This window comes from Canis lupus, chromosome X (assembly GCF_003254725.2).
Source record: "Canis lupus dingo isolate Sandy chromosome X, ASM325472v2, whole genome shotgun sequence".
Classification (NCBI taxonomy): domain Eukaryota; kingdom Metazoa; phylum Chordata; class Mammalia; order Carnivora; family Canidae; genus Canis; species Canis lupus.
Window position 1 is genome coordinate 92,435,208 of NC_064281.1, and position 55,032 is coordinate 92,490,239.

The following is a 55,032-nucleotide window of genomic DNA, read 5'->3' on the forward strand; positions in this document are numbered from 1 at the left end:
GGGCTTGTTAGCTCTGCCGCACGCACAGGGTCTACTTCTGTGAAGGAAAGGGGCTGCAGAAGTGGACTCGGGGAGGCCACCCAGGCAGCCCAGCAAAGCGGGCCCAGAAGAGCAGGGGCTGGGCTGCGGTGAAGCAGGTGTGGCCAGGGCTGGGGAGGCCCAGGCCCCTCTGCTCTGTCAAGCGGGCCAAGCAAGTTCAGAGGAGAAGACAGACACCCTTAAGTGTGGGTGGGTTGATTTTCCCCTCCATGGGCTTGCATAATGCTCTCTCAGCGGGGTTCTGAAGGGCAAAGGAGCCAAAGTTTAATTACCATCCATCATGTCCTAGAGATACAAAAAAGAAAAGCAAAAGGAAAAATGCTTTTTCCATTGTGGTGACAAGTTTGAAGACTGACCCTCTTAACAGCTTCCATATATACCCTACAGCATGGGGCCTATAGGCATGTTGTATATTATATCCTCAGTACTTAGTTATTTTTAAGTGCAAATTTGTGCCTTTTGACCACCTTCATTCAATTCCCCATCCCTACCCCTGTCTGGTAACCATAAATATTATCACTTTTTCTATGAGGTTGATTTTTTTTCAATATTCCACATATAATTGAGACTGTAACTTGTGTGAAGAAAATATTAATGTAGGGGCGCCTGGGTGGCTCATTCAGTTAAGCATCTGCCTTGGTTTAGGTCATGAATCCAGAGTCCTAGGATGGAGCCACACATCTAGCTCCTGGCTCAGTAGCCATTAGGCTTCCTGCTCTTAGGGAGCCTGTTTTTCCCTCTCCCTCTGCTGCTCCCTCTGCTTGCGCTCTCTCTCTCAAATAAATAAGTAAAACTTTTAAAAAAGAGAAAATGTTAATGGAGCCCTCTCTCTAGTTTGCAAACACAGTAATGTGGAGGCCAAGAAAAATTCAGGCCATTCCACCTCAAGTTTAGCATTAGCACAAGTACAGCCATCTTAGGCCCCTGGGAATAAGAGCTGAACTTTATAGGAAAAACTGCAGAATGTCCTAGGTAGGAAATCCCGTATGGGAAAGACAACAAAGCTCAGAATGCCCTCTGCAGAGAATCCCATATCAGATCTTAAGAAACTCCCCGACCCTTTCCCCATATTGGAAAGAAAAAAAAAATTCCTCCACCTCTTCTGAAAATCCCCTAGACCAGCCCATAAAAAACCCAGCTGTAACCCACTTAGGGGTCCAAGCCCCTGCTCTGCTGTGTGGAGTATACTTGAACCCAAGCTCGAGCTTGTAAATAAACCCTCGTGTACTTGCATGGGTGTCGGCTCTTTGGTGGTTTCCCGGATTCGCAATCTTGGGCACAACATTTGGGGGCTCGTCCGGGATCCGAGAGACCTCCAGAACCCTATCTGGGTGCACTCAACTTTTTCCACCTTTTGCGCGCATATTCTCTGAGAGCTCCAAGCTGTATTTTTACCTCTAGGAATTCCAATCTGGATTGGATCGACATTGGCTTAGGCGGACGCGCTGGTGGGCCGTCCACCGGGGGTCTTGAGGAGACATCCCTTGCCCCGCCTGGAGGACGGGGTCCTTATCTGTAAGCGGGACGGGGTCCTCATCTGTAAGGAGGGCCGGCTGCCAGCCCTTCGGGTTACTTTGTTTTGTCTCTGCGGCCGCACTGGAACATTTGTCTGTTACTGTGTTCTTGTTAACTGTTTTGTGCACTGGTCTGTGTTCCTGTGTTCACTGTTAACTGTTTGTGCGTTTGACTGTGTTATTTGTTTTTTTTTAAGATTTTATTTATTTATTCATGAGGGGCACACACACAGAGAGAGAGGCACACACACACACACAGAGAGAGAGAGAGAGAGAGAGAAGCAGAGACACAGAGGGAGAAGCAGGCTCCGTGCAGGGAGTCCGACGTGGGACTCGATCCCCGGTCTCCAGGATCACACCCTGGGCTGAAGGTGGCACTAAACCGCTGAGCCACCAGGGCTGCCCAACTGTGTTATTTGTTAACTGTCATAACTGTCTGTGCCTTGGTGTGGACGGGGGACATAATGGGGCAGACACAAACTACACCCCTGTCCCTTATGCTCTGCCACTTCTCGGACATTAAGAAAAGGGCTCATAATCTGAGCACAGACATACAGAAAGGGAAATTTCAGACTTACTGCATATCAGAATGGCCGACCTTTGACGTGGGATGGCCCCGAGAAGGAACTTTCCACCTACCTATTATCTTACAGGTTAAGGCCGTGATCTTCAGGGATGAACCAGACGGCCACCCTGACTAGGTGCCCTACATCCTGGTCTGGCAGGACATGATCGAGAGTCCTCCTCCTTGGCTAAAACTATTTTTAGCCCCCCCCCCCCAAACAGGACCTACCAAGATTCTAGCCCTGTGGAAAGCCGAGAAGGAGACCAACTCTAAGAGGAAAGTGCCCCCTTTATCCGGTCTTGCAGGATTCCTCTCCGGAGGACCTGATTTTCCCACCACCGCATCCGACACCCCCTTGCCCTTCCGCCCCTCCATTGGAGGCACCGTGGGCTGCAGAAGGGGCCCCCCTCCCAGATGAGGGAGTCCCTGTGCGCAGGCCAGCGGCGGTGACACGCCGAGGGACCCACTGGGCGGCCCCACCCCCTAACGCGGGGCTGTGGACTCCACCGCCCCTCCCCTCCAGGCCATGGGACCCCCCGACGAGACTGGTGGACAGCTAATGTTGTACTGGCCATTCTCCACCAGTGATTTATATAATTGGAAAACCCAAAATGCAAAGTTCTCTGATAATCCGAGAGATCTAATCGGGCTTTTAGATACTGTTCTCTTTACCCACCAGCCTACTTGGGATGACTGCCGACAGCTCTTGCAGGTTCTCTTCACCACCGAAGAGAGAGAACGAATGCACGTGGAAGCCCAGAAGTCTGTCCTGGGAGAGGACAGACAGCCGACTCAAAACCCAGACCTCATAAACGCTGCCTTCCCTTTATCCCTCCCCACCTGGGACCACAACTCGGCTGAAGGTAAGGAGAGACTCTGGGTCCACTGCCAGACTCTAGGGGCAGGTGTCCAGGCTGCCGCGCGCAAGCCTGCCGAGCTGGCCAAGGTCTATGATGTGAGACAGGGTAAGGATGAGAGTCCAGCAGCCTTCTTAGGGAGAGTCATAGAGGCTTTTAGGCAGTACACCCCTATGAACCCAGAAGCCCCGGAAACAAAGGCCGCAATTATCATGGCCTTTGTTAACCAGGCCGCTCCGACATTAAAAAGAAATTGGGGGGATCCCTGGGTGGCACAGCGGTTTGGCGCCTGCCTTTGGCCCAGGGCGCGATCCTGGAGACCCGGGATCGAATCCCACATCAGGCTCCCGGTGCATGGAGCCTGCTTCTCCTTCTGCCTGTGTCTCTGCCTCTCTCTCTCTCTGTGACTATCATAAATAAATAAAAATTAAAAAAAAAAAAAGAATCTTTAAAAAAAAAAAAAAGAAATTGGAAAGAGTAGAGAGACTGGGAGAGAAGAGCTTGCAGGACTTAGTAATAGTAGCAGAAAGAGTCTATAATAATGAGAAAGTCTGGAAGAGCAACAAACCAAACTAAGTGACCGGCAGACTCAAAACCTGGCCAAGATCCTGCTGGCCACAACCATGGATGACCCACGAGAAAGATGGAGGCACCTCAAGAAACTGGCTTCAGGGACAGGTAAGGAGGATGGCCCTGGTCCCCGCCGGGAGCGCCCTAAACTGAACAAAAACCAATGTGCTTTTTGCAAGGAAGAGGGCCACTGGGCGAGAGACTGCCCTAACAAAAGATCTAAGGCCCCTGCCAAGACCTTGGAGATAGAGGACCTGGATGACTAGGGGAGTCGAAGTTCGACACCCCTCCCCAAGCCCAGGGTAATCTTAGAGTGGAGGGGCAACCTGTTGAATTCCTAGTGGATACTGGGGCACAACACTTGGTTTTATTACAACCCCAAGGGAAATTGGCAAGCAAGACTTCATGGGTGCAAGGGGCCACGGGCAGCAAACAATACTCATGGACTACTTGAAAAACTGTGGATCTCGGCATGGGCCAGGAATCCCATTCCTTCATAGTCATCCCTGAGTGTCCCTACCCGTTGTTAGGCCGGGACTTGCTCACCAAGATGGGGGCACAAATTCGCTTCCACCCTGAAGGGGCTAAAATCCTAAATAAGGAGGGGCACTCGATTGAAGTGCTTGTCCTGAGTTTAGAAGACGAATATCGTCTCCACCAAATACCCTCAGCCCTGATGACTGACATTGACCGTTGGTTGCAGGAATTTCCCCAAGCGTGGGCAGAAACTGGGATAATTGGGCTGGCCCGGCACCGCCCGGTCATATATATAGAACTAAAGCCCGGGGCAGACCCTGTCAGGGTCCGCCAATACCCCATGCCTCTAGTAGCATGAAAGGGAATCACACCCCACATACGGCGATACTGGACTCGGGCATATTAAGGCCCTGCCAATCGGCCTGGAACACTCCCTTGCTGCCGGTTCGGAAACCGCACTCTGCGATTACAGGCCAGTCCAGGACTTGAGGGAAGTCAACCGGCGAGTAGAGGATATGCCCCTACGGTCCCAAACCCATACACCCTCCTCTCCACCCTGCCTCCAGACAAAACTTGGTATACAGTGTTAGATTTAAAAGATGCCTTTTTCAGCCTGCCTCTGGCACCCAGGAGCCAAGACCTCTTTGCCTTTGAATGGACGACTCTGAGAAAGGCATCAATGGCCAGCTCACCTGGACTCGACTGCCACAAGGATTCAAAAATTCACCGACCATCTTCGATGAGGCCTTACACGAAGACTTGGGTGGGTTCCGTTCCGAGCACCCTCATTTGACCTTATTGCAATATGTAGATGATATCCTGTTGGCGGCGGAGGACCAGGACACTTGCCTGCGAGGCACCAGGGACTTGCTCTGGACAATAGCAACTCTAGGATACCGAGCCTCAGCTAAAAAAGCCCAGATCTGGGATCCCTGGATGGCGCAGCGGTTTGGCGCCTGCCTTTGGCCCAGGGCACGATCCTGGAGACCCGGGATCGAGTCCCACGTCGGGCTCCGGTGCATGGAGCCTGCTTCTCCCTCTGCCTGTGTCACTGCCTCTCTCTCTCTCTCTCTCTCTGTGTGTGTGACTATCATAAATAAAAATAAATAAATAAATAAATAAATAAATAAATAAGCCCAGATCTGCAGAACAGAGGTGAGCTACCTAGGGTACAAATTAAAGGATGGACAAAGATGGTTGACAGACGCGTGGAAGGAGACCGTCCTGAGGATCCCACAGCCTCAAACCTTTCGCCAGGTACGTGAATTCCTGGGTTCAGCAGGGTTCTGTCGATTATGGATTCCGAGTTTTGCCGAGATGGCCAGACTCCTCTATGAGGCCACCAGGCACCAGCAAAATTTTGTATGGACAGAGGCCATGAACAAAGCCTTTAATGACCTTAAACAGACCCTGCTGTCTGCACCGGCTCTTGGGTTGCCTGACCTAACCAAGCCCTTCTACCTATATGTGGACAAGAAAGACAGGGTGGCGAAAGGGGTCCTTGTCCAGTACTTAGGTCCCTGGAAGAGACCCATAGCTTATCTCTCCAAAAAGCTGGACACAGTGGCTGCAGGATGGCCCCCATACTTAAAAATTATTGCTGCGGTGGCCACTATGGTCAAGGACATAGACAAGCTGGCCATGGGGCAAGAACTGCATATGCTATTGAAGGGGTACTCAAACAGCCCCCAGACCATTGGATTGGCAATGCCCGTCTGACCCATTATCAGAGCCTACTGCTAAACCCCACCAGAATTTTATTCAAACCACCGACAACCCTGAATCCGGCAACACTACTCCCCAACCCAGACTGGGACCCCCCCCTCTGCATGACTGTCAAGAAATTTTGGCACAGGTGCACGGAATCAGAGCTGATCTCCAGGACCAGCCACTGCCAAAAGCGGACGCCACCTGGTACACGGACGGCAGCAGTTTTGTCCGAGAAGGGGTCAGGTAGGCGGGGGCAGCCGTAACCACGGAGCCGGAGGCCGTCGGGGCAGGGCCACTGGCAGCCGGAGCGTCGGCTCAACGGGCAGAGCGAGGCCCGGGCCAAGGCGCTGACCACGGGGGAAGGTGCACGGATCAACACCTACGCCGACGCAGGTCCGCCTCCGCCTCCGCCACCGCTCACCCCCCGGAGCCCTGACGGAGAGAGGGCTCCTGGCAGCGGAGGGAAAGACTGTGAAGCGCCCAACAGCTCCTCCAACTCCCGAGGGCCCCCCGGCTGCCCGCGGCCCCGGCCGTCATCCGCTGTCTGGACCCGCCAGGAGCCGGGGCGCCGGGAGCCGACTCAGAAGCTCAGGAGGCGGCCCTTACGGCGACCCAGGTTTTAACAACCACGCGGCCTGATCCTCATCCGGGGGCTCCCACCCGGCCGACACCCCCAACTGTCCTGACACTGGCTTACGCCGGATCAAACGCTTGCCTCTGACCCAGTGCTCGCGTGGCTGGGGGAGGGCCGCAGACTCCGGCATCATCCTGCCAGAGGAACCGGGACGGCGGGGCCTGTCCAAAATGCGTCGGAGCGCTCCCGTGGGGACAAGGGAGATGGGAGGCCTCGTACGACATGCAAAGATCACTATTAAAGACTCTCGAGCAAGGATGGAGCGGATTGTGGCAGGCGGCCACGCATGCCGGTTAACTAACGCCACCGCCCATGGATCTAACCGGGCACCGGCTCCGGGGGGACCGCCCAGGAGCCTACTGGGAAGTGCACGTCACTGAGGTGAAACCTGGAAAATACGGCACAAGTATTTACTAGTGTCTGTAGATACCTTGTCAGGATGGACGGAGGCATTTCCCACCAAACATGAAGCAGCACAGACCGTGACCAAGAAACTGCTGGAAGACCTCTTACCGAGGTATGGTTTTCCTGTTAAGATTGGATCAGACAATGGACCAGGATTCGTCTCTAAGGGTAACACGGGGAGTGGCACTAGTACTTGGGGCAGATTGGAAATTACATTGTGCATGTAGGCCCCAGAGCTCAGGACAGGTAGACAGGATGAACAGAACATTAAAGGAGACCTTGGGGATCCCTGGGTGGCGCAGCGGTTTGGTGCCTGCCTTTGGCCCAGGGCGAGATCCTGGAGACCCGGGATCGAATCCCACATCGGGCTCCCGGTGCATGGAGCCTGCTTCTCCCTCTGCCTGTGTCTCTGCCTCTCTCTCTCTCTCTCTCTCTCTCTCTCTCTGTATCTGTCATAAATAAATAAAATATAAAAAAAATAAATAAATAAAGGAGACCTTAACTAAATTAGCCCTGGAGCCTAGTGGGGACTGGGTGACTCTCCTCCCCTTCGCCCTATATAGGGTGAGGACCTCCCCATATAAGATGGGACTGACCCCCTACGAGATCAGGTTCGGTCTTCCTCCACCTATTATCCCCAATTTAAAACCTGAGGTGCTTGCTGAGTTTGATGATCACCAACTCCTTTTCTCCCTCCAAATGTTACAACGAACCCATGAACAGGTGTGGCCTAAGCTGAGGGCTCTCTATGAGACTAGGCCACCCCTGGACCCCCATCGATATCGGCTGGGTGACTGGGTGTATGTCCAGAGATACCAACACCAGACACTTCAACCTCACTGGAAGGGACCCTACCTCGTGATCCTGACCACTCTCACTGCTCTCAAGGTCGACAGGATTACTCCCTGGGTCCACTACACCCACCTCCAGCCAGCTGACCCACACGCCGTTCTCAGGCCAGAATGGAAAGGCCAACCAGACAAGGACAATCCCCTGAAGCTAAGACTGCGTCATTCTCACTTACCCCACTAATGTTGCTTATGCTCTGTCCTCTTTATGCCAGAACCAACCCCCATCAACCACTTAACCTAACCTGGCTGGTAGTAGACGGTTCTGGGGAAATTATACATTCCCTCTCAAAAATCGCCCCACTGCAAGCCTGGTTCCCTGACCTTACTTTTAACTTGCCTGTACCCACAGACCGTGTCTATGAAAACCAGGGATCTGGACCTAGATATGGAGGTTGGTCACTCCAACACTTCTATGTTTGCCCAGGATATCTAAAAGGAAAACAGGCAAGACTATGTGGGGGTCCCTCTCATTTTTACTGTGCCAGTTGGAGCTGTGTCTCCACGGGCGAAATTTGGTGGACAGCCCCCTACAAAGGAGATCTAATCACGCTTAAACATAACTCTGCATGGGGTGAGCACCTTAAAGAGCTTAGAAGTAGACCAGTCTCGCACAGGTGAAAGTGCTCCCCTGCAGCCTCCAGGCTGCCTCGTCGAAGGACCAATTTGGGCCCTCAACTGGCCGGACTGGTAACCCTAAAATTCATGGAGGCCAGCAAACTAGATACAAGATGGCAGGTGGACTTACCTGGGGCCTACGCTTCTATTCTTCCCTTGCATTGAATCCCAGTATCCCGCTTACTGTTAAACTCCAGACCGGAGCTTACCAAACTGCCTTAAGCCCAAACCCAGAGCTAGCACCTACTCCACCTAAACCTCAGACAACTCCAGTCTCACCACAGCCTTCCCCTGTACCTACTATGCTGTCTGCATCCAATAACATCCCTGATGCAGGTACAATCACTCCCGACCCAGCCTCCTTCCCACAAGAATCCTCCCTTCCTCAGCCCCTCTCAGCACCCACTTTTGGACCTAATGTACCAAGCTTACAGTGCAACCAAACCCAATCTTACTCAATCTTGCTGGCTCTGTTATGACATCCAGCCTCCCTTTTATGAAGGAATTGCAATGTTAGGTCAGTACAGAACAACCTCCAACCCTAATGCCTGTAGGTGGCATCAAAAGACTCAAGGACTCACCTTACAATCAATGTCAGGTCAGGGACTCTGTATAGGCACCCCCTCACCTCAATACCAACCCCTATGTAATGATACAAGATCTATATCTAGCCTAGACTACTACCTACCTCCTCAAGACGGTTGGTGGGCATGTTCTACAGGCCTAACCCCCTGTTTTCATGGTCAGATTCTAAATCAGACAAAGGGTTTCTGTGTGCTGGTTCAACTACTTCCTAAAATTATCTACCACTCAGATGAGCAGGTACTTCAGTGGTTCAATGCAGGTACCCACAGACAGGATAAAAGAGAGCCCATCTCGGCTATCACCATTGCCACGCTGTTGGGAATTGGGTTAGCAGCTGCAGGGACAGGTATTGCTTCACTAGCCGTGCAGAACTTCCACTATAATGGTCTCAGAGCAGCAATTGATCTAGACCTAGAACGAATAGAAACCTCTATTTCCCATCACCAAGACTCCCTAACATCTTTGTCTGAGGTTGTCCTTCAAAACAGAAGGGGATTGGACTTAGTCTTCTTACATCAAGGGGGGTTATGTGCTGCCCTAAACAAGGAGTGTTGCTTCTTTACTGACCACTCAGAAATAGTCCGAGAACCTATGGCAAAAGTCAGAAAAGGTTTGGCTAGACGTAGACGGGAGCGAGAACAGCAACAAAGTTGGTTTGAATCATGGTTTAATCATTCCCACTGGCTCACTCTGAGACCAACCTGGACCCATGATTGAGTCCTTCCTTAGGTTCCTCTGTGAGAGGGAAATGTGGAGGCCGAGAAAAATTCAGGCCATTCTACCTCAAGTTTAGCATTAGCACAAGTACAGCCATCTTAGGCCCCTGGGAATAAGAGCTGAACTTTACAAGAAAAACTGCAGAATGTCCTAGGTAGGAAATCCCATATCGGAAAGACGATAAAGCTCAGAATGCCCTCGGCAGAGAATCCCATATCAGATCTTAAGAAACTCCCCCACCCTTTCCCCCATATTGGAATGGAAAAATTCCTCCACCCCTTCTGAAAATCCCCTAGACCAGCCCATAAAAAACCCAGCTGTAACCCACTTCAGGGTTCAAGCCCCTGCTCTGCTGTGTGAAGTATACTTGGACCCAAGCTTGAGCTTGTGAATAAACCCTCATGTACTTGCATCAGTGTCGGCTCCTTGGTGGTTTCTCGGATTTGCAATATTAGGCACAACAGGTAAGAACTGTTTTATGAAACCGGTATTGGAAATACGGAACTAGTGTAGGCCTGTACCTCAGTGGGCCTGCTTTGTGCTTTAGTTATTTATGCACATTTGACCCCCAGAAACTTGGGTCCCCCCAAAATGAGCTCCAAGACACTGGCTTTTTTAGCCAACATGCTCATGCAGCAGAAGGACCAAATAGGAAGACAGGAGAGGGGAAAAGAGGCGACAGACAGGGAGAGGCTTCAGCTTAGATACTCCATTGAGTCAGCCTAGGTCAGCATGAGGCCTCCTTTCAGTTGGGCAGCCCTCCACACCCAAACATCCATATCACCAAGGCCAATATGAACCAGGGTAAAACCTCCTCTGGGGGTAATTCCTGCCTCCCACACTAAGTGTGAGGGGCCCTTTTTGTTTTTTGCACTATGGCTGCCAATTGTTTCATTTTAGCCCATTAAGCGGAGCTTCCTCCCCAGCAGAACATTGCAGGTAGCCAGGCAGCCTCCTTTTCCTTGGCTCCAGGGTTAGGTCCTTAGGGAAAGACAGCCTGGGCCTGGGCCTGGGTCTGTGTGTGTGTGTGTGTGTGTGTGTGTGTGTTGGGAGGGAATACGGAGCCCCCCCTTGGCACTCCCATTTGAACTTTTCTGTCTTTATCACTGTGTGGGTGGTTACCAGCAAAGCCAAGGGTAAGTTGTCCTCCTCACTGCCTTCCCCTAGAGCACACCAGTCCTCCTCCTCAGGTAATCCTCTGTGATTCATCTCCCCCAGCAGTTGAAGCTTCTACTTCTTCCCAGGCAGTGTCCTCACCAGGTGTCTGCCTGGCCAGAAGCAGCCAGAGTCAAAGCCCAATGAGTCTGGTGGTTTGAAGCATCTGTTCAGTAGGATGGCAACGTCCTTACCGGGAGAGACAGGAATATCAGCTTCTCTGCTGTAGTCACCTCAAGTAACACCAGCCAACTCAGCCCAAGGGTTGAGGGTCTCCATCTCTCTCTGGGGAGAGGCTAGGATGATGTCTTCAATAGCAGATCCAGGGATGCCTGGGTGGCCCAGCGGCTCAGGGCATGATCCCGGGATCTGGGAATCGAGTCCCACATCAGGCTCCCTATGAGGAGCCTGCTTCTCCCTCTACTTATGTCTGTGTGTGTGTGTGTGTGTGTGATGAATAAATAAATACATCTTTAAAAAAATAGCAGATCCAAGTGTAGCAGTGGCAGATGCAGGCTGGCTATTTACTAAGGTGATTGCTCCAAGGGCTTAGGATTCTGGCGTCAGCCGCCATCTCTGCCCTGCAGGCTCCTTTACTTGCCACCGAGGTCCCCAGGGAAAAGGAGGTCCTCTTGACTCAGAGTACCGTAGTGGAGGAAGGAAAACTTTCCTTTTAGTCTTCTAGGTTTGGATGTGTAGGGGAACAAATTCTACCCGTCCCCCCAATGTGTTTCATTGGTTGTGAATGATTTTAGGTAGTTATTTTTAATAACCAGAAGACTTTTTAAAAAAAGATTTTATTTATTTATTTATGAGAGACACAGAGAGAGAGGCAGAGACACAGGCAGAAGGAGAAGCAGGCTCCCTGGGGGAGCCCAATGTGGGACTAGATCCCAGGTCTCCAGGATCATGTCCTGGGATGAAGGTGGTGCCAAACCGCTGAGCCACCCAGGCTGCCCAATAAGTTTTTCTTTTTTGCCTTCCTGCTAACTGCCTAAAAGAATTTTATTTTACTTTATTTTATTTTATTATTTTATTTTATTGCCTAAAAGAATTTATTTATTTATTTATTTATTTATTTATTTTTGCCTAAAAGAATTTAGATGGAGCATCTGTTCCAGGAAGGGAGCCATTACCATACATTAATATAATATAATATAATATAATATAATATAATAATATAATATAACATATAATATGGTATCTAACACAGAATACAAGCTTAAACATTGATGTTTTTAGAACAGGAACGACCACAATCATAAAACAACCACAGGCACAACCAAAAACCATTTTTAAATGTTTATTAAGGGATCCTTGGGTGGCGCAGCGGTTTAGCGCCTGTCTTTGGCCCCGGGCGTGATCCTGGAGACCCAGGATCAAATCCCACATCCGGCTCCCGGTGCATGGAGCCTGCTTCTCCCTCTGCCTGTGTCTTTGCCTCTCTCTCTCTCTGTGACTATCATAAATAAATGAAAATTAAAAAAAATAAATAAATGTTTATTAAAAGGAGATTGTGGTTAATTCAAATAAAATGTTTCATGTCCAGCCTTAAATAGATTTACACATAGATTATGTGTAAAAGTGAAACTCTTCCATATGTATACATCAACATCACAGGTGACATCGGTATCTGTGAGAAAACAAAATCGTGTAGCATGATCTTTTATGCAGTCTAACTTTTGACCTGATAATGACCTTAAAAACATCTACACTGTGTGATTTGCACTGAAAAATGGTTTGTGGGGCGGCTGGATGGCTCAGTCAGTTAAGCATCTGCCTTCATCTCAAGTCATGATCCTGGGGTCCTGGGATAGAGCCCTATGTTGCATGCTGGTGTCTTCACTTGGCAGGGAGTCTGCTTCTCCATCTCCCTATGACCCTCCCCCTGCTCATGCTCTCTCTCTCTCTCTCTCTAATAAATAAATAAATAAAATATTTTTTAAAAAGGGGAAAAATGGGCATCCCAGGTGACTCAGTGGTTTAGTGCTGCCTTCAGCCCAGGGTGAGATCCTGGAGATCAAGTCCCACGTCGGGCTCCGCTCGCATGGAGCCTGCTTCTCCTTCTGCCTGTGTCTCTGCCTCTCTCTCTCTCTCTGTGTGTCTCTCATGAATAAATAAAATCTTTTTAAAAAAGGGAAAAAAATAAAAATGGTTTGTATAACAACAAAGAGTTTCTTTGTATGAATAGAAGAGTCCTATATCCTAATTGAGGTGATGGTTACATGCATTTTCACATGTGATAAAATTTCCTTTTTTTGTGTGATAAAATTTCATAGAGCAATACAGCACAAACGAAACAAGAACCAACCAAGCAAACAAAACCCCAAACAATTAAAAAGTACCTGTGAAGGGTGCCAGGGTGGTTCAGTTGGTTAGGTATCTACCTTTGGCTCAGGTCATGATCGACAGGGTTTGAGATTTTTGAAATTATTCATTGGCCGGAGTATAGGAGGTTGATAGCGACTCATATTATTAAGAGCATGGAGGCGGTGGCTTGTGTGAGGAAATATTTTGTGGATGCTTCTATGGCTTGCGGGTTAAATTTTTTTATGAGAATGGGGGAATGACGGCTAATATGTTTACTTCAAATCCGATTCAGATTAATAATCAGTATGAGCTTAATATTACAATTATAGTTCCGGTTATAACGGTTGTTAAGATGGCAATGAGAATGGGGGGTTTTATTAGTACGGGAAGGAGGGGATCCCTGGGTGGCGCAGCGGTTTGGCGCCTGCCTTTGGCCCAGGGCGCGATCCTGGAGACCTGGGATCGAATCCCACATCAGGCTCCCGGTGCATGGAGCCTGCTTCTCCCTCTGCCTATGTCTCTGCCTCTCTCTCTCTCTGTATGACTATCATAAATAAATAATAAAAAAAATTAGTACAGGAAGGATATGAACCAACATTTTTGGGGTATGGGGCCGAGAGCTTAATTTAGCTGACCTTACTGTAGAATATAGTGTAAGTTTGGTAGCACGAAGATCTTTGAATTCTTAAGATTAGGTTCGAAGCCTATTATTCTAGAAATAAGAGGATTTAAACCTCTATTATTTACTCTATCAAAGTAACTCTTTTATCAGACATATTTCTTATGTTTGGGGTGGGATACTTGCGGTGATAATGGGTAAGGCAACATGTCATATGCATAGGGCTAAAGTTAAGGGTAGAAAATTTTTTCATAATAAGTGTATTAACTGATCGTAGCGGAATCGAGGGTATGATGCTCGAATTCATAGGAAGCAGATGGTTAATAAGAGGGTTTTTATAGTGAAGTTAATAGAGTAGAGTTCTGGTATGAATGGGTTGTGGAATGCGCCGAAGAACAGAATTGTTGTGAGGATGTTTATTATAATAATATTTGCGTACTCTGCTAGAAAGAATAGGGCAAAAGGACCTGCTGCATACTCTACGTTAAATCCAGAGACTAGTTCGGATTCTCCTTCAGTTAAGTCGAAGGGGGCTTGATTAGTTTCTGCTAGGGTAGAGATAAATATATTATGGCTAGGGGTCAGGCAGGGAAGATTAGCCATATATGTTCTTGAGTAATGATAAATGTGGATAATGTAAAAGATCCGTTTATTAGTAGGACAGAGAGGAGAATAATTGCTAGTGTAACTTCATATGAGATTGTCTGAGCAACAACTTGAAGGGCTCCAATTAGGGCGTATTTGGAGTTTGAAGCTCATCTGCATCAGAGAATAGAGTACATGGCGAGGCTTGATATTGCCAGCATAAATAGTACCCCTAAATTTATGTTAATGAGAGGGTAAGGTATGGGGGGGGAATTCATATAGTCAGGGCCAGCGACAGGGCTAGGATGGGTGCCAGGATAAATATTGATATAGAGGATGTGAGGGGTCATAGAGGTTCTTTTGTGAAAAGTTTTACTACATCTGCGATAGGTTGTAGAAAGCCATATGGACCTACGATGTTAGGGCCTTTTCGGAGTTGTACATAGCCTAGGACTTTTCGTTCTACGAGGATTAGAAAAGCTAAGCAAGGAGGATTGGGACAATTAATGAGATGATATTAATAAAGAACATGGTGTTAGGGAGAGGAGTTGAACCTCTGGGGATAAAGGTTTAAGTTTTATGCAATTACCGGGCTCTGCCACCCTAACAAAGCCCTCTTTCTTGGGCTTATGGGGAGATAAACTGGTTAGATTGAACTTATTCCATCTATTAGTTCTAAGGCGCTTTTGTAAGGTGGGCCTTATTTCTCTTGTCCTTTCATGCTGGGAGAAATTATTAAATAGATAGAAACCCACCTGGATTACTCCGGTCTGAACTCAGATCACGTAGGAATTTAATTGTTGAACAAACTAACCCTTAATAGCTGCTGCACCATTAGGATGTCCTGATCCAACATCGAGGTCGTAAACCCTATTGTAGATATGGACTCTTGAATAGGATTGCACTGTTATCTCTAGGGTAACTTGTTCCGTTGATCAAAGATTATTGGATCAATAAATGATATAATATTTTGACTGGTAAGTCTAAATTTTAATCACTCGGATGTTTTTTTATATTCCTAGGTCACCCCAACCTAAATTGTTAACCCATAAAAATGGTAGTGTGTTATACCTGATAGGTTAATAAGATCCATGAATTTGGGTTAATTAATTAAAGCTCCATAGGGTCTTCTCGTCTTATTGTATTATTCCCGCCTCTTCACGGGAAGGTCAATTTCACTGATTGGAAGTAAGAGACAGTTAAACCCTCCTGTAGCCATTCATACAAGTCCTTATTTAGAGAACAAATGATTATGCTACCTTTGCGCGGTCAGGATACCACGGCCATTGAACAGATGTCACTGGGCAGGCAGTGCCTCCAATACTGGGGATGCTGGAGGCGATGTTTTTGGTAGACAGGCAGGGTTTATGTTTGCCGAGTTCCTTTTACTTCTTTTAATCTTTCCTTGGGTGCATACCTGTGTTGGGTTAACAATGGGATTTATAAGTATTTTATTTTTGGATTAATTTTATCATATTGTTAACTATCAGCGGTTTATCCGTTTCTGATATAAACTTATGCAGGGAGAAATAATTCTTGTTACTCATACTAGCATTGTTGCTTCTATATTTTAATAGATTAACCCAGAGTAATATGAGGAGTTAATTTAATATAGTTGGAATTAGGTCATATTAATTGTTGAGCTTGAACGCTTTCTCAATTGATGGCCGCTTTTAGGCCAACTATGGTAGCATTAATATATACTCTCTAAGAAAGGTTGTATCCTTATTCTAAAAAGCTGTACTTTTTAAAATTATATTTTAAATTTCCATTAAAATTTTAATTTTTTTAGGTAAATTTAAAGTTGAACTAAAATTCTGGTTTTGGGTAACCAGCTATCACCAGGCTCTTTAGGGTTTTCACCACTACCTATAAATCTTCTCACTATTTTGTGACATAGATGAGTTGATCCTTGTAGATTGTTCATAGGTAGCTCATCTGGTTTCGGGGGGCTTACCTTAAGTTCTCTTTGTTATTTCTGGCTAATTCATTATGCAAAAGGTAAAAAGGGTAATCTTTGTTGTTTTGTACTGTTAAAATATCTTTCATCATTCCCTTACAGTACTATCTCTATAGCTCCAATTAAAATTTCTATCTCCTATACTTTTATGGTTTAACTAAATGTTTTGTTTTATAATATTGTAGTACTTTAGTTTGAGGTTTAGTTGGGCTAGCTTTTGTTCAAAGTGGTCATAATGTATGAAATCTTCTGGGTGTAAGTAAGCCAGATGCTTTGGTTAAGCTACACTTTGGTTAATCCAAGCACACCTTCCGGTATGCTTACCTTGTTACGACTTATCTCCTCTCGTGTTTTGGTATAGTTAATATGATTATGTGTGAAGTTTTTACTTGAGGAAGGTGACGGGTGGTGTGTGCGTGCCTCATGGCCCTATTCAATTAAGCTCTCTATTCTTAATTTGCTGCTAAATCCTCCTTCGGTTTTTAATTTCACAAAAACTTTCATAAGATGTTCTTAAAGTAGAAAATGTAGCCCATTTCTCCCCATCTCATGAGTTACACCTTGACCTAACTTTTTTATGCTTACTACTCTTCCTTTAAAGGGTTTGCTGAAGATGGTGGTATATAGACTGCATTAGCAAGAGATGGTGAGGTTTATCGTTTTTGTTTTTTTTTTTTAATCGATTATAGAACAGGCTCCTCTAGAGGGGTATAAAGCACCGCCAAGTCCTTTGAGTTTTAAGCTGTTGCTAGTAGTTCTCTGGCGAATTATTTTGTTATAGAATAGCTTATGTTTAGGGCTAAGCATAGTGGGGTATCTAATCCCAGTTTGGATCTTAGCTATCGTGTAGTCAGAAGTTTTAAAGTCACTTTCGTAGTATATTTTACGGTAACTGTAGCTTTTTACGGCTTAGTTAAGTTTTAACTTTAGTACGGTATTATCTTAACCACGCTTTACGCCGAGGGCCTATTAGTTTGGGTTAATCGTATGACCGCGGTGGCTGGCACGAAATTTACCAACCCTCTTTAGTATAGCTTAGTTGAACTTTCGTTCATGGCCTAATTTTTATCACTGCTGTATCCCGTGGGGGTGTGGCTTAGCAAGGTGGTGTGAGCTACTTGGTGTGAGTGTGCTTGATACCAGCTCCTTTAAATCCTTAGTGATTTTGAGGGCATTCTCACTGGGGCGTGGAGGCTTGCATGTGTAAGCTTACTAAGGACTAGTAGGAAGGCTAGGACCAAACCTTTGTGTTTATGGAGTCTTATGACTCATTTTGGCATTTTCAGTGCCTTACTTTATTTATTAAGCTACATTAACAGGTGTTCTATGGTGTTATATATTATGTTGTGAGAATATGGGTTTGGATTTTTTGTGAATTGAATGGAGGGGGTGGAGTCAAGGAAGTCCTATCTATAGATAGATTGCAGATTTAGGCGTAGGAAATTATTTTGTTAAATTAACTAGAGTTATAATCGTATGAAATTTAGACATGGCTTATGAGTGCTACATTTACTTAGTCCTGTTTTTGGGGTTTGGCGGGACACAAAACAAATAGGTATATTGTAAATAATATAAGTTTATGGGGGGTAGAGGGGGTTTGGTTTAGTTAATATAATGTCTTGCGTATACGCGCGTACGTGTGTACCTGTGTATGTGTGTATGTGTGTACGTGTGTACGTGTATACACATCCTGGGTCCTGGGATTGAGCCCTGTGTTGGGCTACCTGCTTGCTCATTGTGGAGTCTGCTTCTCCCTCTGCCCTTCCCCCATTCCTCCCCTTGCTCGTGCTTGCTTTGTCTCCTATGCTCTGTTTCTCAAATAAATAAACAAGTCTTTTTTAAAAAATGAAAACAGATTAAATCCAAATATGTTTGGAATTAGAGTTAATATAGTGGATCTCAATCTGGAATGAGTTTTCACCTGAGTCACATTAGTAAATGTCTGGAGCAACTTTTATTTATCACCACTGAGGGAGGGTATAGAAACTACTCCTTGAAGAAAATTTTTCTGAGAAGTTAAAAAGAGAGATGTTGGGGAATTGCCAGAAGGAGGATGCAAAGTCAAGAGGAATTTTGTTTAGCATTAAAGAAATTTAAATATATGAATATATACAGAGGGTAAAGAGACCATAAAGGAGAGGCTGAAGTTATAATACAATGGAAAACAGTGGAATAGAGAACCCCAGGGCTCCATCTTTCCCCAAAAGCAACTGAGATGGCAAAAGCTGTCAAGATCAATTTTTGGTGAACATTAGAATTCAGCTAAAAACTCACAACAACCAGATGAGGCTTGGTATAAAAAGAATCTGCTACTTTGTGGTGTTGGGGCTCAAGGTGGGCCACCCTAAGTTAATCCACTGTGGCATATTGATTATTTTGACTTCAAGTTAATAAACACCCAGTGAAGGAACAACTCTCTGATCCACCTTTGTCTCCAGAAAGTAGGGAATAAATCTCCCATGTGAAAGTCACCCTATCTGCACCAGGAGACAGACAAACATTATTAACATCAGAGACAGGGAATTCAGGGCCCAAGGAGCCTATATAAACAGACCTTGTTACTTTTACTAATTTACTGCCTCCACCCAAATTTTGTTTAGAATTCTTTACTTTTTAAAAAAGATTTTATTTATTTATTTATTTATTTATTTATTTATTTATTTATTTATTTAAGAGAGAGAGAGAGCGAGAGCACGAGGAACAGGAAGAGGTAGAGGGAGAAGCAGACTCCCAGCTGAGCAGGGAGCCCGATGTGGGGCTCAATCGCAAGACATCAGGCTCCCTGCATGGAGCCTGCTTCTCCCTCTGCCTCTGCCTCTCTCTCTCTCTCTCTCTGTCTCTCATGAATAAATAAATAAAATCTTTTAAAATTTTTATTTATTTATGAGAAGCAGAGACAGGCAGAGGAGAAGCAGGCTCCATGCAGGAAGCCCAACGTGGGACTCGATTCCGGAACTCCAGGATCAGGCTCTGGGCTGAAGGCGGCGCTAAACCACTGAGCCGCCTGGGCTGCCCTGGCCAGAGCATTTAAAGGCACAAGTACTGGCCACAGCATCTTGGGGCAAGAGACAACAGTCAGGACAAGCAGTAGACAACTGAAAGGGTGGAAAACACACGACTGAGAAAAGAGGTATGTGGAAGAATAAAGGCTTGTAAAAAAAAAAAAAAAGCCTTATGTATATCGAGGAATCAAGAAGGCCATGTGTAGACACATGCTCAGAAAATAGCTGAGAATACCACAAGCTTTCACTTCTGGATGGTTCTCAAGCTTTGTGGAAGCAGCAAGTAAAAGAAAAAGTAGAGTTGTCAATGGTCTGGCTAAACATCAAAGGAGAAATAAATAAATAAATAAAAATAAACATCGAAGGAGTGCAGAATATGGAGATAATCTCCAAACCTTGGGAGAGTATTATGTCTTCTTTTTCTTTTTTCATCTTGTTTTTTGAAGTATAGTTGACAGACAATGTTATATTAGTTTCAGGTATGCAATACAGTGATTCAACATTATATACATTATGAAATGTTTACTACTCTAAGTGTAGTTATCATCTGTTACCATACAAAACTGCTACGATATCATTGCCTGTATCCCCTATGCCATGCTTTTCATCACCCTGAATTACTTGTTTTATTTTTTTTAAGATTTTATTTATTTATTCATGACACAGAGAGAGGCAGAGACACAGGCATAGGGAGAAGCAGGCTCCATGCAGGGGGCCCGATGTGGGACTCAGTCCCGGGACCCTGGGATCACACCCTGAGCCAAAGGCAGACCCTCAACCACTAAGCCACCCAAGCATCCCTACTTGTTTTATAAGTGGAAGTTTGTACCTTTTAATCCCCTTTGCCTATTTTGTCCATCTTCCCATCTTCCTCTCCTCTGGCAACCACCAGTTTGTTCTGTTTCTATTTTTTTTTTTTTGTGCATGTGTTGTTTGTTTTGTTTTTAAGATTCCACATATAAGTGAAGTCATACAGTAATTGTCTTTCTATATCTGACATATTTAATAACATAATACTCTCTAGGTCCATCCATATTATGGCAAATGGCAATATTTCATTCCTTTTATGGCTGAGTGATATTCCATTGTGTGTGTGTGTGTTTATCATATCTTCTTTATTCATCTATTTTTAAAAAGATTTTATTTATTTATCTGACAGAGAGACAGTGAGCACAAACAGGGGAGCAGAAGAGGGAGTAGGAGAAGCAGGCTCCCCACTGAGCAGGAAGCCCAATATCATGACCTGAGAGGAAGACATATGTTTACATGACTGAGGTACCCAGGCAGATGTCCCTCCATTCATCTATTGATGGGCACTTAGGTTACTTCCATATCTTAGCTATTATAAATAATGCTACAATAAATATGGGAGGGCATATGTCATATGTCTTACAATAAACATAGGGGTGGGGCACCTGGGTGGCTCAGTCAGTCAAGCATCTGCCTTCAGCTTAGGTCATGATCTTGGGATCCTATGATCAAGCCCCACATAGGGCTCCCTGCTTGGTGGGGAGTTTGCTTCTTCCTCTCCCTCTGCCTGCTTATGTGTGCTCTCTCTCTCAAATAAATAATAAATAAAATCTTAAAAAATAAAATGAAATATTAAAAAACACAAAACCAAAAACATGGGGTTGCATACATCTTTAAAAATTAGTGTTTTTGTTTTCTTTTTTTAATTTTTATTTATTTTTTGTTTTCTTTTTTTTTTTTTTAAAGATTTTATTTATTTAGGGATCCCTGGGTGGCTCAGCAGTTTAGCGCCTGCCTTCAGCCTGGGGCGTGGTCCCAGGGTCCTGGGATCAAGTCCCACATCGGGCTCCCTGCATGGAGCCTGCTTCTCCCTCTGCCTGTGTCTCTGCCTCCCTCATGAGTGAATAAATAAAATCTTTAAAAAAATTTATTTATTTATTTGACAAGCAGGGGGAGTGGCAGACAGAGGAAGAGGGAGAAGCAGACTGTTGAGCAGGGAGCCTAATGCAGGACTCAATCCCAGGACCCTGGGATCATGAGCTGAGCTGAGGGCAGACACTTAACCAACTGAGCCACACAGGTGCCCCAATGTTTTTGTTTTCTTCACCTAAATATCCATTAGTGGAATTACTGGATTATATGGTATTTCTATTTTTAATTTTTGGAAGAAACTCCACACTGTTTCCCATAGTGGCTGTACCAGTTTACATTCCCAACAATGTTCAAGGATTCTCTTTTCTCTACATTTTCACCAACACTTCTTATTTCTTATCTTTTGAATACTAGCCATTCTGACTGCTATGAGGTGATATTGTGGTTTTGATTTGCATTTCCCTGATGATTAGTGATGTCTTGTTTGGAAAAGCGTCTAATAAGCTCTCTGCTCATTTATTAATTTGACTGTTTTTCTGGTGTTGAGTTATATGAGTTACTTATAAATTTTGGATATTAACCCCTTATCAAATATGTCATTTGCAAGTATCTTTCTCCCATACAGTAGATTGCCTTTTTGTTTTGTTTATCTTTATTCATTTTTGAATCCAGGAATTGATATAAGTATTTCTTTCTTTCTTTTTTTTTAAGATTTTATTTATTTATTCATGACAGAGAGAGAGAGAGAAGGAGGGAGGCAGAGAGGCAGAGACACAGGCAGAGGGAGAAGCAGGCACCATGCAGGGAGCCCGACATGGGACTCGATCCTGGGTCCCCAGGATCAGGCCCTGGGCTGAAGGCAGCGCTAAACTGCTGAGCCACCCGGCTGCCCTCTTTTTTTTTTTTTTTTTTGATGGTAAGTATTTCAAAACACTAACTGGCCACTATGCTAATAGAACACAGACTTCAGTGGCTATATATGACAAAGAGTGCAGATGTTATGGAAAACAGTATGAAGGTTCCTCAAAAAATTAAAAATAGGAATATCATACAACCAGTAATTCCACTACTGGGTATTTACCCAATGAAAATGAAACACTAATTTGAAAATATATATGTATTTCTATATTTATTTATTTATTTAAAAGATTTTATTTATTTATTCATCAGAGACACAGAGAGAGAGGCAGAGACATAGGCAGAGGGAGAAGCAGGCTCCCTGCAAGGAGCCCGATGCGGGACTCGATCCCAGGACTCCAGGATCATGACCCGAGCCAAAGGCAGACACTCAACCGCTGAGCCACCCAGGCATCCCTGTATTTATATATTTAATGCAGCACTATTTACAACATCCAAGATATGTGCTCGCTTCATATGTCGCAGCACATACACAATATCCAAGATATGGAAGCAATTTCAGTGTCTACCAATAAATGGTAAAGATGTGGTGTACACACACACACACACACACACACACACGAATATTATTCAACCATAAAAAAAGAATGCAATTGTGCCATTTGCAACAACATGCAAAGACCTAGAGGGTATTATGTTAAGTGGAAAACATCAGACGGAAAGACAAGTGCCATGTGATTTTACTTATATGTGGAATAAAAAAACCCCCACAAATTAACAAACCTGAAACAGACTCATAAATACAGAGAAAAATTAGTGTTTGCCTGAGGGGAAAAAGGCAGGGGCATGGGCAAAATAGGTGAATGGGGATTAAGAGCTAGAACTTTCCAGTTATAAAATAAATGAGTCAGGGCACTTAGCTGGCTCAGTTGGTAGAGCATATGACTCTTGAACTTAGTAGGGTCATGGGTTCAAGTCCCACATTGGGGGTCGAGTTTACCTAAAAATAAGTAAATAAAATAAATGAGTCATGGAGATGAAAAGTACAACATAGGGGATATAGTCAATCATATTATAATAACTTTGTAGGGTGACAGATGATAACTACACTTACTGTGATAAGCATTTCATACTGTATATAATTGTGAAATCACTATGTTGAATGCCTGAAACTAATATAATATTGTATGTCAACTATATTGAAATTTTATTCTTTTTTTTAATTTTTATTTATTTATGATAGTCACAGAGAGAGAGAGAGGCGCAGAGACACAGGCAGAGGGAGAAGCAGGCTCCATGCACCGGGAGCCCGATGTGGGATTCGATCCCGGGTCTCCAGGATCACGCCCTGGGCCAAAGGCAGGCGCCAAACCGCTGCGCCACCCAGGGATCCCGAAATTTTATTCTTCTATATATTTTTTCATTTTTATACTTAAGTTTTAAAAAATGAATACAGATATTACAAAAATAGCTTAGAAAGTCACTAAATATGGGTGCCTGAGGGCTTAGTCAGTTAAGCATCTACCTTTGGCTCAGGTCATGATTCCAGTGTCCTGGATCCAGCTCCCTGCTGAGCAGGAAGTCTGCTTCTCCCTTCCCCTCACCCCCCTCATGCACTCTCTTTCCCTCTCTCTCAGGCTCTCTCTCTCAAATAAATAAATAAAATATATTTTTTAAGATTTATTTATTCATGAGAGACACAGAGAGAGGCAGAGACATAGGCAGAGGGAGAAGCAGGCTCCATGCAGGGAGCCTGATGTGGGACTCAATTCCAGGACCCCGGGACCATGCCCAGGCTGAAGGCAGGCGATAAACCACTGAACCACCCAGGGATTCCCCAATAAATAAAATCTTACAAAAAAAAAAAAAAAGCAAGGCACAGGGCACCTGGGTGCCTCAGTCAGTTAAGCATCTGTCTTAGGCTCAAGTCATGATCCCAGGATCTCAAAATCCTGGGATAGAGCCCCATGTTAGGGCCTTACTCAGTGGGGAGCCTGCTTCTCCCTCTTCCCCAGTCTGCTGCTCCGCCTACTTGTGCTCTCAATCTCTCTCTGTTAAATAAATAAATAAAATCTTTAAAAAAAGTCACACATACAAAAAAAAAAGTCACTAAATAGGCAAACCTGGATTGTATGGTATTTCTATTCTGTTCAACCAAACAGGAACAACAAACCTAGGAGAGGGGAGAAAATGTGATTTCCAAAGTTGTTACTTTGTTTTCAACAAAAAATACAAGGAAAAGGAATTCTAAAATCATATGGAATTATAAAGGAATCTAAATAACCAAAACAATCTTTAAAAAGAAAATAAAAGTTGTACGACCCAGATTTCTAAATTTCAAAACTTACTACAAAGCTATTGTAATCCAAACAGTATCATACTGGCATAAGGATAGACATAGAGATCAACAGAATAGAAGTGAGAAACTAGAAATAAACCCATACATCTGTGGTCAGTTGATTTTGGATAAGGGCGCCAAGCCCATTCAATTGGGAAATATTGTCTCTTCAGGAAATGATGGACAACTAGATATCTATATGCAAAAGAATTATTTTTATTTTTTAAATCTTTTTTTTTATTTTTATTTATTTATGATAGTCACAGAGAGAGAGAGAGAGAGAGAGGCAGAGACACAGGCAGAGGGAGAAGCAGGCTCCATGCACCGGGAGCCCGACGTGGGATTCGATCCCGGGTCTCCAGGATCGCGCCCTGGGCCAAAGGCAGGCGCCAAACCGCTGCGCCACCCAGGGATCCCTTATTTTTATTTTTTTATGCAAAAGAATTAAGTTGGAAATATACCTCACATTATATACAAAAAAATTAACTCAAAATGAAAAAAAACTAAACATAAGAATTAGGATTATAAAACTCCCATTTAGGGATCCCCGGGTGGCTCAGTGGTTTAGCGCCTGCCTTTGGCCTGGGGCGTGATCCTGGAGTCCCGGGATCGAGTCCCACATCGGGCACCCTGCGTGGAGCCGGCTTCTCCCTCTGCCTGTGTCTCTGCCTCTGTGTGTGTGTGTGTGTGTGTGTGTCTCTCATGAATATATAAATAAAATCTTTAAAAAAATAAAACTCCCATTTATAGTTATATAAAACTCATATACTGAGAGAGAGAGAGAGAAAGAGAATTATAAAACTATAAAACCTCTTCTCTTCAGGAGAGAACAGGGAAAAACTCATGATCTTGGAGTTGGCAATGGATTTTTCAATTTGACACCAAAGCATAAGCAACAAAAGAACAATTACATAAACTGGACTTCATCAAAATCAAAATCAAGGGACATCTGGGTGGGTCAGTGGTTTAGTGCCTGCCTTCAGCCCAGAATGTGATCCTGGAGTCCTGGGATTGAGTTCCACATTGGGCTCTCTGCATGAAGCCTGCTTCCCCCTCTCCCTCTCTCTCTCTCTCTCTCTGTCTGTCTCTGTGTCTCTCATGAATAAATAAATAAAATCTTTAAAAAAATTTACACAGAGAATTACCCTATGACTCAGGAAGTTCGCTTCTATGTATATAGCGGAAAGAACTGAAAACAGGTATTCAAACAAATAATTGTACATAAATGTATATAGTAGCACTATTCACAACAGCCAAAAGGTGGAAATAACCCAAATTTCCATCAACTGAGAAATGCATAAACAAAAGTGGCATATTCATATAACAGAGTATTATTCAACTCAAAAATGGAATGAAATACTAATGGTTGTTACAAAGTGGATGAACCTCGAAAACATTATGCTAAGTTAAAGAAGCCAGACGCCAAAGGTCACGTATTGTATGATTCCATAAATATTAAATATCCAGAAGGCAAATCCATAGAAACAGAAAGCACATTAGTGGTTGCCAATGGCTGCAGGAGGGAGGGATGGACAGTTACTGCCAAATGGGTAAGGGGTTTCATTTTGGAGTGATGAATATGCTTTGAGAGTAGATGGTGGTGATGGTGGAGAACACTGAATGTATTAAATGCCACTGAATTGTATACTTTAAAATGGGTGATTTTATGTTATTTAAATTTTACCACAATTTTCAAAAATAACATAAGGGAAAAAATCTTTATGGAAAGATTGTGATAAAGGGCACAAGTGGAATAAGATGTGGGACAATGCATCAGTTTGAATGTCCTAAGCCTCTTCTATGTACTGCATTCCCCCAATCCAATCCCACTCTCGTTAAATCTAGATTATTGTCTGTTTGAGTACATATTGATGAAACTGCCAAAAATGGAATAAATACTGAGAAGAAAAACCTTAAGGAAAAAAAAAAGCCTTAAGGTATAAAGGAGCTAAATCTAAAATTTGTAATTAATCCTTTTATATTTTTCATTCTTCTTGAATTTTGTCTCAAATTTTGAATTGTGGAAGGCTTATTATCTTTTTAGCTGTGGAAAAATAAGATTTACTATTCAGATTTCAACATCAAGTAGAGCCTAAAAACATATGCTACGTTAGGCCTTACACTTTTTATACTGAAATTAATGCAGATAATGCAAGTAAGACTTTTTTTAAAAGATTTTATTTATTTATTCATGAGAGACACAGAGAGAGGCAGAGACACAAGCTGAGGGAGAAGTAGGCTCCATGCAGGGAGCCGGATGTGGGACTCCATCCCAGGACTCCAGGATCACGTTCTAAGCTAAAGGCAGATGCTCAAGCGCTGAGCCACCCAGGCGTCCCGCAAGTAAGACTTTAAATGAGCACTAAAAACATGACCCGTAATAAGTCACCATTCCATCTGAGGTCTCCTGGTAGTTACATCCCTTAGGATAGTGATGAGACAATTAAAGCCAGAGGACTGATGAATCCAGATAATTACAATTAAAAACAGCCAGATTCTCTGCACAGAATATACAATTATCGAATCACAATAATGTACACCTGAAACTAATATATCATTGTATATCAACTATATTTTGAGAATAAATTTTTTTTAAATTTTTTTATTTATTTATTATTTATGATAGTCACAGAGAGAGAGAGAGAGAGGCAGAGACATAGGCAGAGGGAGAAGCAGGCTCCATGCACCGGGAGCCCGACGTGGGATTCGATCCTGGGTCTCCAGGATCGCACCCTGGGCCAAAGGCAGGCGCCAAACCGCTGCGCCACCCAGGGATCCCGAGAATAAATTTTTTAAAAATAAAATAAAATTTAAAATAGCCAGTTTAACTCTAGCATATGAAACTATTAAAATACGCAAAGAAAAAGAATACTTTAATCTCAATCAAGGAACATAACAGGAAGTAGTTTCAAAAACTACTATTTAGGCTGCAGATCTAGACAATAGCCTAGTGTGTCTGAAACACTCCTCTTGAGAAGTTGGCTAATCTTCCGCAGGAACGCAATGATTATGCGGGAACTTTAGCAAGGCAGGCTGGAGAGGTGGTTCTTGAAGATCTAAAAAATGAAATGAATGTTATAGTTGAAACGTTTCCATTGATTTGCTAACTGAAACTGACCAAAAAGTAGAAAAAAACAAATGTCTGTTCTTATCAAAGTCCATATTTAATTTCATAACCACTGGAATATATTATATATTCAGGTTCTAAGTAGTCCTTGTCGTTGGCTTATGAAACTCAAAAACGAAATTGTTCCGGTTTAAGATGTTAAAAAATATTAATTTGCTGCTTGCCTGTCCCTTGGCTTGTGAACGGATCATTATGTTTCATTATATTCTCATGTGAGCCTTGTATTTAATGGCAAGAAAGGTGAATCTAAAATGTTCGAGGTAGGGGGTTATTTTATTGTAGTGTGTTTAATATATTAAATATATACGAAAAGACATTCGACTATTTTAATTACTGGTCATGTGTAGTAAAAACATTTCATACTGTTAAAAGAAATAGCTATTTCCACGCAAGGATCGTGCAGTCATAGGTGAAGATGGTGCCCCACTGGTCCTGAGAACACACCTCGAGAGGGAGATGCAGGATTGGGGCGAGGGCCCCACAGCTAAGGGCTGAGGCCAACCAGGTCTCTGCAGCCAGGAAGGAGGTGAGTCACGGCGCCGGCTACGCAGAAAGCCAGCGGCTTGGCCGGGCGGGGGGACGGGAGTCGGGGGGCGGGGGCGCCTGGAAGGAAGGCTCTGCTGCTCCCGTCCCGAGGCGAGACCCTGGAACCACGGCGAGCGCAGGAGGGGGCCGCCCGGTCTGGGATCCGGGAGCTCCCGGACGCCTGGGCTCACAGAACCCGCGGCGGCACCACAGCCCAAACCTGGGGGACCGGAGGAGACATTTTGGGTGCACCGGCAAAACTCGTCCCCAGGGCTGGGGTCGTCCTGGCAACCAGAAGGGTGGTGTGTGCCAGTGTAAGTAACCCGGTCGGGCAACAGGTTCACGGCCTGGGTTCCGCAGGAACCCCTCTCGCCCCCCAAGTCCGAGTGCACGGAAAGCCGGGTCCTTTCTCCGCCGCGGGCTCGGAAGGACCGCCCGCAAGGACGACGGGCCGCGGGGCCGATGTCGCGGAAAGCCGCGGGGCAGCCGGGAGCTGGCGACCGAGCGCCGCCGGGCCCCCCCGCCCCCGGGGAGCGGGGCCGAGGGAGGACGCAGAGCCCGGCGCCGGCCTAGACGCGGGTCTCGGCTCGCGTTCCCTTCGCGGACGCAGGCACCGCCCGCCCGCCCGCCGCCCGGAGGCTGGCGCCGCGTGTCCGGCACCCAGAGGGCGGGCACCGGCCGCCGCTTGCAGAGCGCCCGCCGCGCGCGGGGCTGCCGCTTCTCCGAGAGCCCAGTGAGTAGCCCCTCAGAAGTTTCCCTTTCCCGCCCCCGGGGGGGCCTCGGCTCCTCCCCGCGCCTGGGGCTCGGCCCCGCCGGGAAGCCCACCGCTCCCTCCCTGGAGGCCGCCGCCACCCGGGCTTGCAGGGCGCTGTGGTCCGGCTGCGGCGCGGCGGGGGGGAGGGGGAGCCGGGGCCCCGGGGCCCCGGGTGGGCCTTCGGGAGCCTGCAGGCGGGCCGTGGGCGCTTGGGGAACCTCGCAGGTGGGCCCGGCCTCCTGATGGCGGCCCAGGGACGCGGCCGCACGGACGCAGACCCCCTTGCCTTTCCGGATGGACGGCACCGGCCGTCACACGGACTGACCCGGTCCCACACGCGAAATAAATACGCAGAGAACTCGTTCACAACTTTATTGAAGAGACAGAAAGTGCCCTAAAACGGAGGGTCAGTGAATTTGCACTTGTCTTGCATCCACCGAGCAGGCGGCAGGTAGCGCACTGCTCCTGATGGTGAGCTACACAGAATCCGCATGCGCTGCAGAGCGCATTTCCCGTGGGGAAAAAGCGGTCACGGAGGCCCTTTTCGGGGCAGAGGGCTTACAGCAGAACTAGGGATGGTAGGAAAGCCGGACCGGCCACGGGAGGGTAGCCGCACAGAGGGAGAGGTGGAGGAAGCCAGGGCAGAGGAGGCAAGAAGACCACAGGAAAGGATGGCATGAGCGGCTGAGGTGGCCCCAGCAGCAGTGGCTCCTGAAGAACCCATATGCGATTCGGCTCCTGAATGAGGATGGTACGGCAGGGTCCACCCAAGTTAATGACGATGGGGGGGACCAGGGCCACGGGAGGCATGGTTCTGAACCTCACTGCCCTCTGGTGTCTCCTCCACTTGGCCCTCCTGTTCTTGAACCAAACCTAAAATCAGAGAGAGAGAGAGAGAGAGAGAGAAAGTTTAGTACATCGAGCACTGAATGTCATACGGGAAACAACACCGCAGCCCACTCTCTCTCTCTGCCCTGCACGGTGGAACCTGCACCGGGGAAGCTATTTCCTTCTCGCTAAAACATCCTAGGGAAGTTAGGGACACAGGCCTCCCTGCAGCTCACCCTGACACAGCAGCACCCACCAGGCGCCAGGCCCTGGCTCAGCTCACTGCTCTGACTCTGCCCTCCCACCCTGCGTATTGCTCTTGCCCCCTGTTCTCAGCAGCAGGTGTAGCGGAGGAACCGCGCTCCGTCCCTGCTGCCGCTGTTCCACCTGGGATGTCTGTGCCCTCACAGCTGACCACCAGCTGTCCAAGTCACCCCTAGTCACCAGGCAGGTGTCACGCCGCTTGTGGGGGAAGCTCAGGGCCATTCAAAAGTCCTGCTGCGGGGAACAACGCCCACCTTCCACGTACAGAAAATCATCAATAGGGACGCGCTGGATCTTTCCACGACAGCTTTCCCTTAAGGATGGATGGCTAAAGGTTTCATCTTCCGAAACCTCTCCCTAGCTTGAAAAGACGGTATTGTGAGCGAGGCTTGGGCACGGAGGGCCCAGGAGCCCGTGGCTTGTCTGGCTGGGACAGAAGGGAGCCGAGGCGGCGGACGCGACCTGAGTATTTTAGACGTTGGGGGCAATGAATGTTTAGACTAACTAGGACCGGATTTAGTGAAATCCTTAAAATCGTTGCCCAGCCAACGGGCTGAGGGAGAAGAGGCACACCACTGTCGCTGTTGTCAGTTCTGCAGCCTGCAGCCCGGACGTACCCTGCTCCAGGCTCTCCTGGGCTCAGCACCCGGTCAGCTCACTCTGCTCGGGCTACAGTTCCAGCACCCTGGACAGGACCCCCGCTGCCCAGCAGGGCAGGGCTCCCTAGACCCCCTCGACTCAGCCGGGAGGGCCCCTTCCCACCCCTTATTCTTGTTTCTGTTTTTCGCTGAAGGATAATTGACCTACAATATTGTATTCATCTCGGGCGTACGACATACTGATTCCACGGTTCTCTACTCACAAGATGGCTCGCCGCCCTAAGTGGAGTCACCACCCTTCAAGGCCATACAAAAATGATGGCAGTGTTACTGACTATATTCCCTATGTCATACTCTTCATCCCCGGGACTGATTTATCTTTTTTTAACTGACCTTGGTACCTCCTAATCCGCCTCACTTGTTTGGCTTGTCCCCCCAACCCCACCCCTCCCCTCTGGCAACCTCGATTTTGTCCTCTGTATTTGAGCCGGTATCTGCTTTGTTTGTTCGTTTCTTTTGTTCTGATGATTCCACACGTATAAGTGCAATCACATGGTATTCCTGGGGTTCCTCGGTGGCAGTTGAGCGTCTGCCTTCGGCTCAGGTCACGATCTCAGGGTCCTGGAGTGGAGCCCTGTGTAGGGCTCCCTGCTTGCAGGGAACCTGCTTCTCCCTCTCCTCCCTGCTCATGCTCTCTCTCACTACTTATTGTTTCTCTCTAATAAATAAACAAAATCCTTTTTAAAAGATCATACGGTATTCTTAAGGCAAGAAGGTGACACTGACATTTTAGGAAGACCGTCAGCCACCGTGTGGGTGAGGAGTCACAAAATGGCTCCTCTCTGACACCTGCCAACTGTGAACCCTACAAATGAAACCTGTGCTTTGGAGGCCACTGTCCTCTCTGCATCCTACTTAACGGAATTTCTTTGTATTTCGTATTAGACATTCCCAATTTGCAAATGTCCCTTGAGACCAGGGGCCTCTACTCTTCTCCGTTGACTCATTTTCCCTCTGCCATCTTCCTGGTTGGCCTTCCTGCTGCATGAAAATGTAGTCTAACAACACCAGTGCTGTGGACCTCATCTTGGGGGATCCAAGTTCACCGGAGGCCAAATCTACATAAATGCAAAGTAGCCTACGTGACATAGTCACCGATACTAGTTCCATATTTCTAATACTGGATTCAGAAAACAACTCTCACTGCAGGTGGGGGACATCCGTCAAAATCGTCTTCGCACAGGGACCCCTGGGTGGCTCAGCGGTTGAACGTCTGTCTTTGGCTCAGGGCGTGATCCCGGGGTTCTGGGATCGAGTCCCGCATCGGGCTGCCTGTGAGGCGCCTGCTTCTCCCTCTGCCTGTGTCTCTGCCCCCCTCTCTCTCTCTCTCAATGTTTAAAAAAAATCGTCTTCACACACTCTATGATCTCAGTTGTATGTGGAATCTAAAAATGAAAAACCCAACCACTTCATAGGAAATCAGATCAGATTTGTGACCACTAGAAGAGGTGGGTGCAGAAACTGCCTAAAAACTTGCAGTTTTAAGAGAAATAAGGACTAGGACTAGGAAGTAACATGATGACTATACTGAGCCCTGCCTTATGGGATATAGGACAGTTTAGAGATTCAATTTCAAGACTTCTAGTCACAAAGAACAAACTGTTTGCTTTCCTTTTTTCTCTTTTTCCTTTTTAAATCTCTCTCTCTAGGACATGATGGATGGTAACTAAACCTACCATGGTAATCATTTCACAATATACGTAAGGCAGATCATTATGCTGTACACCTCAAATGTATACAAGGCTGTATGTAACATGTCTTAATAAAACTGGGGAAAATTGGGCAGCCCCGGTGGCACAGCGGTTTAGTGCTACCCTCAGCCCGGGGTGTGATCCTGGAGACCTGAGATCGACTCCCACGTCGGGCTCCCTGCATGGAGCCTGCTTCTCCTTCTGCCTGTCTCTCTCTCTCTCTCTCTCTCTCTCTCTCTCTCTCTGTGTCTGTGTGTGTGTGTCTGTCGTGAATAAATAAATAATCTTTAAAAAAAAACTGGGGAAAACGTGTGCGAAAATTAATGCTGTAGAATTTGCAAAGGGAGGAGGAAGGACATTAGGTGTTTTTCCTCATTTGTTTCTCATGGGTCCTTTGCCCTTCAGAACCCCGCTGAAAGAGCATTATGCAAGCCCATGGAGGGGAAAATCAACCCGCCCACGCTTTTTTTTTTTTTTTAAAGATTTTATTTATTTACTAGTGAGAGACACACACAGAGAGAGAAGCAAAGACATAGGCAGAGGGAGAAGCAGGCTCCATGCAGGGAACCTGATTTGGGACTCGATCCCGTGACTCAGGATCACGCCCTGGGCCAAAGGCAGACGCTCAACCACTGAGTCACCCAGGCGTCCCCAACCCACCCACACTCAAGGGTGTCTGTCTTCTCTGAGCTTGCTTGGCCCGCTTGACAGAGCAGAGGGGCCTGGGCCTCCCCAGCCCTGGCCACGCCTGCTTCGCCGCAGCCCAGCCCCTGCTCTCTGGGGCCTGCTTTGCTGGGCTGCCTGGGTGGCCTCCCCGTGTCCACTTCTGCAGCCCCTTTCCTTCACAGAAGTAGACCCTGTGCGTGCGGCAGAGCTAACAAGCCCACCCTGAGTTTTCTTTTCCATTCTTTCCCTCTTATTTCTCTTTTTCCCCCCCAAATTATCCTTTGATTCCACTTAGGCTTTCTGTGGTTTCAATCACCCCTTGATCCATCGAGCCACAAGTGAGCCGTCCCTGACTGAGCCAAGGACAAAGTCTTTCCAATTGCCCCCGGCAGAACCCAGCCTGAGCTAAGAGCCAGTCCCCACTAGTGACCAATTCCACACAATCTCTTCCTAAAAGGACAAAGGACGATAAAAATCACAGGTGTCAGACATTCCCAAACGGAATCTTCACCAGTGCATTTGGTAGTTTCAGAAATTGGAACGTGAGTCACATCCCCGAGGCACAGGTCACGCCTTATGCTTCCACCTGTGTTAGGATGGCTTCCACCTGGTTAGATTGGCCTCCACCTTTGTTAGGTTGGTGGAACCCTGTTTGAACTTGTTGTTTCCGTTTCTTTTGTCTTCTAGACAGATTTCAAAGGTTGCACCGGGGCATCTCCACCATAATGCACAACCTACTGTCTAGCAGTGTTTTCAGGCTGACGCATCCAGGAGTTCCAGAAAATGAAGAAGTAGCCCTGCCACTCTCCACACCTCTTTACCAAACCCTTCAAAGCAATAGCTCTAAAACTAAGTAAATGAAATTTAAAAGCTTTTAAATGCAATCTTTTTTTTTTTTTTTTTGAATTAAAAAGTGAAATTCCTGGGCAGCCCGGGTGGTTCAGTGGTTTAGCGCCGCCTTCGGCCCGGGGCGTGACCCTGGAGACCCAGGATCGAGTCCCACGTCAGGCTCCCTGCATGGAGCCTGCTTCTCCCTCTCTGCCTGTGTGTCTATGCCTCGCTCTCTCTGTCTGTCAGGAATAAACAAATAAAATCTCTTTTAAAAAAAGTGAAATTCCCTTCACCTGAATCCTAGAGCAAGAAATCATACCTATAAAACCACCACCACCACCACCACAACAACCAAATACAGCAGGAGTTCCGGGCACTTGCACAAAAAGCCTAAAAGCAGTAATAGTAAAAATAAATACATTTCTGAACTTTTAAAATAAAATGAAAAAATAAAAATAAGATTAAAACTAAATTACAGTAATTTTATAATTGAAAGATAAAATTGCTTTCGTGTGAATCCTACAACAAAAACATCATGTATTAAAAGTGAACACCAAGAGCAGGAGGCCTAGGCAGTTGTACTTTATGCTACACCCTCCCCATAAGTCTCAGCTTAACTGGACGTAAGGTTCTTGCTTCTCTGCTGTGTCATAGGTGTGACATCTTCCCCGAAGCCAATGCCCAAATATTTGTCAATTCACTCCTTATGCAAACAGCTTATGCTTGTTTTCTGTAGATTAGTCTAATTAAACTCCTTGGTGCATTAATGTGAACGATTTCTACTTCAGACTCCATCTGGATGTGTCCCGACAATGAAGTGTCGCCTAAGTGATAACCCGTTCAGAAGATGCGCTCTGTGTGAGTATGTGTGCTTTTGGGCATTGATTTCTTTATAGTTCTATAAAATACATATGTTTAAGTATATAGTATTATAAAATGTGCTCTGTCTAAATATATTATGTATAGGGACACCTGGGTGGCTCAGTGGTTGAGCCTGTGTGCCTTCCGCTCAGGGCGTGACCCCGGACTCCCGGGATCGAGTCCCGCATCCGGCTCCCTGCGAGGAGCCTGCTTCTCTCTCTGCCTGCGTCCCTGCCTTCTTCGTGAATAAATAAAAATCTTTTAAAATATATATATATATATTTACATATATATGTATATGTAAAATTATGTACAATATCTACTGGTGTCTCCAAGTTAAATGTAAGTAATTTATACGTAAATATATATATGAACTCCATAAATATACCATCATATTATACTGATCAAATAATACGCGATGACTATATTCTAGAGAACCATTAATACCACATAATGATCTTACGATATCAACATATTGATGTGCTAATGAATAACATCAATTCATAGTACGTGACCATTGATTCGTATTTTTGTTTTAAGGTTTTATTTATTCATTCATTCATGAGAGACACAGAGAGAGGCAGAGATATAGGCAGAGGGAGAAGCAGGCTCCATGCAGGGAGCCCGATGTGGGACTCGATCCCGGGACTCCAGGATCGTGCCCTGGGCCAAAGGCAGGCGCCAAACCGCCGAGCCACCCAGGGATCCCATTGATCTGTATGTGATCCGTAATTAATACAGTAAGGAACACGCTATTGGCTATATTATTATACAGGGATTATATGGCAATTCTATGTTACAGATGACTATCAATATGGGTGATAATTATATGAATTGTATATGACCTCTATAAATGTATTTTATGTTGGCTATAGCAATGATGTCCTACGGATATCTATGGTGTTTATCTGCTATAGGAGATACTCAGGAACTCCAATAAAAAAATATACGGGGAACAAATAAAAAGGAGATACTTAGGAAAAGAAAAGAATATGCTTTTGATATCCTGCATATTTTTACATGTACACTTAACATATCAAATACATATTCTGGGGATCCCTGGGTGGCTCAGCGGTTTGGCGCCTGCCTTTGGCCCAGGGCACGATCCTGGAGTCCCGGGATCGAGTCCCGGGTCGGGCTCCCGGCATGGAGCCTGCTTCTCCTTCCTCCTGTGTCTCTGCCTCTCTCTCTCTCTCTCTCTCTCTCTCTCTGTGTGTGTGTCTGTCATAAATAAATAATAAATAAATAAATAAATAAATAAATAAATAAATAAATCTTTAAAAAATACATATTCTGTATTAGATAAATATATAGGCATATGTTCTACAAATTAAATGTATTTTATGTATTCTATAATTTATGTTACTACATTCCATATATTTCTACAGTACATATTTATAATATATAAAGTATATGTTAGTATATAGATCTATATTGCGTACAAAAACAGCACATATACTGTATATGATCTATACTTGTGATTATCTTTCTATTTCCATTTTTTTAGTTAGTTAATTTTTAAAGATGCTCTTTATTTATTCGTGAGAGACGCACAGAGAGAGAGGCAGAGACACAGGCACAGGGAGAAGCAGGCTCCATTCCGGGAGCCCCATGTGGGACTCGATCCGAGGACTCTGGGATCACACGCCCTGAGCCAAAGGCAGACGCTCAACCGCTGAGCCACCCAGGCGTCCCTATTTATACTACCTTTAAAAATCTATATAAATATGTGTATTATTCGTCTAATTCAGTGACATCTAAAAGTATACATAGGTACAGTTAATACAAACGTATATGTAGATTTGTATATAAGCGATCCCCTACTATACTAATTTTTTCATTCCTTTTAGGAAATGACATTCCCTCTGGAAATGGGCAATTTCCAAAACCTGGGCTTTAGGTATCCCATGTCCCGTACCCCCCGCCTTCCCCACACCCCCCCCTCCTGCCCCAGACCCAAAAGTTCAACAACACTCCGTTCCCAAATCTAGAAAAGGCAACAAAAACCCAGGAAGGTGAGAAGCTCTCTCTAGGACAACGGTGCCCAAGTCCTGATGCCAGTTTTAGAATGCCTCCCAGCCACTTTGTTTTTTTGAGGTTTACTGACCTGCACTCTGGCTTCAGACACATCCATGAATCTTGCAAGCTCCTGGCTGAGGGGAGAAAATCACAAGTATTCAGTATGTGGAGTTTGGGGTGAATTAAATAAAATACAGTGTATTTTGTTCCTCTCTTTAAAAAGTTTTTTTTTTTGGGGGGGAGGGGGGAATGTCAGTGGCATTTTTCTGAACCAGTCTCTACACTGGAAAAAGTCACACCATTTCAGGATTTACAGCGAGATTCAGTTGACAGAGAATTTCAGGAAAGCCAAGTGTCGCGGGTAAAGGAGGCACAGTCCCCAAGAACACACGACACTCTGATGCAGTGTCTTTTAGTGTTACCAACTTGAAAATGAAGAAAAATGCCTGAGGAACTACCTCTATGGACTTTCAGTCGTTGCTCTTACCCATTTTATGGGATTAAACTAGAGCCCTAAAACAAGGTGCGGCCCATCCATCTCTCTCTCTCTGTCTCCCTCTCTCAGCGATGATCAAGTTGGAGTACATTGCTGCTGGGTGCTAAGGGATGGCACAAACTGCTGTTCATTCTTTGGTTGTGTTTAAAGTGTGGGTATCACTAAATTCCCCCCCCTCCTCTGTCCCCGAGCACGGCAGCAGAAACCATACCCCCCCCCCACAACACACACACACACACACACACACTGTTCTGTAATGGCTAGCTTGAGGCTTCCTTTTCTGGGGCAGTTTTCTGCCAAGCAAAATTTAAATTTAATTTCTATTCAGATTTAACTTTTATTTTTTTCAAAGATTTTACGTATTTATTTGAGAGACAGTGAGAGAGAGAGAGAGCAAGTGCACAGGAGCAGGGGCAGAAGAGAGGGAGAAGCGGACTCCCTGCCGAGCAGGGAGCCAGCCCCACTTGGGGTCCAATCCCAGGACTCTGGGATCCTGACCTCAGATGAAGAAGGCAGAAGCCTAACCCATCGAGCCACCCAGGCGCCCTCAGATTTTATTTTCAAAGAATCTCTACAGCCGGTGTGGAACTCCAACTTCCCACCCCAAATCAAGAGTCACATTCTCTACTGCCTGAGCCAGCCAGGCGCCCCCTTTTCTTTTCTTTTCTTTTCTTTCTTTTTTTTTTTTTTTTTTTTTTAATTTTAAGATTTTCAAAGACCTTGAGCAAAATTTCAGGGCATGCAGAATATTCACTCATCCAGACAGTTTTTCAGCTGCAGTATTTAAAAATGTACAACGCGGGCAGCCCGGGTGTGTCAGCGGTTTAGCGCCTGCCTTCAGCCCAGGCTGTGATCCTGGAGACCGAGGATAGAGTCCCACGTCAGGCTTCCTGCGTGGAGCCTGCTTCTCCCTCAGCCTCTCTCTCTCTTTGTGTCTCTCAGGAATAAATAAAAAAAAATCTTTTTAAAATAGGACATAGCTACTTAAAAAAAATGTACAAGTTGGTGCAGGGGCCCTACGGTGAGCGTAGAGATTCCTTCAACCCAATAAGATTTTAGAAATCAGCGCAGAAATACTTGAGGACGAGAGGACTGATCAGGATTTCATTCATTCATTCATTCATTCATTCATTCATTCGACACACACACACACACACACACACACACACACACACAGAGAGGGAGGCAGAGACACAGGCAGAGAGAGAAGCAGGCTCCATGCAGGGAGCCCACGTGGGGCTCCATGCCGGGTCTCCAGGATCACGCCCTGGGCGGAAGGCGGCGCCAAACCTCTGAGCCACCCGGGCTGCCCTGCCGCGATCAGGATTTTAAACCACCTTAGTAGGTAGGACCCTAAGCCGGTTGCGCCCTCCGCCCCCCTCGCCTCTCGCCCACGGTGTTCGGCGGGACTTGTTTATGTCACCAGCTGGTGGACGCGCTGGCCCGAGCACATGGGCTTAACTTCCGCCGTCGCCGCCCTGGCCCCGCCCCCGGAGCGCTGGGCTCCCGACAACCGCCCGAGGCCGAGCCCGGAGCCCCAGTGCCCAGCCGGCCCCCCGCCGCCTCGAGGCCGGTAGCTTAGACTTCAGCCTCGAGGAGAGAGACGGGTGATAACCGGCCCCGGGCCCTCCCGCTCCCCGGCGCCCCGCGGGGCAGCCGGCTTACCGCGTAGGCGCGCTGGGGTACTGGGTGCGCTGGAACACGCTCTCCAGCTCATGCAGCTGCACGCGGCTGAACACGATGCGCTGGCCCGCCTGCTGCCCGTTGCCCGGCAGGGGACACGCGACGGTGGCCTGGGGCGGCCGCCCTGGCGCTGGGCCCTGGTCGCCGTGCCCCTGGGGGGTCCCGTCGCCCGCCGGCAGTGGAAATCCCGCGGCCTCGTCACCCATTGCCTCCTCGCCGTCGCGCTGGCCTTCACCGTCACGGTCGCGCTGGCCCTGACCGTCGTCACCGTCGCGCTGGCCCTGACCGTCACCGTCGCGCTGGCCCTGACCGTCACCCTCGCCGTCACCGTCACCGTCACCGTCACCCTCGCCGTCAGCTGCCTCCATGACCTGGTCTGCTCCCCCGCCGTGGTCAGGTGTGAACTCGGCCGCCGCTCCCTCGTGGGTCAGCGACATGGCCACAGGCTGGGTTTCTGCAAAGGAGGAAAGCCACACGGAGAGATCAGGGCATCGGAGCCTAGGCTGTGGGAGGCGGGAGGCAAGGGGCAGCAGCATCTGCGGGGCGTCGGGCCTGCTCCCCTCGCCCAGGGAACCTTCGTTTCTGGGGCTTGATGGAGGCACGTGTCCCAACCGGCACCGACCCTGCGGCTCTTCCCCGCCCTCGTCGACTCCCGGGCCGAGGAAGCCCATGACTTCGTCCCTGCGTCGGCTCAGAGGCTCCATAGCCCTCGCGCTGTTCCCTGCAGATCCCGCGCGGGGTCCTCCTGGATCCGTGGGTCGGGCGCAGAGAGGTGCCGCGCCGCCAGGCTCCCACGGAGCGGTCCTCGCGCTGTCAGGTTCCCCCCGCTTCTGAGCAGACGGCCTCTCTCTATCTATATACACCCCCTCCGGAGCGGGGCGGGGTGGGCTCGCCGAGGTGCGCATGCGGCTGGGCTTGGTACCCCCCGGGCGGTGCACTTGCAGGGAGAGCTCCGGTGGGGAGCACTTTCTTTGCCCAGTGCATCCGTCGGTCAATGCCTAGCGAGACAGGTTGAGTCTTCTTCAAGTCCCAGCTAGGCTCATGCGCCCCAAATCTGGGGAGGCTGAGAGGCAGACCTCCCCCTAGCTCTGGAGCCCTTGCAGAAGAAGTGTTGGGAGAATGTCTCTTGGGCCGGCCCTGCGTATCCAGCGGCGGCGACTAGGCAGGGAATAGGCATCCGACGAATGTCACGGGCTCCGAGGTGCCACTTGGAGGTTTTTCTGTGAGGCGCCTCAAGTCAGAGCCCGCCAGACTCCCCCTTCCCCCCCCCCCGCCTCCCCGCCAGACTCCCGGGTACCCGAGAACAGAAGCTTGGGCTCGGCTCTTCTGAGCGTGCCTGGTGCTCAGACGCGCACTATGCACAGAAAACCGAGCTTGCGCCTTGAGAATGTCCGGCGCCTCTAGAATTTGAGTAATTTGAGCCCGTCTCGGTACAGGGCTCCGAACCCGCACAGCGCTCAGGGCGTTCCTGGTCTGCTGGAACTGTACGAGCTCCGGCTTGGTGGCGTTTTTCCCAGGCCCTTGGCTCAGACCTTTGTTTCTCTCATTGCAACCATGGATCCTGAATCCCGTTTGGGCTCAGCGTCTATGCCTCTGCCCAGATGCTCTAGACAAGCATGCATGTATGCCCCTTAGGGTGGGACCCTTGGGATCTGGGTGATGACCCACCCTCTTTCTTGCCACCGTTTCTCCCCCACCCCTTTCCCTCCTCCCCTTAGTTTTTCTTCGTGTGTGTGTGTGTGTGTGTGTGTGTTTCAAAGATGTTATTTATATATTCATGAGAGACACAGAGAGAGAGGAGGCAGAGACACAGGCAGAGGGAGAAGCAGGCTCCGTGCAGGGAGCCCGACGTGGGACTCGATCCCGGGACCCCAGGATCGCGCCCCGGGACCGACGACGGCGGCCCTAAACCGCTGAGCCACCGGGGCTGCCCCCAGAGCTGTTTTACAGATGCCCCAGCACTTTTGTTAGTATCCTGAATTTTGAACATAGATTCCAACAACGGGTCCTGTGCCGGACAACGGACTTGACTTACCCTACGTTTACCGCACAGCCTCACTCCTCCAACTCCATTTGAAATCAGAAGCTGGGCAGCCCGGGTAGCTCGGCGGTTTAGCGCCGCCTTCGGCCCAGGGCCTGATCCTGGAGACCTGGGATCCAGTCCCACGTCGCGCTCCCTGCATGGAGTCGGCTTCTCTCTCTGCCTGTGTCTCTGCCTCTCTCTCTGCCCCCACCCCCACCCCCGTGTATTTAAATAGATAAAAGATCTTTAAATAAATTGAAATCAGAAGCTGCCTCATTTCTGTGGGCTCCTAAAACGCATCTCGGGCCCTAGGTGCCTCACTAACTGTGCCTAAGGGGATGGAAGCGCGCCCCTTGCCCCGTGCTCCTGCAGGAGGGGCAAGAAACTAACTACAAAAGGTCTGTGGACCGATTCATTTTCAAAGAGGCGGTAAGGGATGGCAGTAGGACTGCCTCCTCCTGGCTCACACCCAATGTTTCCTCCCCAGGTTGGCCCCTCGTTGGGTGCCACAGGCGCCCACCCCACCCCACGCCCTCTTGGCCCGACTGGACCCAAGGCACAACTGTGGACTTGAGATCAGTTACTGCGTGAGAGACCTACAAGGGTTTTCCTCCTCTTGGTGTTCGACTACCTACGATATCTGTGGCGGCTTCCGTGGCAGGTTCTTTCCTGTCTCAGGGCGCCACGGAGCGTTCACTCCCGGGTGCTCTCCTTCAGTCACTCACGGGAGCCTGGCCATGCATCGCCCTACCTGGGCATCGGTTGTGGGTAGCGTTTACTTGTTAAAATGTTTACTTAACCTTCTTCACACGTCGCACATTTTAAAACCGGAATGGAGCATCATCCTCAGCAAAAACAGCCACGACTCATGGTTCCGTGGGCCGGCGTCATGGGAGGGGGCTCTGGAGCCAGTCGGCCGCAACCTGCACCCCGGCTCGCTCACCCCTTGTTAGCTGGCTAACCTGTGGAGCTGCTTATTCTCACTTTACCCTGGTTTCCCCTTCTGTAAAAGGATAGCAGCGACAACTACCTCACCAGGGTGTGGCCGAACTCACCGAGACGACAAAAATCACATATTCCCGGTGGCCATACCTTGCCCGTCGCACATGTCCGATTTCAGTCCATTTGTGTTTTTTTCATTAACGAGGGTCCGTGAGAGCAGCGAGGTGATGGTCACCCACTGGCAGATGGCAATGAGGACAGCACGCTATCCTGTGACTATCAGGTCTGTCTTTGCCCTACCTGTCTTTGGGGGGGACTTTCTGTTTTTCTGATTTTTTTGAAGTCCTCTCCACACCCAGTGTGGGGCTGGGGGCCGGTGACTGCAAGACCAAGAGTCGCCCGCTCCACCCGCTGAGCCACCCGGTCTCATTGTACCCCCGTAGGCTTCAGTCCATAAACCTCTTTGGCTGCTGTGTTTACAGGGCCCTCTGCCAGGCAGCGTGGGGAGCGTCTCTGGTCCAGACTCCGCCGCCGCCGCCGCCGCCGCCGTGCATCCTGCCCCTCCCAGGCTGGGGAGAGACATCAGCCCACCTGAGGGAAAGAAGCAGAGACTGATGGGAGTCCCACCACCTCTAACTGGCTCTGTCTGTGTCCCAGGTAAATAAATCAGCTGACATCTCTATGCGGCGTCCCATGCCGCCCCTCTGTAGCATGGGGCTCCTCGTGCTGGCCCCTGCTCTCCTGAGCTGTGCCATTTCCATTGATTGACACAGGGCCCACGGGGAGGGCTCAGACACCTGGAGCTGACGCTGGAGCTAAGAAGGGGTCAGGACCACGTGGGGTCAGGCTGCACCTGGGCCCTCACCGGGATCGGAGGTGCCGGCCCGGGAGCCTCGCCCCTGCTCCTGAGCGGCTATGACCTCCTGTGAGTGCTCACTGTGCCCCAGGGCCTGGCTCTCAATCCTACTACTGCCCCGAGGAGGGAAGGGGGTTTGGGTGGCTGGGGGCGGTGGAGGCCTCACTTTTTTTTCTTAACCAAGGCAGTGAAGGCCTAGAGAGTGTCCGTGACTTTGACAAGGTGCAGAGCTTGGTGGAGGTGGGGCAGGATACAAACCTCTGAAGAGACTGTTCCTCGCAGCCACGGGTAGAAGCACATTGGGCTTTTGGGGAGCAGTGGGGGTTTCCCTTACACCTCAGAGGGAGTCCAAGTTCCGCAAATGCTAAGCAGGCCGTGCATGGAACCTCAGTGCAAGGGGGTAGTAGGAGCAGCCCCAGGAGGGAAGAAGCATACAGCTCATCTCAGGGGGACCCAGACACAGCCAGGGTGGCTCTGGAGTGTGACCTGGAGAGGAAGCTAGAGAGGTGTCTGCAGAGAACTCTGTAATACTGAGGGGCACGTAGAGTTTACATGTTAGGTGGGGGGGGGGGTGAATTCAAGGAGGGCGTTGGAACGTGTGTGTGTCTGGGATGATGGTTAACGTGAGAGAGTTTGGGGCCAGGGGGAGCCCTGGCGGAAGCAGTGTTTTAGGATGAGTTTCTAGGAGGCGATTCTCTCAGCTGGTTCTTGGTTCAGTTCCTTGCGGTTAGTGGGGGGGGGGGGGGGTGGGCACCCAGGTCCAGAGCCAGAGTCCCTGCTCGGAGGCCACCGCTGTCCACCAGGTACATCGGAGGTCCCCTTGAGTTGGAATGTAAAATTCTGTGTGTGTAGTGGCATCTGTCTAAGTCACGTGTGCACTTGCATGGGCTCGAGTGGAGACGGTGCCCCTCACCACCCGCTCCCACCTCAAGAAATCTTCTAGGGAAGACCAGGGAATTGAGGAAAGTAAGCAGGCCCTGGACTTGGAGCGCTTGCATCTGGTTTCAGGGCACAGTTTCACTCCTTCCGCTTTCCTGCTATCCGCTCACTATGTGACACTGGCAGGCCTGACTGTCTCTCGCCGCCTCTTCCCCAACCGAAAATAGGGCAACTATTCCTGTTACTACCAGGGTTCACTAAAATAATGGTAATCACCTCACAGAATTCTTATGAAGTACGGAAAGATGGTTTCCCTTTCTCTCTCCTTTCTTCTCTCTTTTCTCTCTCCCCCCTCCCCTTCCTCCCTCCTTTCTTCCTTCCTCCATCATCTACTCCTGTCTTCTCCGTCCCTCCCTCCATTCTTTCCTTTCATCTTCCTCTCCTCTGCCCATACTTCTCTTCTGGCTGTGATCATTTAAAAGAAACTCAAGGGCGGGGCACCTGGCTGCCTCAGGCAGTGGAGCATGGGACTCTCGATCTCCAGGTGGTGTGTTTGAGGCCCCTGTTGGCTGTCGAGATTACTTAACAAACAAAAGCAAAAACCAAACAAACAAACAAAAACAACCTTTTAAGAAATGAGTGAAACTCAAGACAGTATGTCTTTTCATCTCTACACTTTTATAGTATGGAGTTTCCAAAAAACTTAGACACTTCACCTCCATAGCCACAGCGCAATCCGAGCCTCGAAATAGCAGCAACAATCTGTTGGAGGGATGCCTGGGTGGCTCAGCGGTTGAGCGTCTGCCTTTGGCCCAGGGCGTGATCCCGGGGTTCCGGGTTCGAGTCCCGCGTCGGGCTTTCTGCATGGAGCCTGCCTCTCCCTCTGTCTGTGTCTCTGCCTCTCTCTCTCTCTCTCTCTCTCTCTCCTGTGTCTCTCACGAATATATAAATAAAATCTTTAAAAACAACAACAATCTGTTGGAATCATGGCCCAGTTGCCTACATTTAGAGTTTTCTGATTGCCTAAAAAGTAACTTTTTACAGGTGGTATTTTTAGAATTTAAGAGGCACCTGGGTGGCTCAGTTGGATAAGCGTCTGCCTTTGGCTCAAGTCATGATCTTGGGGTCCTATGGGACCAGTGGAGCTCCCCGCTCAGCAGGGAGCCTGCGTCTACCTCTCCCTCTGCAGCTCCGCCTGCTTATGCTTTCTCTCTCTCTCTCTCCTCTCCTCTCCTCCCCTTTCTGTCTCTCTGTCAAATAAATAAACTCTTTTTAAACATTTCTAGAACTGAAGATTTATTGTGTCTGCAGTGATAAAATATGGAAGTCTTGGGAGGCATCTGCGTGTAGAATTCTAGCCTTCAGGGGGTGAGGGTGAAATCAGAGATAGCTCCAATTTAACTATTACTGCTGATGATTGCAAGTGGCAATAAAGCACTGCAGATTTTGTGTTCTCTGCCCTATCTCAGGGCACCGTGGACCCTTCAGGTTTGTTCCAGGGAGCTGTATCATTTGGCTGCTGAATCCCAGTCTGCAGGAGCCTGGTACTGCAGGTTCCTCTGCTATACTGAAGTGTTAAGAGTAAAATTCCATGGATTTTTTTCTTTAAATTATGTCTGTTACATTAGTGCATTATGACAAAATGACCACGGTTAGTGGCTCCATGTGGTGAATATATATATATATATATATATATATATACACACATACTTAAATATGTGTATGTATGTATGTATCTATCTATCTATATATATAATGGAATATCATTTGGGCTTTAAAAATTAGGAAATGTCATTTATAAAAACTTGAATGAACCTGGAGGAAGTTATTTTGAATTATTAAATAAGCCAGACACAGAAAGACAACCTGCATGATCCCATTTATATATGAAATCTAAAAAAATCCAACTCCTGGGGACCCCTGGGTGGCTCAGTGGTTGGGCGCCTGCCTTCAGCTCCGGGAGCGATCCTGGGGTCCCAGGATCGAGTCCCACGTCGGGCTCCCTGCATGGAGCCTGCTTTTCACTCTGCCTGTGTCTCTGCCTCTCTCTCTCTCTCTCTCTCTCTCTGTCATTCATGAATAAGGAAATAAAATCTTTAAAGAAAAATAAATAAAAGAATTCAACTCCTAGAAGCAGAGTGCAGAATGGTGGTTTTAGGAGTTAGGGTTTAGGGAAAACGTGGAGATGTTGGACCAAGGGTATCAAATTTCAATTATGCAACATTATTACGTTCTGGAGATTGAATGTACAGCATGGTGATTTCGTTAAAAACATGGTCTTGATACTTGAGATTCACTAAGAGAGTGGATCTTAAGTGTTGTTACCAGAAATAAAAGGCAACCAGGAAGGTGATAGGTATGTTAATTCCCTTGATTTTGGCAATCTTTTCACGATGTATACATACATCAAAATATCAAGTTGTAACTTTAAATATTTGAAATTTTAATTTGTCTTTTATACCTCAATAAAGCTGAAAAAAATTTTTCTTCTTTTTTTAAAGATTTTATTTATTTATTCATGACAGACACAGAGAGAGAGAGAGGCAGAGACACATGCAGAGGGAGAAGCAGGCTCCATGCAGGGAGCCCGACGTGGGACTCAATCCCGGAACTCCAGGATCACACCCTGGGCTGAAGGCAGGTGCTAAACCGCTGAGCCACCCAGGGATCCCCGGAAAAAACTTAAAATAGAAACAAATAGAGGAGAGGGGAGAAGCTGATTAATAACACCAGGTGAGGGAAGACATTTAAAAGAACATCGAGGGCGCCTGAGTGGCTCAGTGGTTGAGCTTCTTGGGATCCAGTCCGCCTTGGCCTCCACCACCACCACCACCACCCCTCCCCAGTCTGCTTTTCCCTCTGCCTCTGTCTCTGCCTCTGTGTGTGTGTGTGTGTGTGTGTGTCTCTCATGAATAAAATCGTTTTAAACATAAAAGAATACCTACAGCAATAATAATAGGAAAAACAGCTAACCATCCTTAGAGGAATATAGCTAAGTTTATAGAGCGCTTAGGAAGGTCTTTTGTTCTACTCTGCTGCTTTAACTCTCCACCCTCCCCAACTCACAACAAAGAATTCGCATTCATAAATGGTGTTATTATCTCAAGCCAGAGATGTTTGTTCATCATCCCATAAGCAGTGGTCGAGTGCCTCCTTAGTGCCAGGCACTTTGAGTTCTGTGATGAATAAAACAGAGCTCCTAGAGTACACGTGTCATGATGGGCAACTGAATCATGTATAGAATTGTTGAATCACTATATCCTACATTTGAAACTAATAGAACATTGTATGTTAACTATACTGGAATTAAAATAAAAGAACTTTAAAAAAATAGGACTCCTTACTTCCATGAGCTTTAATCTAGTGGCAAAAAATAATTATATATATAATTATATATATATGTGTATATCTATATATATATACACACACACACACACTCTGGAAAGATAACATAGAACAAGTAAATTCCTAATGTGGAGGGGATCTGGCTGCAGCATCTGTCACCCCACTGATCACCAGGGTTGATTCGTCTGATCTGGCTGGAAAAAAGAAGAAAGGAAAGAAAGAAAGAAAAAAAGAAAGAAAGAAAAGAAAGGAAAGAAAGAGAGAGAAAAGAAAGAAAGAGAAAGAAAGAAAAGAAAAAGAAAGAAGAAAGAAAGAAAGAAAGAAAGAAAGAAAGAAAGAAAGAAGAAAGAAAGAAAGAAAGAAAGAAAGAAAGAAAGAAAGAAAGAAAGAAAGGAAATTAAAATTAAAATGAGTAAATTCTAGTAGGTGGGAGCTCCCTGGCCGCGTCTGCTCCAATTCGGGAGGTGGCAGGTCCCTTACGAAGGGACTTGAGTAAGAGTGAGGATCTAAGGATCTAGGGATTTATAAGGGCTTGTCCTAGATGGATTGAAGACGAGGAGGAAACCGAGTGCAAGGCAGGCAGAAAACGCCCAAATAGGATCAGTCCAGAGCGGGATGAATGGTGAAGGGGCCTCTGAAGGCAGGCGGGCTCTTGGGGGCCACGATGCCTGCCCTCTCTCCTCGCCCGGGAGGCCAGGCCCCGCCGTCGCCCCCAACTCGCAGGCGCGCGCGGGCTCCGCGGCGGGGGCCGAGGCGAGGGCGTGCCCCGCGGTGCGCAGGGCGGGCCCTGGAGAGCGAGGCCGCGGACGGATCGGCAGGACCGGTGTGGGGAGCCTGGGGCGAGGCCGCCCCCCCGACGGCTCAGCTGAGCGGGGGACAGCAGCGGGCCCGCGGGGAGCGGGCGGGCCGGCTGCGCTCCGCGCTCTTGGAGCAAATGCGACGCTGCCGCTCGGAGTCCCGAGTCCGGAGTCCGAAGCCTCGGGCTCGGGGCGGTGAAAAGCGGCCACTGGAGCCGCTGTTGCCGCGAGCGGTGCCCTGGCTTCCGGGCTTCGATGCCACCCAGATGGATCTGCCCCCCGCAGAGACTTGGGACCAGCGCCGCAAAGTCCACGGGCCCTTAGCGCGGGCTCCTGCCCCGACGGGAGCCGCTGTGTGCATCCGCGCAAATGCGCCACGGAGCCAACGAGATCCCCGCATCCTTCCGGATGCTCAGGAGCCTCTTGGAGTCTACGCTGAACAGGACACCGCGTCTTTTCTCAGCCAGCTGCCCGAAATGACGGAAGGGAAGGGCGATGGGCCACAGGACACTTCACAGAGAGCCAGTTGGACAGGACAGTCAATTCATCAGCTTTTGCATTAAGGTGTGCGCGTGCGTGTATCACGTGTTCCATAATATAGGGTGCGTGCTCCGTCGTGTATAGATGCGTTTGTGTGTGTATATATATATGTATATACGCATGTAATATGCGAATGGCTCAAGTTGAAGTCCAAGTTTTTTCCAAAGGTTGTTTATTATTATTATTATTATTATTATTATTATTATTATTATTATTTAATGAGCGACACACACACAGAGGCAGAGACACAGGCAGAGGAGGAGCAGGCTCCGTGCAGGGAGCCCCACATGGGACTCCATCCCAGGTGTCCGGGATCACGCCCCGGGCTGCAGGCGGCGCTAAACCGCTGAGCCACCGGGGCTGCCCGCAAGTTTCTTAATCTCTCCTGAATTCAAAGAAAACTCTCTCTCGGGGCGCCTGGGTGGCTCAGTGGTTGAGCATCTGCCTGTGGCTCGGGACATGATCCCCAGTTCTGGGGATCGAGTTCGCATCGGGTTCCCTGCGGGGTGCCTGCTTCTCCCTCTGCCTGTGTCTCTGCCTCTCTCTGTGTGTGTCTCTCATGAATGAATGAATGAATAAATAAATAAAATCTTAAAAAAAGAAAAAAGAAAAATCTGAATGGAATGGGGAAAAATTACCAAGTATTGAAAATATTTTCTATGGAAATGGCACTATGTTTATATTACAGTTGCATTATTTAGTAGAAAAATACAGGAGGCTGAATTACATTTTTAAAAATATTGTATTTATTTATTTGACAGAGACTATGAGAGAGAGAGACAGAGAGAGCACAAGCATGGGAGTGGCAGAGAGAGGGAGAGGGAGAAGCAGGCTCCCTGCTGATCAGGGAGCCCAGTGTGGCGATCCATCCCAGGGCCTCAGGATCAGGACCTGAGTGGAAGGCAGATGCTTAACTGCCTGAGGCACTCAGGCGCCCTGAATTGCAGCTTCTAAAAGATTTTATTTATTTACTTGAGAGACGGAGTGCACAAGCTGGGGGCGGAGGGGCAGAGGGAGAGGGAGAAGCAGGCTCCCCACTGAGCAGGGAGCCCAATGTGGGGCTCCATCCCAGGCCCCTGAGATTATTTGACCCAAGCCAAAGGCAGGCAATCAACCAGTTGAGCCTCCCAGGTGGTCCTTTTTTTTTCTTTTAGATACTTAAGAACATCTTAATTACAGATAAACAACAACATATTTTTCAATAAGAATGTCCCATGCAGAGGATCCCTGGGTGGCTCAGCAGTTAGGCGCCTGCCTTGGGCCCAGGGCGTGATCCTAGAGTCCTGGGATCGAGTCCCATGTCGGCCTCCTTGCATGGGGCCTGCCTTCTGCCTGTGTCTCTGCCTCTCCTCCTCTCTGTCTCTCTCTGTGCATCTCTCATGAATAAAATCTTTAAAAAAAAAAAAAAAGAATGTTCTATGCAATTTTTGGGATATACTTCTACGAAAAGATTATTTGTTGCTTATTTGAAATTCACATATAAGGGAAAGTTCTGCACCTTATCTGCGAATGGAAGTTTACTTCTGGATCTTGAAAATCAACAAGATTAAAATATTGAGGGCAGCCCAGGTGGCTCAGCGGTTTAGCGCCATCCTGGCCCCAGGGCGTGATCCTGGAGACCCGGGATCGAGTCCCACGTCGGGCTTCCTGCGTGGAGCCTGCTTCTCTCTCTCTGCTTGTGTCTCGGCCTCTGTGTGTGTGTGTGTGTGTCTCTCATGAATATATAAATACAATCTTTTTTGATTAAAATATTGATGCATTTAGGGGCACCTGGGTGGCTCAGTGGGTTAACCGTCTGCCTTTGGCTCAGGTTATGATGTCAGAGTCCTGAGATTGAGCCCCACGTTGGGCTCTGTGCTTGGCGGGATGTCACCTCCCTCTCCCTCTGTGTGCACATGCGCGCTCTCTCTGTCTCTCCCTCTCTCTCAAATAAATAAGAAATCTTCTTAAAAATAAAATATTGATACATTTAAAATCTTTTGAATTTCTGTTCTTTCATTCTTTTATATAATACCTTTAGTCATAAATGGTAATTGGCATTATGAAATTTCAGGGAATTCATAGAGGTCCAAAGCAGAAAGATCAAATCTACTCACAGCTCAGGAAGAAAAAATACTCTTGGTATTGGTGATACTCAGTCTTGCTTGATATCCTCAAGGATATTCCTACACACACAAGGATAAAGAAGAGGGGTGAATGGATGCACGTATGTATAGAGAGAATCTAATAAGGCTGGAATCATACTGTATGTGCTTTGAGAAATAAAAAAGTATTACAGTTAAATTTTACTGCATTTAGTAGAAGAAAAAGAAACCTAGGAGACTGAAAAAACTGCTGAGCTTCAGGAAATTGTTTCCTGACCAACAAGAGACAATTAGTTCCCTAAAATCCCCTTTTTCTTCTCCAGAGCACTCTGAACTTCCCAATCTGTTACCTTGTCTCCGAAGCATAATATTTTCTTAAGACTCTCCCCGAGATGCCCACTTATCATGAAGAACAGCTACAAAATGTTCCAGCAAGTATGATCAGGTCCTGTGGGGTCTGATTCATCACCAGAGGGCCTCCTGTCCTGGTCACTCAGATGTCTTCGTCCTCAGTGCTCAGAAATTTGAGATCAAAACCAGGTGAGTGAAAAATAAATAATAAAATTTTTTAAAAAAAGAACGAGGCAAGTGGCGTGAGAACTAAAGAAACTCAGAGGGACGCCTGGGTGGCTCAGCGGTTGAGCATCTATCTGCCTCCGGCTCAGGGCGTGATCCCCCGGGTCTGGGATTGAGTCTCGCATCGGGCTCCTTGGGGGGAGCCTGCTTCTCCCTCTGCCTGTGTCTCTGCCTCTCTCTCTCTCTCTCTCTCTCTCTCTCTGTCTCTCATGAATAAATAAATAAATAAAATCTTTAAAGAAAATAAAGAAACTCACAGAGGGGGACACAGAAGGGAGAGAACAAAGCATGTACGAGAGCAGGGCTTATAAACAGAAGTAGGAGGGTAGAATAATGGCATCCTAGGATGGTTAGCTTTTGTAGGTTCTTTTTTTTTTCTTTTTAAGATTTTTATTTATTTACTGTATTTATTTTTTTTTAATCTCTTAAAGATTTTATTTACTTATGAGAGGCACGGAGAGAGAGATTGGGATTCTGCTTGGGATTCTCTCTCTCCCTCTCCTCTGCCCCTCCTTCCACTCATGTTCTCTTTCTCTCGCTCTCTCTCTCAAATGAATAAATAAATCTTTGAAAAATTTAAAAACAAAACAGAACATGTTTTCTTAGGGGTGCCTGGCTGGCTCAGTCAGAAAAGCATGGGACTCTTTGATATCAGGGTTGTGAGTTCAAGCCCCACGTTGGCTGCAGAGAACACTTAAATAAATAAAACTTAAAAAAAAAAAAGCCCCAAAGCATGTTTTTCATTACGTGAAATGTCAGGCATACGCAAAAGCAGAGAGAATCCCAACAATATGCATCTTTTAAAGATTTTATTTATTCATGAGAGGCACGGAGAGAGAGAGAGAGAGAGAGAGAGGCAGAGACAGAGACACAGGCAGAGGGAGAAGCAGGCTCTGTGCAGGGAGTCCGACGTGGGACTCATTCCCGGGGTCCCCAGGATCAGGCCCTGGGCTGAAGGCAGGCGCTAGGCACTAAACCGCTGAGCCACCCGAGGTGCCCTATTTATTTACTTTAAAGAGAGCAAGAGCACAAGCGGAGGGAGCGGCAGAGGGAGATGGAGAGAGAGAATTTCAAGCAGACTCTGCTGATTAAGGAGCCTGATTTGGGGCTCCATCTCATGACCCCGAGATCCTGACCTGAGCCAAAACCAAGAGTCAGATACTTAACCGACTGAGCCACCCGGGCACCCCAGGTGTTGGTTGGTTGGTTGGTTGGTTGGTTTCTTTCTTTCTGACTTTCTTCGATGATGTTCTTCTGCTCCAGACAATGAAAATTGTTTAATGTTAGCTTATCCTGCAAAGGTTGCAACCTGGCAGCTGCAGCCTGACTCTAGTCCACAGACCTCTTTTAGATAGCTGGCACACTTTTCAATAAGACCTATTTCAGTTAGTTATAACAGTTAAAGAAATGGAAGGTTTCATATAGACGTTTGGAGTTGGGGCCAATCTTGAAAAAAAAACCGGAAAATCTGGCCATCTTGGCCCAACATTCCCCTGCAGCACAGTGAGCTGGGACTGAGTACAGGCCGTCCCCTTTGAAAGAGATGTGTTCTTCCTCAGTTTGCCCGTCTCCACTCTCCTTGCTGTTATGTTACCTGCCTTCATCGGCATTTGAGTTGGTAACTCCAGCCATTAAAGAACATGTTGTTTAGAGGCGCCTGGGTGGCTCAGTTGAACTGTCGAGCATCCGACTCTTGGTTTTGGCTCCGGTCATGATCTCAGGATCGTGAGATTGGGCTCGGAGCTCAGCGCACAGTCTGCTTGGGATTCTCTCTCTCCCTCTCCTCTGCCCCTCCTTCCACTCATGTTCTCTTTCTCTCGCTCTCTCTCTCAAATGAATAAATAAATCTTTGAAAAATTTAAAAACAAAACAGAACATGTTTTCTTAGGGGTGCCTGGCTGGCTCAGTCAGAAAAGCATGGGACTCTTTGATATCAGGGTTGTGAGTTCAAGCCCCACGTTGGCTGCAGAGAACACTTAAATAAATAAAACTTAAAAAAAAAAAAAGCCCCAAAGCATGTTTTTCATTACGTGAAATGTCAGGCATACGCAAAAGCAGAGAGAATCCCAACAATATGCATTCATCTCTCAGTTTCAACAATTATTCAGAACCAGCCTTGTTTCATCAATACCCTCACCAATTCAACACACTTGCATATGCCCCTGGATTATTTTGATGCAAATCAAGACATCACATAGTTTTCATCTGGAGATATTCCAGTGTCTCTAAAAGAACGAGAATGTGTAATTTCTAATCATGCCTCTTTCCGTTATGCCACGTATGCCATAGGTTATACTGTGGTGATAGGATATTTTATGCAATAATAGTAGTGAATTCTTTTGAAGATTTTTATTTATTGGGACGCCTGGGTGGCTCAGCGGTGAGGTGTCTGCCTTCATGCTCAGGCCATGATCCCGGAGTCCTGGGATCGAGTCCCGCATCGGGCTCCCTGCATGGAGTCTGCTTCTCCCTCTGCCTCGCTTTCTGTGTCTCTCGTGCATAAATAAATAAATGAGAGAGAGGCAGAGACATAGGCAGAGGGAGAAGCAGGCTCCCTGCGGGGAGCCAGATGTGGGAATTGATCCCAGGTCCCCAGGACCACGACCTGAGCTAAAGGCAGATGCTCAACCACTGAGCCACCCAGGTGCTCCTAAAAATAAAATCCTAAAAAAAAAAAAAGAAAAAGAAAAAGAAAAAAGAAAAGAAAAAAGTTATTTTTCGAACATGGCTAATTATTTCTCACCAAATAGTTTTTTTTTTTTCAGATAGATTAGCCTGGGTGCTGTCTTCAGTCACTTGCATGCATCTTGCAAGCTCCTTTCTGAGGTGAGCAACCCACAAATATTCAGTATTTGGAGCTAGAGGAAATGAAATTCATCATCTTCAGTTCATGCATGCTTTTAAATACCTACTCCCAGTGGGGTGCCTGGGTGGCTCAGTCAGTTGAGCCTCTGACTCCTGATTTCAGCTCAGGTCATGATCTCAGGGTTGTGACATCAAGCCCTGCATCCGGCTCAGGGTAGAGTCCGCTTGAGATTCTTTTCATTTGCCCCTCCCTCTGCTCTCTGGCTCTCTGGCTCTCTCACTCTCTCTCAAATAAACACAAAGATAAACTCAAAATGGATGAAAGATCTAAATGTGAGACAAGATTCCATCAAAATCCTAGAGAAGAACACAGGCAACACCCTTTTTGAACTCGGCCATAGTAACTTCTTGCAAGATACATCCACGAAGGCAAAAGAAACAAAAGCAAAAATGAACTATTGGGACTTCATCAAGATAAGAAGCTTTTGCACAGCAAAGGATACAGTCAACAAAACTCAAAGACAACCTACAGAATGGGAGAAGATATTTGCAAATGACACATCAGATAAAGGGCTAGTTTCCAAGATCTATAAAGAACTTATCAAACTCAACACCAAAGAAACAAACAATCCAATCATGAAATGGGCAAAAGACATGAAGAGAAATCTCACAGAGGAAGACATAGACATGGCCAACATGCACATGAGAAAATGCTCTGCATCACTTGCCATCAGGGAAATACAAATCAAAACCACAATGAGATACCACCTCACACCAGTGAGAATGGGGAAAATTAACAAGGCAGGACACAACAAATGTTGGAGAGGATGCGGAGAAAAGGGAACCCTCATACACTGTTGGTGGGAATGTGAACTGGTGCAGCCACTCTGGAAAACTGTGTGGAGGTTCCTCAAACAGTTAAAAATAGACCTGCCCTACGACCCAGCAATTACACTGTTGGGGATTTACCCCAAAGATACAAATGCAATGAAACGCCGGGACACCTGCACCCCGATGTTTCTAGCAGCAATGGCCACGATAGCCAAACTGTGGAAGGAGCCTCGGTGTCCAACGGAAGATGAGTGGATAAAGAAGATGTGGTTTATGTATACAATGGAATATTACTCAGCTATTAGAAATGACAAATACCCACCATTTGCTTCAACGTGGATGAACTGGAGGGTATTATGCTGAGTGAAGTAAGTCAGTCGGAGAAGGACAAACATTATATGTTCTCATTCATTTGGGGAATATAAATAATAGTGAAAGGGAATATAAGGGAAGGGGGAAGAAATGTGTGGGAAATATCAGAAAGGGAGACAGAACGTAAAGACTGCTAACTCTGGGAAACGAACTAGGGGTGGTAGAAGGGGAGGAGGGCGGGGGGTGGGAGTGAATGGGTGACGGGCACTGGGGGTTATTCTGTATGTTAGTAAATTGAACAGCAATAAAAAATAAATTAAAAATAAATAAATAAATCTTTAAAATAAATAAATAAATGATTACCTATTCCAGGGGCACCTGGCTGGCTGTCGGTAGAGCATGTGACTCTCGATCTCGGGGTTCGTGAGCT

At 47.1% G+C, this 55,032-nt stretch overlaps 2 protein-coding genes and 1 pseudogene across 4 annotated transcripts; 2 read left to right on the plus strand and 1 right to left on the minus strand.

Moving 5' to 3' along the window:
- Nucleotides 1-2,644: 2,644 nt before the first annotated feature.
- On the plus strand, nucleotides 2,645-7,803 carry LOC112649097 (uncharacterized; annotated as a pseudogene).
- A 547-nt stretch (nucleotides 7,804-8,350) lies between these two features.
- LOC125754725 (translation initiation factor IF-2-like) lies at nucleotides 8,351-46,643 on the plus strand. The gene is made up of 6 exons (XM_049107838.1): nucleotides 8,351-8,573; nucleotides 9,052-9,168; nucleotides 27,972-28,593; nucleotides 41,783-41,860; nucleotides 42,060-42,234; nucleotides 45,838-46,643. The coding sequence occupies exons 1-5, from the start codon at nucleotides 8,351-8,353 to the stop codon at nucleotides 42,190-42,192; spliced, it is 1,173 nt and encodes a 390-aa protein (XP_048963795.1). The 3' UTR covers nucleotides 42,193-42,234; nucleotides 45,838-46,643.
- LOC118353791 (rhox homeobox family member 2-like) lies at nucleotides 28,979-39,857 on the minus strand. 3 transcript variants are annotated; one of them, XM_049107901.1, is made up of 4 exons: nucleotides 39,187-39,856; nucleotides 38,595-39,066; nucleotides 36,522-36,567; nucleotides 28,979-29,487 (listed from the first exon to the last, which is right to left on the minus strand). In XM_049107901.1, exons 1-4 carry the CDS (start codon nucleotides 39,515-39,517, stop codon nucleotides 29,173-29,175), a joined length of 1,164 nt encoding a protein of 387 aa, XP_048963858.1. In that variant the 5' UTR covers nucleotides 39,518-39,856; the 3' UTR covers nucleotides 28,979-29,172. The 3 variants fall into 3 exon arrangements, with proteins under 3 accessions (XP_048963858.1, XP_048963859.1, XP_048963857.1); XM_049107902.1 differs by having other exon boundaries at nucleotides 39,235-39,854; XM_049107900.1 differs by having other exon boundaries at nucleotides 38,595-39,857.
- Nucleotides 46,644-55,032: the final 8,389 nt, after the last annotated feature.

Coding starts and splice junctions, on each gene's coding strand:
- LOC125754725 (XM_049107838.1), top strand. CDS start 8,351: ATGGCAGGTGGACTTACCTGGGGCCTACGCTTCTATTCTTCCCTTGCA. Junction 9,169..27,971: donor GTTAGCAGCTGCAGGGACAG/GTATTGCTTCAC, acceptor TCCCGTCCCGAG/GCGAGACCCTGGAACCACGG. Junction 41,861..42,059: donor CGCTATCCTGTGACTATCAG/GTCTGTCTTTGC, acceptor CTGTGTTTACAG/GGCCCTCTGCCAGGCAGCGT.
- LOC118353791 (XM_049107900.1), bottom strand. CDS start 39,517: ATGCGCACCTCGGCGAGCCCACCCCGCCCCGCTCCGGAGGGGGTGTAT. Junction 36,568..38,594: donor TACCCCAGCGCGCCTACGCG/GTAAGCCGGCTG, acceptor TTCTCCCCTCAG/CCAGGAGCTTGCAAGATTCA. Junction 29,488..36,521: donor TGTCTGAAGCCAGAGTGCAG/GTCAGTAAACCT, acceptor CTCTGATTTTAG/GTTTGGTTCAAGAACAGGAG.